We start from the raw sequence: 71,254 nt of genomic DNA, 5'->3' as shown, positions 1-71,254 counted from the left end.
AGGTACTCACACTACTAAACTAGGCTACAGGATTAATTAATCCGTTAATTTGCTCCTTCATTTATCCATTCAATACATATGTTCCAGTAATGTGGGCACGGGGTGTTTTCACATATTGTCCTCTTATAAAATATCTGATCTGTCTTCTTATTAAAGATCTGATCTGTCCTCTTATAAAAGATCCAATCTGTCCTCTTATAAAAGATCCGATCTGTCCTCTTATAAAAGATCCGATCTGTCCTCTTATAAAAGATTTGATCTGTCATCTTATAAAAGATCCGATCTGTCCTCTTATAAAAGATCTGATCTGTCCTCTTATAAAAGATCCGATCTGTCCTCTTATAAAAGATATGATCTGTCCTCTTATAAAAGATCCGATCTGTCCTCTTATAAAAGATCCGATCTGTCCTCTTATTAAAGATCTGATCTGTCCTCTTATTAAAGATCCGATCTGTCCTCTTATAAAAGATCCGATCTGTCCTCATATAAAAGACCACTTTGCAATAGTGCATCTAAATCTTTTAGGGGGGGGGGGTTAGAAGGATTACTTTATCCTATCCTAGGTATTCCTTAAAGAGGTGGGGTTTCAGGTGTCTCCGGAAGGTGGTGATTGACTCCGCTGTCCTGGCGTCGTGAGGGAGATTGTTCCACCATTGGGGTGCCAGAGCAGCGAACAGTTTTGACTGGGCTGAGCGGGAACTGTCCTTCCTCAGAGGTAGGGAGGCGAGCAGGCCAGAGGTGGATGAACGCAGTGCCCTAGTTTGGGTGTAGGGCCTGATCAGAGCCTGAAGGTACGGAGGTGCCGTTCCCCTCACAGCTCCGTAGGCAAGCACCATGGTCTTGTAGCGGATGCGAGCTTCAACTGGAAGCCAGTGGAGAGAGCGGAGGAGCGGGGTGACGTGAGAGAACTTGGGAAGGTTGAACACCAGACGGGCTGCGGCGTTCTGGATGAGTTGTAGGGGTTTAATGGCACAGGCAGGGAGCCCAGCCAACAGCGAGTTGCAGTAATCCAGACGGGAGATGACAAGTGCCTGGATTAGGACCTGCGCCGCTTCCTGTGTGAGGCAGGGTCGTACTCTACGAATGTTGTAGAGCATGAACCTACAGGATCGGGTCACCGCCTTGATGTTAGTAGAGAACGACAGGGTGTTGTCCAGGGTCACGCCAAGGTTCTTAGCACTCTGGGAGGAGGACACAATGGAGTTGTCAACCGTGATGGCGACATCATGGAACGGGCAGTCCTTCCCCGGGAGGAAGAGCAGCTCCGTCTTGCCGAGGTTCAGCTTGAGGTGGTGATCCGTCATCCACACTGATATGTCTGCCAGACATGCAGTGATGCGATTCGCCACCTGGTTATCAGAAGGGGGAAAGGAGAAGATTAATTGTGTGTCGTCTGCATAGCAATGATAGGAGAGACCATGTGAGGATATGACAGAGCCAAGTGACTTGGTGTATAGCGAGAATAGGAGAGTGCCTAGAACTGAGCCCTGGGGGACACTAGTGGTGAGAGCACGTGGTGCGGAGACAGATTCTCGCCACGCCACCTGGTAGGAGCGACCTGTCAGGTAGGACGCAATCCAAGCGTGGGCCGCGCCGGAGATGCCCAACTCGGAGAGGGTGGAGAGGAGGATCTGATGGTTCACCGTATCAAAGGCAGCAGATAGGTCTAGGAGGATGAGAGCAGAGGAGAGAGAGTTAGCTTTAGCAGTGCGGAGAGCCTCCGTGACACAGAGAAGAGCAGTCTCAGTTGAATGACCAGTCTTGAAACCTGACTGATTTGGATCAAGAAGGTCATTCTGAGAGAGATAGCAGGAGAGCTGGCCAAGGACGGCACGTTCAAGAGTTTTGGAGAGAAAAGAAAGAAGGGATACTGGTCTGTAGTTGTTGACTTCGGAGGGATCGAGTGTAGGTTTTTTCAGAAGGGGTGCAACTCTCGCTCTCTTGAAGACGGAAGGGACGTAGCCAGCGGTCAAGGATGAGTTGATGAGCGAGGTGAGGTAAGGGAGAAGGTCTCCGGAAATGGTCTGGAGAAGAGAGGAGGGGATAGGGTCAAGCGGGCAGGTTGTTGGGCGGCCGGCCGTCACAAGACGCGAGATTTCATCTGGAGAGAGAGGGGAGAAAGAGGTCAAAGCACAGGGTAGGGCGGTGTGAGCAGGACCAGCGGTGTCGTTTGACTTAGCAAACGAGGATCGGATGTCGTCGACCTTCTTTTCAAAATGGTTGACGAAGTCATCCGCAGAGAGGGAGGAGGATTCAGGAGGGAGGAGAAGGTGGCAAAGAGCTTCCTAGGGTTAGAGGCAGATGCTTGGAATTTAGAGTGGTAGACAGTGGCTTTAGCAGCAGAGACAGAAGAGGAAAATGTAGAGAGGAGGGAGTGAAAGGATGCCAGGTCCGCAGGGAGGCGAGTTTTCCTCCATTTCCGCTCGGCTGCCCGGAGCCCTGTTCTGTGAGCTCGCAATGAGTCGTCGAGCCACGGAGCAGGAGGGGAGGACCGAGCCGGCCTGGAGGATAGGGGACATAGAGAATCAAAGGATGCAGAAAGGGAGGAGAGGAGGGTTGAGGAGGCAGAATCAGGGGATAGGTTGGAGAAGGTTTGAGCAGAGGGAAGAGATGATAGGATGGAAGAGGAGAGAGTAGCGGGAGAGAGAGAGCGAAGGTTGGGACGGCGCAATACCATCTGAGTAGGGGCAGAGTGAGAAGTGTTGGATGAGAGCGAGAGGGAAAAGGATTCAAGGTAGTGGTCGGAGACTTGGAGGGGAGTTGCAATGAGATTAGTGGAAGAACAGCATCTAGTAAAGATGAGGTCAAGCGTATTGCCTGCCTTGTGAGTAGGGGGGGAAGGTGAGAGGGTGAGGTCAAAAGAGGAGAGGAGTGGAAAGAAGGAGGCAGAGAGGAATGAGTCAAAGGTAGACGTGGGGAGGTTAAAGTCACCCAGAACTGTGAGAGGTGAGCCATCCTCAGGAAAGGAACTTATCAAGATGAACTCTCCAAGGGAACCTGGAGGGCAATAAATGATAAGGATGTTAAGCTTGAAAGGGCTGGTAACTGTGACAGCATGGAATTCAAATGAGGAGATAGACAGATGGGTCAGGGGAGAAAGAGAGAATGTCCACTTGGGAGAGATGAGGATTCCAGTGCCACCACCCCGCTGGCCGGATGCTCTCGGGGTATGCGAGAACACGTGGGCAGACGAGGAGAGAGCAGTAGGAGTAGCAGTGTTATCTGTGGTAATCCATGTTTCCGTCAGTGCCAAGAAGTCGAGGTGCTGGAGGGTAGCATAGGCTGAGATGAACTCTGCCTTGTTGGCCGCAGACCGGCAGTTCCAGAGGATGCCGGAGACCTGGAACTCCAAGTGGGTCGTGCGCGCTGGGACCACTAGGTTAGAGTGGCAGCGGCCACGCGGTGTGAAGCGTTTGTGTGGTCTGTGCAGAGGGGAGAGAACAGGGATAGACAGACACATAGTTGACAGGCTACAGAAGAGGCTACGCTAATGCAAAGGAGATTGGAATGACAAGTGGACTACACTTCTCGAATGTTCAGAAAGTTAAGCTTACGTTGCAAAAATTGTATTGACTAAAATGACGAAGATGATACAGTACAGCTGGCTGGTGAAGTAGGCTAGCTAGCAGTGGCTGCGTTGTTGACTTTGTTTGAACGTGTAGCTGGCTAGGTAACCTCGATAGTTTCAGTACTACACCTTATCATGATACAAAAGCAACTATGTAGCTAGCTAACATAGCACTAATCAAGACGTTCCTTTGTAATGTATTTAGTTTCTACAATGCTGCTCGTCGGTAATAGTTGGCTAGGTTTGGAAAAATGGCGTCGCGGGGGAAGAAAATATCTGGCTAGCTAACCTTGATAATTACTCTAAACTACACAATTATCAAACTATGACAAAGACAACTAACACTGCACTAGTCAAATCGTTCAGTTGTAATGTAACACCCAAACACTTCCTGTTTCCGGTCACAACTTGCAGACTTGTTTACGCTGCTGTGCGTTTTTGTTGCCGATCTTACTTTGATACCTGACGGTTTTTTACTTTTTCATTACCGTATATTTTTACTTTTTCCCTCACTCAACTTTTTTCCTCACTCAACTTTTTTCATTCATCCCCGGAGGTTTTATCTGGACATGGTTCGTCAGGACTTCAAACAGCCGAAGCTAAGTAACATTAACATGATGCCTTCTAATTGCAGTCGTTGTATTTATAATATACAGGAGAACGATCGCCTTACGGCAAGGATAGCTGTGCTGCAAGCCCAGCTTCAGACGCGATCGTTAGGCAAGGGTAATTTCAGTGTAGGAAAGGATGAAACAGCGTCTGTGCCACCAGTAAGTACAGATAGTAACGTTAGTATAAACCCCCTCGCACGGTCCCCGCAGCCGGACATCTTTCTCATGGCTTCTGGAGGGAAACGCTGTAGGAATGCTCAACCGGTGTCGCTTATTCAGCCGACAGAAACTTTCAACCGGTTCTCCCCATTAAGCGAGTCGGAGTCGGAGGCCGAGACTTCTCTGGTCTCTACTCCTCCCGTTGTGGGGTCTGAGACGCCGACGGCTCCCACCATTAGCTCTGACAAATTGAAAACCCTAGTCATTGGCGACTCCATTACCCGCAGTATTAGACTTAAAACTAATCATCCAGCGATCATACACTGTTTACCAGGGGGCAGGGCTACCGACGTTAAGGCTAATCTAAAGACGGTGCTGGCTAAAGCTAAAACTGGCGAGTGTAGAGAGTATAGAGATATTGTTATCCACGTCGGCACCAACGATGTTAGGATGAAACAGTCAGAGGTCACCAAGCGCAACATAGCTTCAGCGTGTAAATCAGCTAGAAAGATGTGTCGGCATCGATTAATTGTCTCTGGCCCCCTCCCAGTTAGGGGGAGTGATGAGCTCTACAGCAGAGTCTCACAACTCAATCGCTGGTTGAAAACTGTTTTCTGCCCCTCCCAAAAGATAGAATTTGTAGATAATTGGCCCTCTTTCTGGGACTCACCCACAAACAGGACCAAGCCTGGCCTGTTGAGGAGTGACGGACTCCATCCTAGCTGGAGGGGTGCTCTCATCTTATCTACGAACATAGACAGGGCTCTAACTCCTCTAGCTCCACAATGAAATAGGGTGCAGGCCAGGCAGCAGGCTGTTAGCCAGCCTGCCAGCTTAGTGGAGTCTGCCACTAGCACAGTCAGTGTAGTCAGCTCAGCTTCCCCCATTGAGACCGTGTCTGTGCCTCGATCTAGGTTGGGCAAAATTAAAAATGGCGGTGTTCGCTTTAGCAATCTCACTAGTATAAAGACCTCCTCCATTCCTGCCATTATTGAAAGAGATTGTGATACCTCACATCTCAAAATTGGGTTACTTAATGTTAGATCCCTCACTTCCAAGGCAGTTATAGTCAATGAACTAATCACTGATAATAATCTTGATGTGATTGGCCTGACTGAAACATGGCTTAAGCCTGATGAATTTACTGTGTTAAATGAGGCCTCACCCCCAGGTTACATTAGTGACCATACCCCCCGTGCATCCGGCAAAGGCGGAGGTGTTGCTAACATTTACGATAGCAAATTTCAATTTACAAAAAAAAAAACAACAATGACGTTTTCGTCTTTTGAGCTTCTAGTCATGAAATCTATGCAGCCTACTCACTCACTTTTTATAGCTACTGTTTATAGGCCTCCTGGGCCATATGCAGTGTTCCTCACTGAGTTCCCTGAATTCCTATCGGATCTTGTAGTCATAGCAGATAATATTCTAATTTTTGGTGACTTTAACATTCACATGGAAAAGTCCACAGACCCACTCCAAAAGGCTTTCGGAGCCATCATCGACTCAGTGGGTTTTGTCCAACATGTCTCTGGACCTACTCACTGCCACAGTCATACTCTGGACCTAGTTTTGTCCCATGGAATAAATGTTGTGGATCTAAATGTTTTTCCTCATAATCCTGGACTATCGGACCACCATTTTATTACGTTTGCAATTGCAACAAATAATCTGCTCAGACCCCAACCAAGGAGCATTAAAAGTCGTGCTATAAATTCTCAGACAACCCAAAGATTCCTTGATGCCCTTCCAGACTGCCTCTGCCTACCCAAGGACGTCAGAGGACAAAAATCAGTTAACCACCTAACCGAGGAACTCAATTTAACCTTGCGCAATACCCTAGATGCAGTTGCACCCCTAAAAACTAAAAACATCTGTCATAAGAAACTAGCTCCCTGGTATACAGAAAATACACGAGCTCTGAAGCAAGCTTCCAGAAAATTGGAACGGAAATGGCGCCACACCAAACTGGAAGTCTTCCGACTAGCTTGGAAAGACAGTACCGTGCAGTATCGAAGAGCCCTTACTGCTGCTCGATCATCCTATTTTTCCAACTTAATTGAGGAAAATAAGAACAATCCGAAATTTCTTTTTGATACTGTCGCAAAGCTAACTAAAAAGCAGCCTTCGCAAATGGAGGATGGCTTTCACTTCAGCAGTAATAAATTTATGAACTTCTTTGAGGAAAAGATCATGATCATTAGAAAGCAAATTACAGACTCCTCTTTAAATCTGGGTATTCCTCCAAAGCTCCATTGTCCTGAGTCTGCACAACTCTGCCAGGACCTAGGATCAAGGGAGATACTAAAGTGTTTTAGTACTATATCTCTTGACGCAATGATGAAAATAATCATGGCCTCCAAACCCTCAAGCTGCATACTGGACCCTATTCCAACTAAACTACTGAAAGAGCTGCTTCCTGTGCTTGGCCCTCCTATGTTGAACATAATAAACGGCTCTCTATCCACCGGATGTGTACCAAGCTCACTAAAAGTGGCAGTAATAAAGCCTCTCTTGAAAAAGCCGAATCTTGATCCAGAAATTATAAAAAACTATCGGCCTATATCGAATCTTCCATTCCTCTCCAAAATTTTAGAAAAAGCTGTTGCACAGCAACTGACTGCCTTCCTGAAGACAAACAATGTATACGAAACGCTTCAGTCTGGTTTTAGACCCCATCATAGCACTGAGACTGCACTTGTGAAGGTGGTAAATGACCTTTTAATGACGTCAGACCGAGGCTCTGCATCTGTCCTCGTGCTCCTAGATCTTAGTGCCGCTTTTGATACCATCGATCACCACATTCTTTTGGAGAGATTGGAAACCCAAATTGGTCTACATGGACAAGTTCTGGCCTGGTTTAGATCTTATCTGTCGGAAAGATATCAGTTTGTCTCTGTGAATGGTTTGTCCTCTGACAAATCAATTGTAAATTTCGGTGTTCCTCAAGGTTCCGTTTTAGGACCACTATTGTTTTCACTATATATTTTACCTCTTGGGGATGTCATTCGAAAACATAATGTTAAATTTCACTGCTATGCAGACGACACACAGCTGTACATTTCAATGAAACATGGTGAAGCCCCAAAATTGCCCTCGCTAGAAGCCTGTGTTTCAGACATAAAGAAGTGGATGGCTGCAAACTTTCTACTTTTAAACTCGGACAAAACAGAGATGCTTGTTCTAGGTCCCAAGAAACAAAGAGATCTTCTGTTGAATCTGACAATTAATCTGGATGGTTGTACAGTCGTCTCAAATAAAACTGTGAAGGACCTCGGCGTTACTCTGGACCCTGATCTCTCTTTTGAAGAACATATCAAGACTGTTTCAAGGACAGCTTTTTTCCATCTACGTAACATTGCAAAAATCAGAAATTTTCTGTCCAAAAATGACGCAGAAAAATTAATCCATGCTTTTGTTACTTCTAGGCTGGACTACTGCAATGCTCTACTTTCCGGCTACCCGGATAAAGCACTAAATAAACTTCAGTTAGTGCTAAATACGGCTGCTAGAATCCTGACTAGAACCAAAAAATTTGATCATATTACTCCAGTGTTAGCCTCCCTACACTGGCTTCCTGTTAAGGCAAGGGCTGATTTCAAGGTTTTACTGCTAACCTACAAAGCATTACATGGGCTTGCTCCTACCTATCTTTCCGATTTGGTCCTGCCGTACATACCTACACGTACGCTACGGTCACAAGACGCAGGCCTCCTAATTGTCCCTAGAATTTCTAAGCAAACGGCTGGAGGTAGGGCTTTCTCCTATAGAGCTCCATTTTTATGGAATGGTCTGCCTACCAATGTGAGAGACGCAGACTCAGTCTCAACCTTTAAGTCTTTACTGAAGACTTATCTCTTCAGTAGGTCCTATGATTAAGTATAGTCTGGCCCAGGAGTGTGAAGGTGAACGGAAAGGCTGGAGCAACGAACCGCCCTTGCTGTCTCTGCCTTGCCGGTTCCCCTCTTTCCACTGGGATTCTCTGCCTCTAACCCTTTTACAGAGGCTGAGTCACTGGCCTACTGGTGTTCTTCCATGCCGTCCATGGGAGGGGTGCGTCACTTGAGTGGGTTGAGTCACTGACGTGGTCTTCCTGTCTGGGTTGGCGCCCCCCCCCCCCCCCCCCCCTTGGGTTGTGCCATGGCGGAGATCGTTGTGGGCTATACTCGGCCTTGTCTTAGGACGGTAAGTTGGTGGTTGGAGACATCCCTCTAGTGGTGTGGGGGCTGTGCTTTGGCAAAGTGGGTGGGGTTATATCCTGCCTGTTTGGCCCTGTCCGGGGGTATCATCGGATGGGGCCACAGTGTCTTCTGATCCCTCCTGTCTCAGCCTCCAGTATTTATGCTGCAGTAGTTTATGTGTCGGGGGGCTAGGGTCAGTCTGTTACATCTGGAGTATTTCTCTTGTCTTATCCGGTGTCCTGTGTGTATTTAAATATGCTCTCTCTAATTCTCTCTTTCTCTCTTTCTGTCTTTCTCTCGGAGGACCTGAGCCCTAGGACCATGCCTCAGGACTACCTGGTATGATGACTCCTTGCTGTCCCCAGTCCACCTGGCCGTGCTGCTGCTCCAGTTTCAACTGTTCTGCCTGCGGCTATGGAACCCTGACCTGTTCACCGGACGTGCTTGTTGCACCCTCGACAACTACTATGATTATTATTATTTGACCATGCTGGTCATTTATGAACATTTTAACATTTTAACATTTTGACCATGTTCTGTTTTAATATCCACCCTGCACAGCCAGAAGAGGACTGGCCACCCCTCATAGCCTGGTTCCTCTCTAGGTTTCTTCCTAGGTTTTTGGCCTTTCTAGGGAGTTTTTCCTAGGGAGTTTTTCCTAGCCACCGTGCTTCTTTCACATGCTTTGCTTGCTGTTTGGGGTTTTAGGCTGGGTTTCTGTACAGCACTTTGAGAATATCAGCTGATGTACGAAGGGCTATATAAAAATAAATTTGATTTGATTTGATTTAATGTATTAGTTTCTACAGTGCTGCTAGTCAGTAAAGGTTGGCTAGCTAGCAGTGGGTTTGATGATGACTAGGTGTGTTGACTAAGTCTGGAGTCTGGACAACGGCATCGCGTCGCGGCTGGCTAGCTAACCTCGATAATTACTCTAAACTACACAATTATCTTAGATACAAAGACAGCAAAGACAACAACTATGTAGCTAGCTAGCACTACACTAATCAAGTCGTTCCGTTGTAATGTAATAGTTTCTACAGTGCTGCCAGTCGGTAGAAGTTGGCTAGTTGCCTAGTTGGCTAGCTAGCAGTTGGCTAGCTAGCAGTGTTGGCTAGTTGGCTAGCTAGCAGTGTTGACTAAGTTAGGAGGTCGAAAACAGCTGACAGTCCACAGACCACTTCTCAGTTCCTATGCTTCCTGGCTGATGTTTTGGTCACTTTTGAATGCTGGCGGTGCTTTCACTCTAGTGGTAGCATGAGACGGAGTCTACAACCCACACAAGTGGCTCAGGTAGTGCAGCTCATCCAGGATGGCACATCAATGCGAGCTGTGGCAAGAAGGTTTGCTGTGTCTGTCAGCGTAGTGTCCAGAGCATGGAGGCGCTACCAGGAGACAGGCCAGTACATCAGGAGACGTGGAGGAGGCCGTAGGAGGGCAACAACCCAGCAGCAGGACCGCTACCTCCGCCTTTGTGCAAGGAGGAGCAGGAGAAGCACTGCCAGAGCCCTGCAAAATGACCTCCTGCAGGCCACAAATGTGCATGTGTCTGCTCAAACGGTCAGAAACAGACTCCATGAGGGTGGTATGAGGGCCCGACGTCCACAGGTGGGGGTTGTGCTTACAGCCCAACACCGTGCAGGACGTTTGGCATTTGCCAGAGAACACCAAGATTGGCAAATTCGCCACTGGCGCCCTGTGCTCTTCACAGATGAAAGCAGGTTCACACTGAGCACGTGACAGACGTGACAGAGTCTGGAGACGCCGTGGAGAACGTTCTGCTGCCTGCAACATCCTCCAGCATGACCAGTTTGGCGGTGGGTCAGTCATGGTGTGGGGTGGCATTTCTTTGGGGGGCCGCACAGCCCTCCATGTGCTCGCCAGAGGTAGCCTGACTGCCATTAGGTACCGAGATGAGATCCTCAGACCCGTTATGAGACCATATGCTGGTGCGGTTGGCCCTGGGTTCCTCCTAATGCATGACAATGCTAGACCTCATGTGGCTGGAGTGTGTCAGCAGTTCCTGCAAGAGGAAGGCATTGATGCTATGGACTGGCCCGCCCGTTCCCCAGACCTGAATCCAATTGAGCACATCTGGGACATCATCTCTCGCTCCATCCACCAACGCCACGTTGCACCACAGACTGTCCAGGAGTTGGCGGATGCTTTAGTCCAGGTCTGGGAGGAGATCCCTCAGGAGACCATCCGCCACCTCATCAGGAGCATGCCCAGGTGTTGTAGGGAGGTCATACAGGCACGTGGAGGCCACACACACTACTGAGCCTCATTTTGACTTGTTTTAAGGACATTACATCAAAGTTGGATCAGCCTTTAGTGTGGTTTTCCACTTTAATTTTGAGTGTGACTCCAAATCCAGACCTTCATGGGTTGATAAATTGGATTTCCATTGATTATTTTTGTGTGATTTTGTTGTCAGTACATTCAACTATGTAAAGAAGAAAGTATTTAGCCTCTCTAGGATCGGCGGGACGAAATCGTCCCACCTACGTAACAGCCAGTGTAATCCCGTGGCGCGTTATTCAAATACCTTAGAAATGCTATTACTTCAATTTCTCAAACATATGACTATTTTACACCATGTTAAAGACAAGACTCTCGTTAATCTAACCACACTGTCCAATTTCAAAAAGGCTTTACAACGAAAGCAAAACATTAGATTATGTCAGCAGAGTACCCAGCCAGAAATAATCAGACACCCATTTTTCAAGCTAGCATATAATGTCACAAAAACCCAGAAGACAGCTAAATGCAGCACTAACCTTTGATGATCTTCATCAGATGACACACCTAGGACATTATGTTATACAATACATGCATGTTTTGTTCAATCAAGTTCATATTTATATCAAAAAACAGCTTTTTACATTAGCATGTGACGTTCAGAACTAGCATACCCCCCGCAAACTTCCGGTGAATTTACTAAAAATGTACTAAATTACTCACGATAAACGTTCACAAAAAGCATAACAATTATTTTAAGAATTATAGATACAGAACTCCTCTATGCACTCGATATGTCTGATTTTAAAATAGCTTTTCGGTGAAAGCACATTTTGCAATATTCTCAGTAGATAGCCCGGCATCACAGGGCTAGCTATTTAGACACCCAGCAAGTTTAGCACTCACCAAAATCAGATTTACTATAAGAAAAATGTTATTACCTTTGGGGTTCTTCGTCAGAATGCACTCCCAGGACTTCTACTTCAATAACAAATGTTGGTTTGGTCCCAAGTAATCCATAGTTATATCCAAATAGCAGCGTTTTGTTCGTGCGTTCAAGACACTATCCGAATGGTAAAGAAGGGTGACGAGCACGGCGCATTTCTTGACAAAAAAATTCAAAATATTCCATTACCGTACTTCGAAGCATGTCAACCGCTGTTTAAAATCAATTTTTATGCAATTTTTCTCGTAAAAAAGCGATAATATTCCGACCGGGAATCTGCGTTTAGGTAAAAAGACGAAAGAAAATAAAGCATGGGGTCGACTGGGGCACGCGCCTAAGCCCATTGTCCTCTGATCGGCCACTTGCCAAACGCGCAAATGTGTTTCAGCCTGGGGCTGCCTCGATATCATTCAGCTTTTTCCCGGGCTCTGAGAGCCTATGGGAGCCGTAGGAAGTGTCACGTTACAGCAAAGATCCTCAGAGTTCAATAAACAGAGACAAGAAGAACAAGATCTTGTCAGACAGGGCGCTTCCTGTTTGGAATCTTCTCAGGTTTTTGCCTGCCATATGAGTTCTGTTATACTCACCATTTAAACAGTTTTAGAAACTTTAGGGTGTTTTCTATCCAAAGCCAATAATTATATGCATATTCTAGTTACTGGGCATGAGTAGTAACCAGATTAAATCGGGTACGTTTTTATCCGGCCGTGTCAATACTGCTCCCTATCCCCAACAGGTTAATAAGATTATTTCTTTCATTCAGATCTAGGATGTGTTGTTTAAGTGTTCCCTTTATTTTTTTGAGCAGTATATATATAAAAAAGGGAATAAAGGGAACACTTAAACAACACATCCTAGATCTGAATGAAAGAAATAATCTTATTAAATACTTTTTTCTTTACATAGTTGAATGTGCTGACAACAAAATCACACAAAAATAATCAATGGAAATCCAATTTATCAACCCATGGAGGTCTGGATTTGGAGTCACACTCAAAATTAAAGTGGAAAACAACACTACAGGCTGATCCAACATTGACGTAATGTCCTTAAAACAAGTCAAAATGAGGCTCAGTAGTGTGTGTGGCCTCCACGTGCCTGTATGACCTCCCTACAACGCCTGGGCATGCTCCTGATGAGGTGGCGGATGGTCTCCTGAGGGATCTCCTCCCAGACCTGGACTAAAGCATCCGCCAACTCCTGGACAGTCTGTGGTGCAACGTGGCGTTGGTGGATGGAGCGAGACATGATGTCCCAGATGTGCTCAATTGGATTCAGGTCTGGGGAACGGGCGGGCCAGTCCATAGCATCAATGCCTTCCTCTTGCAGGAACTGCTGACACACTCCAGCCACATGAGGTCTAGCATTGTCATGCATTAGGAGGAACCCAGGGCCAACCGCACCAGCATATGGTCTCATAACGGGTCTGAGGATCTCATCTCGGTACCTAATGGCAGTCAGGCTACCTCTGGCGAGCACATGGAGGGCTGTGCGGCCCCCCAAAGAAATGCCACCCCACACCATGACTGACCCACCGCCAAACTGGTCATGCTGGAGGATGTTGCAGGCAGCAGAACGTTCTCCACGGCGTCTCCAGACTCTGTCACGTCTGTCACGTGCTCAGTGTGAACCTGCTTTCATCTGTGAAGAGCACAGGGCGCCAGTGGCGAATTTGCCAATCTTGGTGTTCTCTGGCAAATGCCAAACGTCCTGCACGGTGTTGGGCTGTAAGCACAACCCCCACCTGTGGACGTCGGGCCCTCATACCACCCTCATGGAGTCTGTTTCTGACCGTTTGAGCAGACACATGCACATTTGTGGCCTGCAGGAGGTCATTTTGCAGGGCTCTGGCAGTGCTTCTCCTGCTCCTCCTTGCACAAAGGTGGAGGTAGCGGTCCTGCTGCTGGGTTGTTGCCCTCCTACGGCCTCCTCCACGTCTCCTGATGTACTGGCCTGTCTCCTGGTAGCGCCTCCATGCTCTGGACACTACGCTGACAGACACAGCAAACCTTCTTGCCACAGCTCGCATTGATGTGCCATCCTGGATGAGCTGCACTACCTGAGCCACTTGTGTGGGTTGTAGACTCCGTCTCATGCTACCACTAGAGTGAAAGCACCGCCAGCATTCAAAAGTGACCAAAACATCAGCCAGGAAGCATAGGAACTGAGAAGTGGTCTGTGGTCCCCACCTGCAGAACCACTCCTTTATTGGGGGTGTCTTGCTAACTGCCTATAATTTCCACCTGTTGTCTATTCCATTTGCACAACAGCATGTGACATTTATTGTCAATCAGTGTTGCTTCCTAAGTGCACAGTTTGAATTCATAGAAGTGTGATTGACTTGGAGTTACGTTGTGTTGTTTAAGTGTTCCCTTTATTTTTTTGAGCAGTGTATATATTTTTTAAAAGGAGTGAAATAACCGTGTTTTTTGTGTTCACACTGCTCTTCCCTTTGGATGAGGACTCAACTCTCTTTGCCAGTTCACTTCACCTACTTTGTGGGTTCGAGGCCTCTTTGCATTCACATTGGTGTGTTTAGAAAGGAACCAACATCTTTTTATAACATTCACTCAATGCACTCTCTGGGTTTTTACAAAGTGCAGGACAAGTCATTTCATCAGAACGTGTTATCGGACAGCTAGACATGCACTACATGACCAAAGGTATGTGGACACCTGCTCGTTGAACATCTCATTCCAAAATCATGGTCATTAATATAGAGTTGGTTCCCCCTTTGCTGCTATAACAGCCTCCACTCTTCTGGGAAGGCTTTCCACTAGATGTTGGAGCATTGCTGCGGGGGACTTGCTTCCATTCAGCCACGAGCATTAGTGAGGTCGGGGCACTGATGTTGGGTGATTCGGCCTGGCTCGCAGTCGGTGTTCCAATTCGATGGGGTTGAAGTCAGGGCTCTGCAGGCCAATCAAGTTCTTCCGCACCGATTTGGACAAACCATTTCTGTATTGGCCTCGCTATCTGCACAGGGGCCATTGTCATGCTGAAACAGGAAATGGCCTTTCCCAAACTGTTGCCACAAAGTTGGACAGAATAAATAGCAGAAGAATAACTGGAGATTAAATTATGCTTTAATTGAAAATTGTACACCCAATGTAGGCTACTGGCCCTTTAAGAGCTAGAATAGGCTACTGGCCCTTTAAGAGCTAGAATAGGCTATTGGCCCTTTAAGAGCTAGAATAGGCTACTGGCCCTTTAAGAGCTAGAATAGACTATTGGCCCTTTAAGAGCTAGAATAGGCTATTGGCCCTTTAGAGCTAGAATAGGCTACTGGCCGTTTAAGAGCTAGAATAGGCTACTGGCCCTTTAAGAGCTAGAATAGGCTACTGGCCCTTTAAGAGCTAGAATAGGCTATTGGCCCTTTAAGAGCTAGAATAGGCTACTGGCCCTTTAAGAGCTAGAATAGGCTACTGGCCGTTTAAGAGCTAGAATAGGCTACTGGCCCTTTAAGAGCTAGAATAGGCTACTGGCCGTTTAAGAGCTAGAATAGGCTACTGGCCCTTTAAGAGTTAGAAATGATTTTGTACCCTATGTTGTGGTTCTCATCAAATATGCTGTTGCCTTCTCATACTGTTTAAACCCCACAATTTGAAGTTCTCTTATTGCAAACAAATAGACTCAACTAAAAATTCTGGTATTTATTTCGGTATTTCTGTGCATTCTTGATCATCGCTAATCAATATCCCCAAAAAACGACACGCGTTTATTTTCGGCCAACCTGCATATCATCTCTTTTGTGTGGCACCAATGTGAGGAGATATGACAGGGGAAATGGTGTTGCAGTAGTCTAGTGTTTGGTGCGTGAATAACGACAAGCGAACATTTTTTTTTGGGGGGGGGGGGGGGGGGGGGGGGGGGGTGTTGTGTTCACAGGGAATCAGACCCCTGGAATTCAAGCAAACCGAACTCAGATCACCTCTCAAGATGGTTTCAGTTTGCTTTGCTTCGGTGGCCTCTTTTGAGGGATCTCAGATCCTTTTGGAGTGTTCATACTGCACACACAAAAAAAATGAAGCGAACCGCACTGAGTTCACAAAAATCGTCTGAAAGGGACCAAGTGTGAAAACACCGTTAGTCTAGGACATCACGAAGCATCACCAGTATGATGAGTACAAAAAAAAAAAAGAAAATGCATGAAATGAAATGTATGTATGTATGTATGCATTCGCTATGGATTCGTAAGTCGCTCTGGATAAGAGCGTCTGCTAAATGACTAAAATGTAAATGTAATTCAGGCTCTGATCAGGCCCTACACCCAAACAAGGGCACTGCGTTCATCCACCTCTGGCCTGCTGGCCCCCCTACCTCTGCGGAAGCACAGTTCCTGCTCAGCCCAGTCAAAACTGTTTGCTGCTCTGGCACCCCAATGGTTGAACAAGCTCCCTCACGACGCCAGGACAGCGGAGTCAATCACCACCTTCCGGAGACACCTGAAACCCCACCTCTTTAAGGAATACCTGGGATAGGATTAAGTAATCCTTCTAACCCCCCCCCCCAAAAAAAGATATAGATGTACTATTGTAAAGTGGTTGTTCCACTGGATATCATAAGGTGAATGCACCAATTTGTAAGTCGCTCTGGATAAGAGCGTCTGCTAAATGACGTAAATGTAAATGTATGTAGTCATTCAAACTAAGCCACAGCCCATATGTTTATCTATGGTCCAAAGCACTGTAGACTGGTGATGAGTGAAACAAACTTTTTATTTCAGGTTTCATGTTGATTTTATAAAAGAGGAGGACGAGGAGGACGATGAAGAGGTTGTGTTCCACCTCAGCCCTCGTTTCTATGAGCAGCAGGTTGTCCGTAACTCCAACATAGATGGGGGTTGGGGTCCAGAGGAGAGAGATGGAGGCTTCCCCTTCATTCAAGGACAATGTTTTGAGGTACAGGTGTGATTGGGGTTAGGGGTCAATTCCATTTCAATTCTAGTCAATTCAGAAAATAAACCCAATTCCGCATGTAACTTATTGAAAAGCATTGAAGATAATTGGGTTGTGTAAAGAGAAGGTGATGCCATCTCCCTGAAGGACGGCACCATGGGAGATGGCATCTCCCTCTAGGATTGAAGACAAAGGTATTGTTTTAATAATAAGGGTTGTCTAAGACAAAGGTATTGTTTTAATAATAAGGGTTGTCTAAGACAAAGGTATTGTTTTAATAATAAGGGTTGTCTAAGAATAAAGAGAGCTGATATATTATGACTGGTTATCAATAGGGTTTCTACAGCTACAACAGCCAGGCACCCCTAGGGGTACTACTACCCAGCTAGTACCCCCACATTGAGGAACCATCTGTTTCTCTTGAACGATAATAACAGTTACAGGTGGTTCAATCAAAGGTCACGAGTAGAGCGGTAGATTGAAGAGCATTCTGGGAAGTGGAGTTCTAGTCCATCGGATAGCAGGAAACTGCAGGCAATAGAGACGGTACTCCTGCATGAGTTCACCTTCACATTTATAACTACCCTCAAAAACAGCTATTTAGCTTGTCCTCCGGATTCCTTACATCATGAACGGGTCAGCAATGTATACTGGGCCTATCGTGCTGGATATAAAGTTGAAAAGAGGACCACAAGGTAAGAAAATAGCTTTCAGTCGCAACTCCGACAAATCTACTGTTAGTTGGCAAGCTTGCAAACGGATGGCCTGGATAGCTAACTAACTAGTTAACTGTTGTTAGCGAGCTGGCTGTCTATTTCATTTATGCCAATTTGGTAGCTCATCTGGATATTGGAAATAGGCTTCAATTTGAACGCCACGAGATCGGGTTTTCCACCTTTTGTTACTGAGCCAAATGAGGATCTAGCTAGCAATGCTAACTACACTGAACTAAAATATAAACGCAACATGAAACAATTTCGAAGATTTTACTGAGTTACAGTTCATATAAGGAAACCAGTCAATTGAAATAAATTCATTAGACCCAAATCTATGGATTTCACGACTGGGAACACAGTACCCGTCAAAAGTTTGGACACCTCATTCCAGGGTTTTTCTTTTCTTTTTGGTATTTTCTACATTGTAGACTAATAATGAAGACATCAAAACTATGAAATAAGACATGAAATCATGTAGTAACCCAAAAAAGTGTTAAACAAATCAAAATATATTTTATATTAGAAACTTTTCAAAGTAGCCACCCTTTGCCTTGATGATAGCTTTGCACATGCTTGGCATTCTCTCAACCAGCTTCATGAGGGAGTCACCTGGAATGTATTTCAATTAACAGGTGTGCCTTGTTAATTTGTGGAATTTCTTCCCTTCTTAATGCGTTTCAGCCAATCAGTTGTGTTGTGACATGGTAGGGGTAGTATACAGAAGATAGATAGCCCTATTTGGTAAAAGACCAAGTCCATATTATGGCAAGAACAGCTCAAATAAGCAAAGAGAAACGACAGTCCATCTTTACTTTAAGACATGGTCAGTCAGTCTGGAACATTTCAAGAACTTTGAAAGTTTCTTCAAGTGCAGTCACCAAAACCATTAAGCCCTATGATGAAACTGGCTCACATGAGGACCGCCACAGGAAAGGAAAACCCAGGGTTACCATTGCTGCAAAGGATAAGATCGTTAGTTTCCAGCCTCAGAAATTGCATCCCAAATAAATGCTTCAGAGTTCAAGTAACAGACACATCTCAACATCAACTGTTCAGAGGAGACTACGTGAATCAGGCCTTCATGGTCAAATTGCTGCAAAGAAACCACTACTAAAGGACTCCAATAAGAAGAAGAGACTTGCTTGGGCCAAGAAACATGAGCAATGGACATTAGACCGGTGGAAATCTGTCTGATGAGTACAAATTTTTGATTTTTGGTTCCAACTGCCATGTCTTTACGAGATGCAGAGGTGGTGAACGGATGATCTCTGCATGTGTGGTTCCCACCGTAAAGCGTAGAGGTGTGATGGCGTTGGGGTGCTTTGCTGGTGACACTGTCAGTGATTTATTTAGAATTCAAGGCACACTTAACCAGCATGGCTACCACAGCATTCTGCAGCGATATCCTGTCCCACTATCATTTGTTTTTCAACTGGACAATGACCCAACACACCTCCAGGCTGTGTAAGGGCTATTTGACCAAGAAGGAGAGTGATTGAGTGCTGCATCAGATGACCTGGCCTCCACAATCACCTGACCTCAACCCAATTGAGATGGTTTAGGATGAGTTGGACCGCAGAGTGGAGGAAAAGCAGCCAACAAGTGCTCAGCATATGTGGGCATTCCTTCAAGACTGTTGGAAAAGCATTCCAGGTGAAGCTGGTTGAGAGAGTGTGTAAAGCTGTCAAGGCAAAAGGTGGCTACTTTAAAGAATCTAAAATATATTTTGATTTACCTTTTTGTTGTTGTTGGTTACTACATGATTCCATATGTGTTATTTAATAGTTTTAATGTCTTCACTATTATTCTACAATGTAGAAAATTGCAGAAATAAAGAAAAACCCTTGAATGAGTAGGTGTATCCAAACTTTTGACTGGTACTGTACATATCTACCTCAATTAAATCGTACCCCTACACATCGGCTCGGTACCCCATGCATATAGCCAAGTTATCGTTTCTCATTGTGTATTTGTTACGTGTTTTACTTTGCTATTATTTGTGTATTTTCTTTCTCTCTGCGTTGTTGGGAAGGGCCGGTTAGTATACACTTGTTGTTTACAAAGCATGGGATGAATACAAATTAGGTTTTTCGAGCCAGTCACCTCCAGTGAGAATACCTTTTATGTAGCTAGCTAGCTAGCTCGCCTCAATCAAATCAAATGTTATTTGTCACATGCAGATGTTAATGCGAGTGTAGCGAAAAGCTTGTGCTTCTAGTTCCGACCATGCAGTAATATCTAACAAGTAAACTAACAATTTCACAACATCTACCTTATACACACAAGTGTAAAGGAATGAATAATATGTACATATAAATATATGGATGAGCGATGGCTGAACGGCATAGGCAGGATGCAGTAGATGGTATAGAGTACAGTATATACAGTGCCTTGCGAAAGTATTCGGCCCCCTTGAACTTTGACCTTTTGCCACATTTCAGGCTTCAAAAACATAAAGATATAAAACTGTATTTTTTTGTGAAGAATCAACAACAAGTGGGACACAATCATGAAGTGGAACGAAATTTATTGGATATTTCAAACTTTTTTAACAAATAAAAAACTGAAATTGGCCGTGCAAAATTATTCAGCCCCCTTAAGTTAATACTTTGTAGTGCCACCTTTTGCTGCGATTACAGCTGTAAGTCGCTTGGGGTATGTCTCTATCAGTTTTGCACATCGAGAGACTGAAATTTTTGCCCATTCCTCCTTGCAAAACAGCTCGAGCTCAGTGAGGTTGGATGGAGAGCGTTTGTGAACAGCAGTTTTCAGTTCTTTCCACAGATTCTCGATTGGATTTAGGTCTGGACTTTGACTTGGCCATTCTAACACCTGGATATGTTTATTTGTGAACCATTCCATTGTAGATTTTGCTTTATGTTTTGGATCATTGTCTTGTTGGAAGACAGATCTCCATCCCAGTCTCAGGTCTTTTGCAGACTCCATCAGGTTTTCTTCCAGAATGGTCCTGTATTTGGCTCCATCCATCTTCCCATCAATTTTAACCATCTTCCCTGCCCCTGCTGAAGAAAAGCAGGCCCAAACCATGATGCTGCCACCACCATGTTTGACAGTGGGGATGGTGTGTTCAGGGTGATGATCTGTGTTGCTTTTACGCCAAACATAACGTTTTGCATTGTTGCCAAAAAGTTTGATTTTGGTTTCATCTGACCAGAGCACCTTCTTCCACATGTTTGGTGTGTCTCCCAGGTTGCTAGTGGCAAACTTTAAACGACACTTTTTGTGGATATCTTTAAGAAATGGCTTTCTTCTTGCCACTCTTCCATAAAGGCCAGATTTGTGCAGTATACGACTGATTGTTGTCCTATGGACAGAGTCTCCCACCTCAGCTGTAGATCTCTGCAGTTCATCCAGAGTGATCATGGGCCTCTTGGCTGCATCTCTGATCAGTCTTCTCCTTGTATGAGCTGAAAGTTTAGAGGGACGGCCGGGTCTTCGTAGATTTGCAGTGGTCTGATACTCCTTCCATTTCAATATTATCGCTTGCACAGTGCTCCTTGGGATGTTTAAACTTGGGAAATCTTTTTGTATCCAAATCCGGCTTTAAACTTCTCCACAACAGTATCTCGGACCTGCCTGGTGCGTTTCTTGTTCTTCATGATGCTCTCTGCGCTTTAAACGGACCTCTGAGACTATCACAGAGCAGGTGCATTTATACGGAGACTTGATTACACACAGGTGGATTCTATTTATCATCATTAGTCATTTAGGTCAACATTGGATCATTCAGAGATCCTCACTGAACTTCTGGAGAGAGTTTGCTGCACTGAAAGTAAAGGGGCTGAATAATTTTGCACGGCCAATTTTTCTGTTTTTTATTTGTTAAAAAAGTTTGAAATATCCAATAAATTTCGTTCCACTTCATGATTGTGTCCCACTTGTTGTTGATTCTTCACAAAAAATTACAGTTTTATATCTTTATGTTTGAAGCCTGAAATGTGGCAAAAGGTCAAAGTTCAAGGGGGCCGAATACTTTCGCAAGGCACTGTACATATGAGATGAGTAGTGTAGGGTATGTGAATATTATATAAAGTGGCATTGTTTAATGTGACTGATACATTTATTACATCCAATTTTTTATTATTAAAGTGGCTAGAGATTTGAGTCTGTATGTTGGCAGCAGCCACTCAATGTTAGTGATGGCTGTTTAACAGTCTGATGGCCTTGAGATAGAAGCTGTTTTTCAGTCTCTCGGTCCCAGCTTTGATTCACCTGTACTGACCTCGCCTTCTGGATGATAGCGGGGTGAACAGGCAGTGGCTCGGGTGGTTGTTGTCCTTCATCTTTTTGGCCTTCCTGTGACATCGGGTGGTGTAGGTGTTCTGGAGGGCAGGTAGTTTTCCCCTGGTGATGTGTTGTGCAGACCGCACTACCCTCTGGAGAGCCCTGCGGTTGTGGGCGGAGCAGTTGCCGTACCAGGCGGTGATACAGCCTGACAGGATGCTCTCGATTGTGCATCTGTAAAAGGTTTGAGTGTTTTTGGTGACAAGCCAAATTTCTTCAGCCTCCTGAGGTTGAAGAGGCGCTGCTGCGCCTTCACCACGCTGTCTGTGTGGGTGGACTATTTCAGTTTGTCTGTGATGTGTACCCCGAGGAACTTAAAACTTTCCACCTTCTCCACTACTGTCGCGTCTGTGTATAGGGGGGTGTTCCCTCTGCTTTCCTGAAGTCCACGATCAGCTCCTTTGTTTTGTTGACATTGCGTGAGAGGTTATTTTCCTGACACCACACTCCGAGGGCCCTCACCTCCTCCCTGTAGGCCGTCTCGTCGTTGCTGGTAATCAAGCCTACCACTGTAGTGTCGTCTGCAAACTTGATGATTTGAGTTGGAAGCGTGCATGGCCACGCAGTCATGGGTGAACAGGGAGTACAGGAGAGGGCTGAGAACGCACCCTTGTGGGGCCCCAGTGTTGAGGATCAGCGGGGTAGAGATGTTACCTACCCTCACCACCTGGGGGTGTCCCGTCAAAGTCCAGTACCCAGTTTCACAGGGCGGGGTCGAGACCCAGGGTCTCGCTTAATGACGGTTTTGGAGGGTACTATGGTGTTAAATGCGGAGCTGTAGTCGATGAACAGCATTCTTACATAGGTATTCTCCTTGTCCAGATGGGTTAGGGCAGTGTGCAGTGTGATTGCGTTGTCTGTGGACCTATTGGGGTGGTAAGCAAATTGGAGTGGGTATAGGGTGTCAGGTAGGGTGGAGGTGATATGATCCTTGACTAGTCTCTCAAAGCACTTCATGATGACAGAAGTGAGTGCTACGGGGCGATAGTCATCTAGTTCAGTTACCTTTAGCTTTCTTGGGAACACGAACAATGGTGGCCCTCTTGAAGCATGTGGGAACAGCAGACTTGGATAGGGATTGATTGAATATGTCCGTAAACACACCAGCCAGCTGGTCTGCGCATGCTCTGAGGATGCGGACTGGACCGGCAGCCTTGCGAGGGTTAACACGTTTAAATGTTTTACTCACGTTGGCCATGGTGAAGGAGAGCCCGCAGGCTTTGGTAGTGGGCCGTGTCAGTGGCACTGTATTGTCCTCAGAGCGAGCGAAGAAGTCGTTTAGTTTGTCTGGGAGCAAGACATCTGGGGCTGGACGAGTTGAGTTGAACTAGTATTTCCATTTTTATAATTTTTTTATTTTTGGAGTTCCGTTAACCGCTCTACCGCATGTGCAATATTATGTTATGACAAGACTGACCACATAGAAGGGAATTTATAGGCAACTTCTGGAATGGTTCTGCTTGTACTTTGTCCCACATGGATAACATTCTAATCAGCAGACTTCTCCTTCAGTCCACACCTCTCCTGACCTTTCTCCAACTAATACTTTCTGCACTACCATAGTTACATAGCCTTCCCCATAGAGATAGAACACTTTCTTATTTACAACAACACCTAGGTGTATTTGTAGTTGTCCGCATACTTTAAGTCAGAACTGTCCAGAGTAGTGATGCTAGGCTATCAGTCAGCAAATGTCCATGTAATGAGAACTCAATACTAAGTATCTCACCTTTCACTTTCATTTCCTGTTCTCTTTCTCCCTCCCTCCAGGTCTGGGGTTTAACATCGTGGGGGGTCTGGACCAGCAGTATGTCCTGAATGACAGTGGGATCTATGTGGCCAAAATCAAAGAGAATGGCGCTGCAGCGCTGGATGGAAGATTACAAGAGGGAGACAAGATATTGGTGGTAAACATTGACTTTCACTTTTTTTTTAGGTTTGGAGAAGATAACCTAGTCCCCACTGGCTCAATTACTAGAGAGCCGACTGGTGGACTAGATTAGGGAGTAGAGGATAAGAAGGGGGAATGTAATGGGATGTTTCAATCAATCGTCTATCTGGGAAATGTTGTATTAGGCTTGAGACTCCAGCTTATCTACTGTAGATTTGTGGCTTTAATTACATGAGCCTTTTCACTGCAAGGGATATCCTAAATGATCATGGTACTGTCAATTATAGTCCTCCATAATGTATCAAGCTCCATGATCCTGTGTGGCTTAGTTAGTAGAGCACGGTGTTTGCAACGCCAGGGTTGTGGGTTCAATTCCCACGGGGGACCAGTACGGAGAAATAAATAAAAATGTATGAAATGTATGCATTCACTACTGTAAGTCGCTCTGGATAAGAGCATCTGCTAAATGACTAAAATGTAAATGATGTTAATTTCCTCTGTGTTATGTAGATTAATGGCCACAAGCTGGAGGACCTGTCACACAGTGCAGCGGTGGAGCTGTTCACGTCAGCAGGAGAGGACGTGCAGCTACGCGTGCAGCAGAGGGTGTGTGGGACAACCGTAGGCTCTTTTCACTCATCTGGGACTTCTCAATCAACTGTCTTGGGCAGGGCTGGTCATGTTCATTAGGGCACATTGTAGCAAAGTGTTTTGCAACTGATAACAAAAATAATTTCTTATTGGACACATTCAGATATATACTGAGGGATATAGCCTAGTAGTGTTCGGGGCCCACTGAACACAACTCAGATATGGTGTATAAGATGTGTTATTTTGTTACCCCTGAAGATCTCTCTCTGTTCCCCACAGCCCACCATGGCCATGAATGTTCCTACCAGTTCCAGACCTGACGGTGACTCTTCTGTTTCCTCCTTGGGAATACTGGTGGCTGTCCTGGGAGCTGCTGCAGCCATTACTTTCCTCTACATGCGCTTCCAGCCACAACTGAGGAGGCACTTTTAACACACTTTCTCCTCAATGCATTTTTAAGAGCAAAAGCTGGGACTGGACTTTGCTGAAGGCCAAAAAAAAAAAACCGAGGAAGAAACGAACTAGTAAAAAAAGTAAGCCACGTTTATAGTTGTTTATATGGTTAGAATTATAATTATGCATTTTGTTTAATTTTTTTCTCCTGTGTATTTTGTGAATTTTTTTTATAATTTTTTTTTTTTTTCCATAGTTGCTTAACCCAAATGCTAAAAGTACTTTGTTCTCTTGCCACAGGGATAACACCCATGACATGACGGGCTAACTTTGTCGATGTATAACAAAGAGAGATGTAGGCTTCATAATAAACATGGCATTCCTACTGCTGCTGAGCGGAGCTGTGCTCCTCAGACAGAAGGACTTGGTGGTTAAAAAGCGTTGTTTATTCCAAATATATAGTTTTATATCCGTCAGGAAGGGGAGAGATTTATTTGTGGAGTTTCAAGGCAGAGGTTGAGCCCTAACTCACGCTGCTGGCTCATTAGTTTTGTGTTCTCACAGGGAGGTTTTTGGAAAGGCCATGTTGTGTTCAGTCACTCAGAGGACCTTTGTAACTGAATGGCTGATCTGTTTTGGGGGAGCCTGGCTATGAGAACTCACTCACTGTATTTTGATTTAGCTAGTCTGTTTATACAGATGCATATTAGCTATGTGTTTTTGTTTTCAATCTTTCTTTTGTTAATGTTTTGTCCCCCCCCCCCCCCCCCCGTCTTAAAACCGTCTTTATAATGTGTCTCCTCCTGTAGCCTGGTCCCAGATCTGGTGTCTCCTCTTGTAGCCTGGTCCCAGATCTGGTGTCTCCTCTTGTAGCCTGGTCCCAGATCTGGTGTCTCCTCTTGTAGCCTGGTCCCAGACCTGGTGTCTCCTCTTGTAGCCTGGTCCCAGACCTGGTGTCTCCTCTTGTAGCCTGGTCCCAGACCTGGTGTCTCCTCTTGTAGCCTGGTCCCAGATCTGGTGTCTCCTCTTGTAGCCTGGTCCCAGACCTGGTGTCTCCTCTTGTAGCCTGGTCCCAGACCTGGTGTCTCCTCTTGTAGCCTGGTCCCAGATCTGGTGTCTCCTCTTGTAGCCTGGTCCCAGACCTGGTGTCTCCTCTTGTAGCCTGGTCCCAGACCTGTCGTCTCCTCTTGTAGCCTGGTCCCAGATCTGTCGTCTCCTCTTGTAGCCTGGTCCCAGATCTGTCGTCGTCTCTTGTAGCCAAACAGTTTGGCGTGACAAGGAGTTAGCATGATGGCACAAATCGACTGGGGTTGATGGAAACCAGGCATCTCTTTAGTGTATGCCACGTTGTAGAGTATGTCACCTCCCACGTGTTATGTCTCTGAAAGAGAGATGGTATTTTAAATGCTTCCAGGTTCACATTGAGGCTTGGGTTATTGTTAAAGTATTTTCTATTAATCTAATCCAGATGTGTGCATCACGTAAACAGTAACGGCCGTAGACTACATGTTTTATGGAAAGGGGAAATATATGTCGCTTAATCTATTGCTTTCGTTTGTTTGCAAAGGAAAACTAAATATTGTGACTTTCAAAGGAATGACGAAAGGTCAAAGAACTCCATGGGGAGTCATTCTGTTGATCCAGTTCTCTGATAAAGGCCCGATGCTGCCACCTAGTGAACGTTCAGCATTCCTGCAGCTCATCCAATCACTGTAATAGACGGTGGACTAACTAGGTGTCGTAAGGGGTGTAATGTCCTAAATGGCGCCATATTCCCTATCTAGTGCATTACTTTTGACCAGGACCCAATAGGTAGTGCTCTTTTCAATTTGAGAATACACGTAGCTGGTAAAAAAATTAATATTTCTGTTAAATTACATCTGATACATACTAAATATTTCATATTTATTTACCACTGAAATTTCATGAAAAACCAAATAAATATGTATACCAGCCTAAAGGTAAACAACTCGCTTAGTGTGCTGCCGAACTGCGGCAACAAGTGGCAAAAATAGGACGTGTATTGAGAACGGGTTAGGTGGCGTGTTCATTCCTGGTCCAACGCTGAGCGGGCCAGATCCAACAAAAACAGATAGAAAACTAGTGGGTTATTAAAACATCTGTCCTTAAAAACCCTTGTAATGGACTCACCTTGTTTGAGTGTAGCCTATGTCTTGAAATATCACATAGGCCTAATGATTTAACGTAAAAGAAGCGAATATAATAGCTTTGGCTATAGCATAGAAGTAGGCCTAAATTACTGTAACACTAGAAGGGGAAAAAAAACACTTCTTTAAGCTTTTTAGGATCCACATTGAAGCTGAGCAGTCACATTTCTTTCCCTCGTGCGGTCAAAACTCAACAGCGTGTTGCACTAGGCAGGATATAGCCTAAGCTTTCTATGATCGAAAACAAAACACACGAAAGACGATTACTTTGAAACCGTCTGTTGTAATTCGCTCACGAAAACAGTAATTCCTGAAGCTCTAAATGCCTGTGGTATTGGGTTTTACCTGTATGTAGGTGTGTGACCCTGCTGACTTATAGGAAGTTAATGAGTTCAATAAGTACATGCCACGGAAGAACCAGATCAGGACAGTAGTCTGGTAGGCCTGCGTCACTTGGACAGCGATGATAATAACTGCAATGCCAATGCTGTGTGTGTGTGTTTTTTTTTTTTTTTTTTGATGATGTTAGGGCACCTATTAAATTCATGTTGAATTTGCGTGCACCAGCATGAGTCATTAATGTAAATTTAGACTGTTCATGTAGCACCTTGGACTGGAGTCCGGACACCCAACTGAACCTCAGCCAGACACTGACTGTCCCATCACTTGAGTACAGAATATCACCTCTTCAAACTGTTTGTTTCAGATGGCATTAATGATTATTGGTATAAAAAATGAATTGCTGTGGCGTTTTGACCTAGTTGAGGTTGGCCAGATGTCTACACTTTGTCCATGAAACAAAAATCAAGCTAGTATGAAAATAGACGACATGTAAAATAAAAAAATTAAAAGCTGACCTCTCTATGTTTATTCTGCTTCTATGTGTCCACCAGTTTGGTGTAGTATAGTTCCCCTTTTCATCGAATTAAACCTTGCCATGAATTGAATTGGGTCAGTGAACTTTGTGGAGCAGAAGAAATTGTGTTGCCCTATTCTCACTTGACTTGACACTGAAACGTTAGGGAACTAGAATGAACATTGGACTTGTGATGTGGTGTAACGATTTTTATGGGAATATATAGACCAACTTTTTAAGATGAAAGATCAAATAAAAGTGTAACAAGTTATGTTTGTACTAGATATTTTCTAGACAAGGAGGCTGAATTGGCAGCTTTTAGGCTAGCTAAGTTGAATTAACCTGAGTGACAGTGGCTGTTTTGTGCCATCTTGTCGTTCCATTGGCTTGACAACGAGCAATGGGATGCCATCAAGTAGAAGTATTGTGTTTTTACTGTGGGCAGTGACACAAAACACTTGTAGAGCCCGTGATGGGCAAGAATCTAAAGGAAATGAATGGTATTATATGGAGTCACTAACAATGACTAATCTAGTCTGTTTGTATCCCAAATGGAACCCTAGTCCCTATGTAGTGCCTACATAAGCCTCTGATCAAAAGTAGTGCACTATATAGGGAATAGGGTGCCATTTGGGACTAAGTAGTGCACCATATAGGGTGCCATTTGGGACAATACTATGTATTTGTTTTAATTTAAAGCACATTAGGTGTCTGAAATAATGCGGCTTGAATTAACTTCCATTATCTTCCCTAATTTTATTATGAATTTTCCGTAAGAGACATACTGAGTGCAGCACATTCAAGTTCACAATTCAAGTATGTTTGCCCTGTATCGTTGTTAGCCAGTACTATGTTTTGGGATTATCAATGTTATGCATTGTATAATTTTTGCCTTAAAATAAAGCAGTATTTTTGTTTTCAAATTGAATAAAACAATCAAATAAATAAACCTTTATGGTCAGCATAATGTTTCCCTTTTTCTTCTTGTAAGTATTTGTATATCCTTGTCTCCTACTGTATATATCCTTAAAGCAAGTATTAATTTGTGTTGTAATGCACCTGGGGCGGCAGGTAGCCTAGTGGTTAGAGCTGACAAAGTAAAAATCTGTCTTTCTGCCCCTGAACAAGGCAGTTTAACCCACTGTTCCCAGGCTGTCATTGTAAATAAGAATTTGTTCTTAACTGACTTGCCTAGTTAAATTACCCTAACGCATGGGTCTCCCCAATGCTCATGTTCTGCACAGTCTAACATTGCTACTGATTCTCTTGGTAAAAGCTTTGTTGACTTCTGCAACACCCCACTCTCTCCCCATTTATGCAGCCCTTTATCAACTTGTGGAGGGGAGGATGTTTAGAGGCAGCATGATGATGTAATCAAACATTTATGCTTGATCCCGAAAATGTGGTCGGAGGCACCGTATGTATGATGTGACTCAATGGCGGAGCCTCGGGTGGCATGCAGAGGCCAGGTTGAGATAATTTTGTAACAACGCTGAGGGGCTTCATATAGCTCAGCATTGACATAATTAGTGGCGGAAGATCCTCTATAAACACAAACTCACTTCCTTGACAACAGCTCTGCCCTGCACCCCGACGAGCAAAACGTATTAATATGCCCTGTCTTCTGCAGAGGCCGTATCACCGTAAATGCTGCATGGACAATGCAGCGCCTTTACTCGTTCCCATTCCCCCCCCGGGCCGTACACAGGACCAGCAGCGACGCGCAACACAGGTCATGGCTAGAAGGGATACAGCGTTTGTTACATTAACATAAAAGTTTGAGATTTTTCCCCCATAATCCTTTTCCTAATTCTCTGAACCTGCTACGTAAATTCTAACCTGCTACGAAAGGCCAAATCTGACAAATACTGTATCAAATCGAGTCATAACCCGGTTCGGATGATTTCATTTCCCTTTCTTTTGAGCAGTTTCTCGAGGCCCGAGGACACCTTTTTGTTGTTGTTGGTGCGGCGAGAGATAATGTTGGGATGGGGAGGATATCATCAGACAGACAGGAGGAGGACAGTAGTTAGCTACAGCAACACGACTCGAAATGTCTGTGTGATGAAAGGGCCACATCATCCCCGACTGTTGTTTACGAACTCAGCTGCTTCACCGGCTACACTTATCATGGCTTTGATACGTCCTATACCTGCGCTATTGTTACCTTTTACCAGCACAGCTGACAAGACAAACATCAACCTTAAAACAATACCGAAATATATTGCCAGCTATCTGTTATATGGTATCTATTTTTATTCTTGCCTTATCGCCGCCTTTGAGAGAAGTGATATTCTGCGGTTGATATCCCGGATTCGTATAAAAAACATCACACAGATTAACCAGATACTAGTGTGATTAACCAGATAGATACTCGAGTGATTAACCAGATACTGGAGTGATTTAACCAGATACTCGAGTGATCGCTCTGTTAAAATGGAAAGCAGTCCGTAGGAGGTAAGATCAGGTGGGACCATTCTAGCCAATGAGAGGACAGATCTCCGATATAAAGTAATTTTTTTTCTCTCAAACATTTCCGCGATATCACGTGTCCTACTTATACCGGTCCAGTCATAACAACTTCAGCAATACGAAACTTCTATTCGATCAAATAAACCACACGTAGCAAATAAACCATTACTGTTTAAAAAAAAAAAAAATTCAACACTCATTGTGGGCTGTGATTGTAAAATAATTATTTGTTCTTAATAACTGACTTGCCTAGTTAAATAAAGGTTAAATAAAAAACTTTCAAAAACGCCACCTGCTGGATAAGACAGATTTTGGGCCCATTTATCCGTCTCGTTTCGTCTCAACCTCTGATTATCATCCTCCTCCTCCCAGGGCAGCTGTGCTCTTTTTGCCAAATGCTGTTTTAGCTTCTCACAGTTTATGCGACAAAAACAGAGGCAACCGAAGTTTTGGTTTCCAGAGCCCTTATTTTTCTGGCTTGGTAATGGAAATGGACCGTGTTAAACAGTTCTACCATTGGCTAGTTGGAGCTAGCTAGTGAGCTAACTGGACGGATTTTATTACTGCCAGAAAGCGAAATATGACGTTTCCCCCACCTTGATATTTGATACTTTTTTTTCGACCAGTAAAGTCTAGATAATCGTGGCTTTGGAACGGACAGAATGTATTATTATGGCTGAGACCAGAGCATGACAGACATTATATCCATCATTCATCTACCCTGGTGCTCCTTCCTGTCCAGTACGCCGCGGGGTGAGTAGTCCGTCCGGGGGAAGCGCAGAATACCATCATCTTATGCGCCTCTTGGGTGTCGGGGCGAGAGGTGCTCAGTATTCCCAGAGCAATTACGTCGAAGGGAGAGGACGACGTTGCCTTGCCATCTCAGGATTAAACCATGGCTAATGAACCTGTCATCCTTAATGTGTATGATATGGTAAGATTGTGTGTTTTCACTCAGTGCCGTTATTTTGCATGGGAATCAATGTAACATATTTAACCTACTATTGTCACACACGTATACACACACACACACACACACACACATACACACACACACACAAGATACAATATTTAGTCTCTTTGCAAACACACACACACGATTTGTTCTATCCTCGTGGGAACCTAAAATTAATTTCTGTTCAAAATCCTATTTTCCATAACCCAAACCCTAAACCTAACCCCTAAGCCTAATTCTAACCCCTTTGTCCTCAAGGGGATGTGGGAAATGTCACCACGAGGGATTCTTTTTCTTGTTTTACTATCCTTGTGGAGACTTTTGGGGGATTTTAGGGCCCCACAAGGATAGAAGAACCAACACACACACACACACACACACACACACACACACACACACACACACACACACACACACACACACAGACACAGGGATGGATTTGACAACCAGGAAGGTGCATAGTTGGCTCCTCACCTCTCCTCTGATGTCTCCAGGCCAGCAGTCATAGATGAGGACCCCGGTGGAGCTGAAAGTCACAGCTGCTCAAAACACCTGATTAAATCCCAGTGTTGCTCTGCTTTGCTGGGAGTAGGGACAGACTGGGACCATAAATCAGCCCGGGCATTTCTACCACACCGGCCTATTGTGATAACAGTATTTTGCTTGAAACCCCACAATTTAGGCCCACTGGGCTAAAGATGTACCGGCCCATCTGGCATTTGCCCGGACTGCTCTATGTCTGGGACCCTCTGGTTGGCACACTACAGGTCATGCAGGGGCTGCTGGAGAAGGGCGCGACCCCAGAGAGAGAGAGAGAGAGAGAGAGAGAGAGAGAGGGAGAGAGAGAGAGAGAGAGAGTTGCAACCTCAGAGAGAGAGAGAGAGAAGGGGTCGACCCCAGAGAGAGAGAGAGAGAGAGAGAGAGAGAGAGAGGGGTGCGACCCCAGAGAGAGAAGGGTGCGACCCCAGAGAGAGAAGGGTGCGACCCCAGAGAGAGAGAGAAAGGTGCGACCCCAGAGAGAGAAGGGTGCGACCCCAGAGAGAGAGAGAGAGAGAGAGAGAGAGAGAGAGAGAGAGAGAGAGAGAGAGAGAGAGAGAGAGAGAGAGAGAGAGAGAGAGAGAAGGGGTCGACCCCAGAGAGGGAGAGAAGGGTGCGACCCCAGAGAGGGAGAGAAGGGTGCGACCCCAGAGAGAGAAGGGTGCGACCCCAGAGAGAGAAGGGTGCGACCCCAGAGAGAGAAGGGTGCGACCCCAGAGAGAGAAGGGTGCGACCCCAGAGAGAGAGAGAAAGGTGCGACCCCAGAGAGAGAAGGGTGCGACCCCAGAGAGAGAGAGAGAGAGAGAGAGAGAGAGAGAAGGGGTCGACCCCAGAGAGGGAGAGAGAGAGAGAGAGAGAGAGAGAGAGAAAGGTGCGACCCCAGAGAGAGAAGGGTGCGACCCCAGAGAGAGAAGGGTGCGACCCCAGAGAGAGAGAGAGAGAGAGAGAGAGAGAGAGAAAGGTGCGACCCCAGAGAGAGAAGGGTGCGACCCCAGAGAGAGAGAGAGAGAGAGAGAGAGAGAGAGAGAAGGGGTCGACCCCAGAGAGGGAGAGAAGGGTGCGACCCCAGAGAGGGAGAGAAGGGTGCGACCCCAGAGAGAGAAGGGTGCGACCCCAGAGAGAGAAGGGTGCGACCCCAGAGAGAGAGAGAAGGGTGCGACCCCAGAGAGAGAAGGGTGCGACCCCAGAGAGAGAGAGAAGGGTGCGACCCCAGAGAGAGAGAGAGAGAGAGAGAGAGAGAGAGAGAGGGGGGTGCGACCCCAGAGAGAGAGAGAAGGGGTCGACCCCAGAGAGGGAGAGAAGGGTGCGACCCCAGAGAGGGAGAACGAGAGAAGTGATCATGGGTTGGGACTCGGGAGCACCTCATTGAAAAGCAATGAATTGAAATGGAATTCACCCCAACCCTGGTTCGTAGAGCCTTAGTCCTAAACACTTTTTGAATAACATCAATAAGGTTCAGACAACTGAAGACAGGAATACATGTGAATTACTGTACTCTGTGCCTGTGCATTGAGAGAACGGAAGGAGTGATGGGTAGATTTCTAAAAGACAGTGACGAGAGAGAGAGAGAGAGAGAGAGAAAGAGACAGAGAGACATTGGAGGATGGGTGTGAAATGAGGCATGATATTTCTGCATGGAAAGACAGACAATTGAATGTAATGTGGGAGAGTTCCTCAGAGACTGCGAGCATCATTCTAGCTTTAGACTGCGTAGATGCAAGACATGGTTTTAGTTGGCTGGATACTGTATGTGAGAGCCTGCAACAGTAAGCTTATAGATAGTGTTTCACTAGCACTGTGTCAGTCAGGAAAGTCTCTATTATTAATGGAGGGTCCAGCTGGTGGGCTGTGAATGTCTTTTACCCCACCCCCTTCCCACCCCACGCACAAGGGTACAAGAGGAGGTCTGATTGCTAGCACAGACTGGAATATGTTCCGGGATTCATCCGATGGCATTGAGAAGTTTACCACATCAGTCACAGGCTTCATTAATAAGTGCATCGACGACGTCGTCCCCACGGTGACCGTACGTACATATCCCAACCAGAAGCCATCGATTACAGGCAACATCCGCACCGAGCTAAAGGCTAGAGCTGCCATTTTCAAGGAGCGGGACGCTAATCAAGACGTTTATAAGTAATCTCGCTACGCCCTTCGATGAACCATCAAACAGGCAAAGCGTCAATACAGGACCAAGATCGAGTCTTACTACACCGGCTCTGACACTTCGTCGGATGTGGTAGGGCTCGCAAACTATCACGGATTACAAAGGGAAACCCAGCCGTGAGCTGTCCAGTGACGCAAGCCTACCAGACGAGATACGTACATTCTATGCTCGCTTCAAGGTGAACCATGCATAAGACCACCAGCTGTTCTGGACGACTGTGTGATCATGCTCTCTGTAGCTGATGTGTGTAAGACCTTTAAACAGGTTCACATTCACAAAGCCGCAGGGCCAGACGGAGCGTGCGTTGACCACCTGCCAAGCGTCTTTATAACATTTTGAACCTCTCCCTGACCCAGTCTGTAATACCTACATGTTTCAAATAGACCACCGTAGTCCCTTTGCCCAAGAACGCCAAGGTAACCTGTCTAAATGGCTATCGGCCCGAAGCACATCTGTAGCCATGAAATGCTTTGAGAGGCTGGTCATGGCTCACATCAACACCATTATCCCAGACATCTTCGACCCACTCCAATTTGCATATCGCCCCAACAGATCCACAGATGATGTAATCTCTATTGCACTCCACACTGTCCTTTCACACCTGGACAAAGGGAATACCTACGTGAGAATGCTGTTCATTGACTACAGCTCAGCGTTCAACATCATTGTGCCCTCAAAGCTCATCACTAAGCTAAGGACCCTGGGCTTAAACACCTCCCTCTGCAACTGTATCCTGGACTTCCTGCTGGGCCGCCCCCAGGTGGTTAGAGTAGGCAACAACACATCCTCCACGCTGACCCTCGTAAGGGGTGCGTGCTTAGTACTTCCTGTTAACCCACGACTGCATGGCCACACACGACTCGGTGGTAGGCCTGATCACCGACGGTGATGAGTTAGCCTACAGAAAGGAGGTCCAAGACCTGGCAGTGTGGCGCTAGGACAACAAAATCTCCCTCAAAGTCAGCAAGACAAAGGAGCTGATCGTGGACTACAGGAAATGGAGTGTCGAGCACGTTCACATCGACTGGGCTTTTTCGTGGAGCAGAGCTTCAAGTTCATCGGTGTGTCCACATCACTAAGGAATTATCATGGTTCTACCACACCAACACAGTCGTGAAGAGGGCACGACAACACCTCTTCCCCCTCGGGAGGCTGAAAAGATTCAGCATGGGCCCTCAGATCCTCAAAAAGTTATACAGCTGCAACAATGAGAGCATCTTGACTTGCCTGCATCACCGCTTGGTATGACAACAGCTTGGCGTCCTTATCACTAGGCGCTACAGAGGACATTGCATACCGCCCAGTCACTGGGGCCGATCTCCCTGTCATCCAGGACCTCTATACTAGGCAGTGTCAGAGGAAGGCCCTAACAGTTGTAAAAGACTCCAGCCACCTAAGACTGTTCCCTCTGCTTCCGCACGGCAAGCGGTAACAATGCACCAGGTCTGGAACCAACAGGATCCTGAACAGCTTATACTCCCATGCGAAATACAGTGCATTCAGAAAGTATTCAGACCCATTGACTTTTTCCATCATTTGTTACGTTACAATCTTATTCTAAAATGTATTCAATTATATTTTCCACTCAACAATCTACACACAATACCCCATAATGACAAAGCAAAAACAGATTTAAAAAAAAAAATGTATGCACATTTATTAAGCATAAGAAACTGAACTATCACATTTACATAAGTATTCAGACCTTTTACTCAGTACTTTGTTGAAGCACCTTTGGCAGTGATTACAGGTGAAGGTCGAGAGCCGTGTGTCCTCCGAAAAACAACCCAGCCAAGCCGCACTGCTTCTTGACACAACGCCGACTTAACCCGGAAGCCAGCCGCACCAATGTGTCGGAGTAAACACAGTGCATTGCGCCCGGCCCGCAACAGGAGTCGCTAGTGCGCGATGGGACAAGGACATCCCTGTCAGCCAAGCCCTCCCCTAACCCGGACGATGCTGGGCCAATTGTGGGCCGCCCCATGGGTCTCCCGGTCACAGCCGAATGCGACAGAGCCTGGACTCGAATCAGGATCTTTAGTGGCACAGCTAGCACTGCTATGCAGTGCCTTAGACCACAGCGCCACTCGGGAGGCCGGCCTGGATTTATTTACTTGTAATAAATTAGCACACATTTCTAAAAACCAGTTTTTTTGCTTTGTCATTATGGGGACCCTGGGTACCATGTTATTACCTGGTACCCAGGGTATATAGCCATGTTATTACCTGGTACCCTGGGTATACAGCCATGTTATTACCTGGTACCCTGGTATACAGCCATGTTATTACCTGGTACCCAGGGTATATAGCCATGTTATTACCTGGTACCCTGGTATATAGCCATGTTAATATCTGGTACCCAGGGTATACTGCCATGTTATTACCTGGTACCCTGGTATACAGCCATGTTATTACCTGGTACCCAGGGTATATAGCCATGTTATTACCTGGTACCCAGGGTATATAGCCATGTTATTACCTGGTACCCCGGGTATACAGCCATGTTATTACCTGGTACCCCTGGTATATAGCCATGTTATTACCTGGTACCCTGGTATATAGCCATGTTATTACCTGGTACCCTGGTATATAGCCATGTTATTACCTGGTACCCTGGTATATAGCCATGTTATTACCTGGTACCCTGGTATATAGCCATGTTATTACCTGGTACCCCGGGTATATAGCCATGTTATTACCTGGTACCCAGGGTATATAGCCATGTTATTACCTGGTACCCCGGGTATATAGCCATGTTATTACCTGGTACCCCGGGTATACAGCCATGTTATTACCTGGTACCCCGTGTATATAGTCATGTTATTACCTGGTACCCAGTGTATATAGCCATGTTATTACCTGGTACCCTGGTATATAGCCATGTTATTACCTGGTACCCTGGGTATACAGCCATGTTATTACCTGGTACCCTGGTATATAGCCATGTTATTACCTGGTACCCTGGTATATAGCCATGTTATTACCTGGTACCCCGGGTATATAGTCATGTTATTACCTGGTACCCAGTGTATATAGCCATGTTATTACCTGGTACCCAGGGTATATAGCCATGTTATTACCTGGTACCCCGGGTATATAGCCATGTTATTACCTGGTACCCTGTGTATATAGTCATGTTATTACCTGGTTCCCAGGGTATATAGCCATGTTATTACCTGGTACCCTGGTATATAGCCATGTTATTACCTGGTACCCTGTCTATATAGTCATGTTATTACCTGGTTCCCAGGGTATATAGCCATGTTATTACCTGGTACCCTGTGTATATAGTCATGTTATTACCTGGTTCCCAGGGTATATAGCCATGTTATTACCTGGTTCCCAGGGTATATAGCCATGTTATTACCTGGTACCCTGTGTATATAGTCATGTTATTACCTGGTTCCCAGGGTATATAGCCATGTTATTACCTGGTTCCCAGGGTATATAGCCATGTTATTACCTGGTACCCTGTCTATATAGTCATGTTATTACCTGGTTCCCAGGGTATATAGCCATGTTATTACCTGGTACCCTGGTATATAGCCATGTTATTACCTGGTTCCCAGGGTATATAGCCATGTTATTACCTGGTACCCTGGTATATAGCCATGTTATTACCTGGTACCCTGTCTATATAGTCATGTTATTACCTGGTTCCCAGGGTATATAGCCATGTTATTACCTGGTACCCTGTGTATATAGTCATGTTATTACCTGGTTCCCAGGGTATATAGCCATGTTATTACCTGGTTCCCAGGGTATATAGCCATGTTATTACCTGGTACCCTGTGTATATAGTCATGTTATTACCTGGTTCCCAGGGTATATAGCCATGTTATTACCTGGTTCCCAGGGTATATAGCCATGTTATTACCTGGTACCCTGTGTATATAGTCATGTTATTACCTGGTTCCCAGGGTATATAGCCATGTTATTACCTGGTACCCAGGGTATATAGCCATGTTATTACCTGGTTCCCAGGGTATATAGCCATGTTATTACCTGGTACCCAGGGTATATAGCCATGTTATTACCTGGTTCCCAGGGTATATAGCCATGTTATTACCTGGTACCCAGGGTATATAGCCATGTTATTACCTGGTACTCATTATGTATTTATTCCTTGTGTTATTATTTTTCTGTAATTTTGTATTTTTCTCTCTGCATTGTTGTAAAAGGACCCGTGAGTAAGCATGTCACTGTTAGTCTACACCTGTTTTGTTTACGAATCGTGACAAATAAAAATTGATTTGATTTTCGGGGGTTAGAGATAGGATCTGTGGTGATGGGATGTTACCAAAGGTTTGGGTCCATATGTATAAAGTTGATCTCAGATCAGGTCTTCCCTGTCCCATGTAACCTTATTAACTCTGCTCTAAAAGGCTAAACTGAAATCAGCACTTCTAATCTGAGACACTTGATTAGCTTTATTACAGGCCCCTGATTGGGAAGAGAGGGTTTCTGTGTGTGTGGGGGGGGGGGGGGGAATAGGTGTGTTACCACCATGTGTAGAGGAAATTATGAGTAGCATCCCTTAACTTTCCCGGTGTTTCTGTGAACATGTACTTGGTGGTTAGACATGCTTCTTTTAACACTTTGATTACAATTTTACTGTGCATTTTTAATTTCAGGATTTGAAATTCAAAATACAAACGTGCAATATTTTTTTTTTTTAAACACACAAACTCACTCTCGTATTTCAGTTTAGGAGGAAGATTTGAAGGGGTGGGGGGGGGATGTCAATCCAACCGTTTCCAGGACATCTAACTGTTGAATCTCTCTCTCTTTCTCTATTCAGTACTGGATCAACGAGTACACTTCCACTCTGGGTGTTGGAGTCTACCACTCAGGCATTGAGATCTATGGCCGAGGTACAGAGGAAGACCTTCACTACTTTTTCATTCATCCAGCCATTCACTCACTCACTCACCCATTCATTCATTCAGTCAGTCAGTGAGCTGTTGGCTAAATGGAATGTTAGATGTGGAATGTTAGATGTGGAACGTTAGATGTGGAATGTTAGATGTGGAATGTTAGATGTGGAATGTTAGATGTGGAATGTTAGATGTGGAATGTTAGATGTGGAACGTTAGATGTGGAATGTTAGATGTGGAATGTTAGATGTGGAATGTTAGATGTGGAACGTTCGATGTGGAATGTTAGATGTGGAACGTTAGATGTGGAATGTTAGATGTGGAATGTTAGATGTGGAACGTTAGATGTGGAATGTTAGATGTGGAATGTTAGATGTGGAACGTTAGATGTGGAACGTTAGATGTGGAACGTTAGATGTGGAACGTTCGATGTGGAACGTTAGATGTGGAACGTTCAATGTGGAATGTCTCTCCACAGCTTCTATCCCATTGAGATTCTGTCATTTTGTTGTTCTTTCCTCCTTAGTTACTCACCATTGAATCATAATGTGTGGAGAGCGAGAGAGAGAGTTTTAGCATCAACCCACAGACAGACAGACAGACTGGTCTTATTCATAATGCCCTCAGTCACAGGCTGTACCTAGAAGATAATGTGGCTGCTACATCATACAGTTTTTTTAATACCCTATAAAAGTGACATGTAATTTTCCAGGAAGTAGCCTTGTAGTTTAAAATAACAACGTTTGTAGGCTTTTTGAATAGTCTTCAATGGGCAAAAACGTAGAGCAATGTTCTTCAGGGCAAACACTTCATGAAAGGCATCTGGCAGAAGTAAATACATCCATAAACACAAATATAATTTTTATGTATCTCTTACGTGTCTGCATTTTCTCGAATTTGATGATATAATCGTCAAGCCCGTTCAAAAGATTAGGGGACATGAACCAGAAGATCACAGAACTTTCACAGGGTAATTCATATGAGGATGTTTTTCTGTGTTATCTGAGTTATAATAGATTGTTAAGTAGACATGAGGAGCCTATCAGCCAGGATGACGATCGAACACCGCACGATATCTTCTCACACCGCACGATATCTTCTCAGACCACACAATATCTTCTCAGACCACACAATATCTTTTCAGACCACACAATATCTTCACACACCGCACGATATCTTCTCACACCACACGATATTTTCTCACACCACACGATATCTTCTCACTTTCAGCTTGCTACACAGTTCCTTTGTTGGAAGGTGAGGTGGTGACAGCATTTATTTTTCTCTTTTCATTCCTCACAGCTGTAATGTGAGCGACGATACATCACTGATGTTCAATGTGTTCCTTTTCTTCTCGTCTTTATTACAGAGTTTGCGTATGGAGGTCATCCGTACCCATTTAGTGGTATATTTGAAATAAACCCTGGAAACACCACTGAATTAGGAGAGACCTTCAAATTCAAGTGAGTTTACATTATCACAGACACACACACCCACACACACACAGGATTCTACAGAGTGCCTAGTCACATAAAGAAGTGGTCAGTGGCCGCTGTTTCACAACAGAAGATCAGAATGCAGTTTAAAAGCCAAGTCCGGTGAGCTGAAGCCCGAGCCTAGGCCTGGTCCGACATCACAGAAATTAAATGAGCTCAAACCCGAAAAAAAGCCAGATTTCTATTTTTTTTTAAAATTGTAAGTGTCACGTTTGCTGTCCTCAAACTCCCTGTCGTAAATCAACCAAGGCGCAGCGTGCCGGTAACTCCACATCCTTTATTGAGGTGAGACTGAACAAAACAATAAACGGGTAAAACAGAAAAGAACGTGACGCAACTGAGGCGCTCACACAAAACTCACATACAGAAAATAATAATTACCCACAAACACAGGTGGGAAAAAGGGCTGCCTAAGTATGGTTCCCAATCAGAGACAATGATAGACAGCTGCCTCTGGTTAGGAACCATACTCGGCCCAAAACAAAGAAATACAAAACATAGAATGCCCACCCCACACCCTGACCTAACCACATAGAGAAATAGAAAGGCTCTCTATGGTCAGGGCTTGACAGTAGGCTTTATTTACTTAACTAGTGTTGGGAAGAACGTGGCGGAGGCAGGCGGCAGCGGGAATGAGAAGAAGAGAATGAGAAGCCTACAAAAAGCGCAGAGAGAGAAAAACGATATATATTGTAATAAATTAGGCTAATGCAATTAATTGAAGGCATGTATCCAATTTTTGCTTATGCTGAAACTCCCAAAGTCATATCCAACCGTTATACTAATTTAAAGCAATAATAATGTGTGGTCACCTTCAGTAGATTATCGTTTCAGCGCCATTTTGATTGGGACAGCCCAATCGCCCTGCTTTGATACAAGTTTGAGGGACTCGTCTATAAATCAATCAATTTAGTTTTTCACTGAATCTCCGTTTGGATATTTGGTAACAATTAGACTGTGCGCTAAATTGAGGTGAGTGCTAATGATCATTATTATTCTAGTTTGCTTATATATTAGCCAATCAGAACATTTTGCTAATCATGTTATACAAGTGTATATTTGGTTAATTGATCTCTGGCTGGACAAGTGGAAGTGGTAGCTAATATATTTGTTTGCTCATCGATCACTGATCAGAAACATTTAGCTTGCAACAATGTAACCTAAATCAAGAGTATTGTGTATCTATTGACTCATTTAGTAGCATTATATAGAGTCTAGGCTGTTTGTCTATCGTCCCAATCGCAAAATCCTGACTAGATATGGATATTTTATTTAAACAGAGTTGGTGCCAGTTACGATACCTTGATATTTAAACTATTTCCACTCCCCATCTGCCCTTTATTGATGAGCTGATCTGCTATCTGTATAATCATCAACTTGATTTTGACAAATAGGAGATATTCTGTCATTCGTTGGAGGTTATTCGCATTTAGTTTAATTGCGGTTACAAGTTTGTATGACTGGACAACGCTGTGTTCTGTGTTGAGATAGACTAGGCCTACAGCTGAAATGCACTGAATGAACTGAGGAACATAATAACGCTCTGGATGGATGACTGGCTTGTTGCGCAGTTCACAACAATGTCATTGGCGATCGAAGTTACTGTTTCACTTGAAATCTTTACATAGTGGCGCAGAGACAATCTTATTTTGGGAGAACCCTGGCATAGTGACCATATCTTGGTTTTAAACGCTTTAAATTTGCGTTTTTGCGGTATTTTGAATGTTAATTTCTCTACATCGTTTAAGAGAATTTGGTAGTACGTCAAACCGGCTTTACAACAGCAGACAGCATGTATGGAATCGTGTCGGCGAGCGGTTTCCTGATGTCAACGTTGTGAACAGAGAGCCCCATGGTGGAGGTGAGATTATGGTATGGGCAGGCATAAAGCTACGGACAACGAACACAATTGCGTTTTATCAATGGCAATTTCAATGCACAGAAATACCATGAAGAGATCCTGAGGCCAATTGTGAGGACCATTTTATTTATTTATTTATTTTTGTAACCCCTTTTTTCTCCCCGATTATGAACTTGTCTCATCGCTGCAACTCCCCAACGGGCTCGGGAGGCGAAGGTCGAGTCATGCGTCCTCAAAAACATGACCCGTCAAACCGCGCTTCTGAACAGCTTAACCCGGAAGCACCTTTCACCTGACAAACCCGAGGTCAGCCCGCAGGCGCACCGCCCGCCTCGCCAGAACGCGATGAGCCAATCCATAGATTAGTGCCTAATGAAGTTATTTAAATTGACTGATTTCCTCATATCAACTGTAACTCAGTAAAAATGTTGGAAATGTTGCATGTTGTGTTTTTATATTTTTGTTCAGTATAGTTTAGGCTTACATTAGACCTATACAGAGGTGGGGAAATTACCCAGTAGTCATACTTGAGTAAAAGTATTGATACCTTAATAGAAAATGACTCAAGTAAAAGTGAAAGTCACCCAGTAAAATTCTACTTGAGTAAAAGTCTAAAAGTAGTTGGTTTTATATATATATATATATATATATATATGTGTGTGTGTGTGTGTGTGTGTGTGTGTGTGTGTGTGTGTGTGTGTGTGTGTGTGTGTACTTAAGTATCAAAAGTACAAGTATAAATAATTTCAAATTCCTTATTTTAAGCAAAGCAGACGGACACATTTTCATATTTACAGATCGGGGCTCAATCCAACACTCAGACATCCTTTACGAACGAAGCATGTGTTTAGTCAGTCTGCAAGATCAGAGGCAGTAGGGATGACCAGGATGTTCTCTTGATAAGTGTGTAAATTAGACCATTTTCCTGTCCTGCTAAGCATTCAAAATGTTACGAGTACTTTTGGGTGTCAGGGAAAATGTATGGAGTAAAAAGTACATAATTTTCTTTAGGAATGTAGTGAAGTAAAAGTTATCAAAAATATGTAAAGTAAAGTACAGATACCACAAAAAACTACTTAAGTAGTACTTGAAAGTATTTTTACTGAAGTACTTTACACCACTGGGCCTATATAAATCCAACCTTTTGAAGCACATCTCACGAGAAGCAAATCCTTTTCCGTACCTCCTGGGCCAATCAAATGTGCCTAAACCTACTGTCAAGTTACCATGTTGCTAGGTAACATGACATAACAACGCTGTTACCATGTTGTTAGCTAGCTAGGTAACATGACTGAACAACGCTGTTTGTTACCATGTTGTTAGCTAGCTAGGTAACATGACCGAACAACGCTGTTTGTTACCATGTTGTTAGCTAGCTAGGTAACATGACTGAACAACGCTGTTACCATGTTGTTAGCTAGCTAGGTAACATGACTGAACAACGCTGTTTGTTACCATGTTGTTAGCTAGCTAGGTAACATGACTGAACAACGCTGTTTGTTACCATGTTGTTAGCTAGCTAGGTAACATGACCGAACAACGCTGTTTGTTACCATGTTGTTAGCTAGCTAGGTAACATGACTGAACAACGCTGTTACCATGTTGTTAGCTAGCTAGGTAACATGACTGAACAACGCTGTTACCATGTTGTTAGCTAGCTAGGTGACATGACTGAACAACGCTGTTACCATGTTGTTAGCTAGCTAGGTAACATGACTGAACAACGCTGTTTGTTACCATGTTGTTAGCTAGCTAGGTAACATGACTGAACAACGCTGTTACCATGTTGTTAGCTAGCTAGGTAACATGACCGAACAACGCTGTTACCATGTTGTTAGCTAGCTAGGTAACATGACTGAACAACGCTGTTACCATGTTGTTAGCTAGCTAGGTAACATGACTGAACAACGCTGTTACCATGTTGTTAGCTAGCTAGGTAACATGACCGAACAACGCTGTTGCCATGTTGTTAGCTAGCTAGGTAACATGACTGAACAACGCTGTTACCATGTTGTTAGCTAGCTAGGTAACATGACTGAACAACGCTGTTTGTTACTATTGTAATGAAACGGCAGGGAGCATCCCACTTCTGACACCAATGTAAAGAAACAGGCAGGGAGCAGGCCTCGAACCCTCGACCTTCTAGCCCGAAGTCCAGCACGCTATCGACTGTGCCGCAAAAGCATGCTCGTGTGGCAGAGTCGATATCCGCGCTTATAAACCCAGGGTCGTTACAGTATGTTTGTTACCATGTTGTTAGCTAGCTAGGTAACATGACTGAACAACGTTGTTTGTTACCATGTTGCTAGGTAACATGACTGAACAACGTTGTTTGTTACCATGTTGCTAGGTAACATGACTGAACAACGTTGTTTGTTACCATGTTGCTAGGTAACATGACTGAACAACGTTGTTTGTTACCATGTTGCTAGGTAACATGACTGAACAACGTTGTTTGTTACCATGTTGCTAGGTAACATGACTGAACAACGTTGTTTGTTACCATGTTGCTAGGTAACATGACTGAACAACGTTGTTTGTTACCATGTTGCTAGGTAACATGACTGAACAACGTTGTTTGTTACCATGTTGCTAGGTAACATGACTGAACAACGTTGTTTGATACCATGTTGCTCGGTAACATGACTGAACAACGTTGTTTGATACCATGTTGCTAGGTAACATGACTGAACAATGTTGTTTGTTATCAAACCAATAACTATATAATATGCACTCGAATCCCAACATCATCTTTGTTTAAAGCCGCCTTCGGTAATATGGGTCATATTTTTAACCGTTTAGGCTAGAGACAAGTAGTTTTCTTTGCTGTAAAGCTACAAACATGCAGGCCGATAAGCTGTATTCCTCATCCCCCCCCCCCCCCCCCGACACTCAGAGGCTACATGACGGTGAACTTTCAGACTGGTCTTTGTTCTTGGTTATAACAGGCGATTAAATTATACAAATGTATCAACGTTGCTCGCTTTACGCGCTGCTCCAATGTAACGTCGTCTAACAACAGACAACTCACCAGGGTCTTGGTCTGCATCCCAGCTCACCATTACCGCTAAATTATATATATTTTTTAAACTGACGGAAGAAGAGCAGACTCAGAGAGAAGCAGGTGAGTGAGGGCTGGTAGGGGATGTGAGGAGGGGACAGCAGGTGAGTGAGAGCTGCTAGGGGATGTGAAGAGGGGACAGCAGGTGAGTGAGAGCTGGTAGGGGATGTGAGGAGGGGACAGCAGGTGAGTGAGAGCTGGTAGGGGATGTGAAGAGGGGACAGCAGGTGAGTGAGGGCTGGTAGGGGATGTGAAGAGGGGACAGCAGGTGAGTGAGGGCTGGTAGGGGATGTGAGGAGGGGACAGCAGGTGAGTGAGAGCTGGTAGGGGATGTGAAGAGGGGACAGCAGGTGAGTGAGAGCTGGTAGGGGATGTGAGGAGGGGACAGCAGGTGAGTGAGAGCTGGTAGGGGATGTGAAGAGGGGACAGCAGGTGAGTGAGAGCTGGTAGGGGATGTGAAGAGGGGACAGCAGGTGAGTGAGAGCTGGTAGGGGATGTGAAGAGGGGACAGCAGGTGAGTGAGAGCTGGTAGGGGATGTGAAGAGGGGACAGCAGGTGAGTGAGAGCTGGTAGGGGATGTGAAGAGGGGACAGCAGGTGAGTGAGAGCTGGTAGGGGATGTGAAGAGGGGACAGCAGGTGAGTGAGGGCTGGTAGGGGATGTGAAGAGGGGACAGAGAGCAGGTGAGGGAGGGCTTGTAGGGGATGTGAAGAAGGGACAGAGAGCAGGTGAGTGAGGGCTGGTAGGGGATGTGAAGAGGGGACAGCAGGTGAGTGAGAGCTGGTAGGGGATGTGAAGAGGGGACAGCAGGTGAGTGAGAGCTGGTAGGGGATGTGAAGAGGGGACAGCAGGTGAGTGAGAGCTGGTAGGGGATGTGAAAAGGGGACAGAGAGCAGGTGAGTGAGGGCTGGTAGGGGATGTGAAAAGGGGACAGCGAGCAGGTGAGTGAGGGCTGGTAGGGGATGTGAAAAGGGGACAGAGAGCAGGTGAGTGAGGGCTGGTAGGGGATGTGAAAAGGGGACAGCGAGCAGGTGAGTGAGGGCTGGTAGGGGATGTGAAAAGGGGACAGAGAGCAGGTGAGTGAGGTCTGGTAGGGGATGTGAAAAGGGGACAGCGAGCAGGTGAGTGAGGGCTGGTAGGGGATGTGAAAAGGGGACAGAGAGCAGGTGAGTGAGGGCTGGTAGGGGATGTGAAGAAGGGACAGAGAGCAGGTGAGTGAGGGCTTGTAGGGGATGTGAAGAGGGGACAGAGAGCAGGTGAGTGAGGGCTGGTAGGGGATGTGAAAAGGGGACAGAGAGCAGGTGAGTGAGGGCTGGTAGGGGATGTGAAGAGGGGACAGCAGGTGAGTGAGGGCTGGTAGGGGATGTGAAAAGGGGACAGAGAGCAGGTGAGTGAGGGCTGGTAGGGGATGTGAAGAGGGGACAGAGAGCAGGTGAGTGAGGGCTGGTAGGGGATGTGAAGAGGGGACAGAGAGCAGGTGAGTGAGGGCTGGTAGGGGATGTGAAAAGGGGACAGAGAGCAGGTGAGTGAGGGCTTGTAGGGGATGTCGCTGGATGAGTACAGCTGCCACGTGATATGAGCATGAAAGTTAAGTGGATATTTTTGCACCTGCTCATACAAGAGACTAGTGGCTGTTCGCTTAAATTCAACTGAATCTATAAACACAACTGACTTTATAAACACTTTATAACAGGTCCCAGCAGGTTATTTAGATGGACAGGGCTGGAGTAACATATGAAACGGTACTAGGGTATTCTAAAATGTCGTTATCATTTTTGGTACTGTGATATTACCGTGGCAACGCTACACTGTACAGCATGATTGTAGCGGGTTTACTAACACGTTAGTTCTTGTAGCTATGTTGACCGTGACATTAGTATGGTGACAATGATGTAGGCTGTATGTAGCGGTTAGTGGTTATGATATGAAGGTTTGGCATAGGAAGGTAATTGCGCCTGGTCACAGAAAGCTGATGTGTTGTGCACTGAAGTCCACAATCGATGGGAAAAGGTGAGAGGAGGAGAGTGTGTAGATGCTAGAAGGAATACAACGATCAACATGGATCATGCTGTTTGTATGTGGCTGCTATAAAAGTGAACTGTGTTTGCGTGTGATCAGGGGTGTATTCATTCTGCCGATTCTGTTGAAAAACACCTGAATTTGTCCAATAGAAACTCTCGTTTGCAACAGTTTGGAGTAATGATTACACCCTAGATGAGCTAGATGCAGGTAAGATTGTGCAAGGAATTATTGAATATGTCAATGTCTGTCACCTTGATTACTCAAATTTCTCTCGATCTGTGCACCTACGTTGTAAACTTTCATTCACAGGCTAGTTTGTGCAACCTCATGATGGATATAAGGAAAAGTTGAGTATCATGTATCCCACACATACAATTATCTGTAAGGTCCCTCAGTCGAGCAGTGAATTTCAAACACAGATTCAACCACAAAGACCAGGGAGGCTTTTCCAATGCCTCCCAAAGAAGGTCACCTATTGGTAGATGGGTCAATGTAAAAAAAAAAAAGCAGACATTGAATATCCCTTTGAACATGGTGAAGTTATTAATTACACTTTGGATGGTGTATCAATACACCCAGTAACTACAAAGACACAGGCGTCCTTCCGAACTCAGTTGCCGGAGAGGAAGGAAACTGCTCAGGGATTTCACCATGAGGCCAATGGTGACTTAAAACAGTTACAGAGTTTAATGGCTGTGATAGGAGAAAATTGACAATGGATCAACAACATTGTAGTTACTCCACAATACTAACCTAATGACAGAGTGAAAAGAAGGAAGTCTGTACAGAGTACAACTATTCCAAAACATGCATCCTGTTTCCAACAAGGCACTAAAGTAATACTGCAAATAATGTGGCAAAGCAATTCACTTTTTGTCCTGAATACAAAGTGTGATGTTTGGGGCAAATCCAATACAACACATTACTGAGTACCACTCTCCATATGTTCAAGCATAGTGGTGGCTGCATCATGTTATGGGTATGCTTGTAATCGTTAAGGACTGGGGAGTGTTTCAGGATAAAAAATAAAAGGAATAGAGCTAAGCACAGGCAAAATCCTCGAGGAAAACCTGGTTCAGTCTGCTTTCCACCAGTCACTGGGAGATGAATTCACCTTTCAGCAGGATAATAACCTAAAACACAAGGCCAAATATACACTGGAGTTGTTTACCAAGAAGACAGTGAATGTTCCTGAGTGGCCAAGTTACAGCTTTGACTTAAATCTGCTTGAAAATCTATGGCAAGACTTGAAAATGGTTGTCTAGCGATGATTTTGAAAAGAATAATGGGCAAATATTGTAGAATCAATGTGTGCAAAGTTCTTAGAGACTTACCCAGAAAGCCTCACAGCTCTTAGAGACTTACCCAGAAAGCCTCACAGCGCTTAGAGACTTACCCAGAAGCCTCACAGCTCTTAGAGACTTACCCAGAAAGCCTCACAGCGCTTAGAGACTTACCCAGAAAGCCTCACAGCTGTAATCACTGTCAAAGGTGATATTTATGTAAATTAGATATTTGTGCATTTCATTTTAAGTAAATTTGCAAAAATGTTTAAAAAAATAATAAAAAAACATGTTTTCACTTTGCCATTATGGAGTATTGTGCGTAGAGGGGTGAGAACATTTTAGAATAAGACTGTAACACAATATGGAATAAGTCAAGGGGTATGAATACTTTCTGAAGGCTCTGTATATATTAATCAGATGGCACTAAATGTTCTCTAAACACCAGACTGAGCCGCTGCTACAGAATCACACAGTGTGACAGATACATTATCAGTGTGTCCCAGACCCAGAATGGAGCTATACTTTAACCATAACATTCAACACTGGTAGATTTTTTATATGTGGGAACCTCAGTACTTAGTCACAGTAAATAATATACAGGAGAGGAATTAATCAAATAATTATCCTGTTACACCCAGCACTGGTTTTTCCCAAGTTTGGTATGTCCATATCAGCTTTGTTTTCTTCATTCTACACAGGGAGGCTATTGCTTTGGGCACAACAGACTTTGCAGAGGAAGATATGGATAAAATAATGGAGGACCTGGGGACAGATTTTAAGGGCAACTCCTACCATCTAATGCACAAGAACTGCAACCACTTCTCATCCTCGCTGTCTGAGGTCAGTAGAAGAAACATTCATGCAATTATTCAACATTTGTTTGTTTGATCACACGTACAGTGTCTGAAATATATTTACGTTATTGTGAATAACTTGATAACTGGATGATTTTATAAGAGCTATACAACAATTATTTTTTTAAAGTAGTAATGCTTTTTGAATATAAAATACATTTTGTGGAGTATTTATTTTTTGTTGTACTCGTTCTATTCCAGCTGTTGTGTGGGCGTGAGATCCCGCGCTGGGTGAACCGTCTGGCCTACTTCAGCTCCTGCGTGCCCTTTCTCCAGACCTGCCTCCCTAAGGAGTGGTTGACCCCAGCAGCCCTCCAGAGCCACATCAGTATGGGCCTCCACAAGGAGGAGCGGGAGGCCGGGGAGTCCAGCGACGAGGACCCCAACTCAGCCTCCGGGACCGCCGGGGCGGCCACTGGATCCTCACACAGCTGTCGCCATACACGAGTCTGAACCAATAACTGTAGGTCTGAAGAGAACAGCCAATAAGGACTCTCTTTCAATGACCTTTGACCTCTGAACTCTGGACCAGAAAGTCACCAGCTCACCCCTGCAGGGGATGTAGTGATGTAATATCTGTGGGCCTGACGGAATAACCACCTGACCTCGTAGTACCACCCCTGAGAACAGAGACGGGAGGGACGGATGATTAGTTAGCCTGCTAGTACTAACTCATGAAGTCGCCGGGGCCAGGGGACCTGCAAAATCCACTTGGATCCTTTCCCTGGTTTTCTCCTTTTTTTTTTTTAAACCTACGGTAGATATATTCTGAAGGATTTGTTATAGGTGTTGACAAACTAACTCGGAGCATGGCATGGTTCTCTCAGATTGACCACAGCTACATTATGTACTGTAGGGCAAGGGGTACTTTCTTAGTATTTGTCTTTTTCCAAGGAATTTTTAAAACCTTTGTCAGCCTTCATCCCTGATGCCCTCTTTCCAGAGCAGCTTCTTCTTTAGACTAGATGTATATCTGACACCACAGAGATGCTAATCTATGCCAATTTGGGATGCAGTCTTAAGTATCTCTCAGTCTGAGACTACTGGTATTGTGGCATTAGCAGGATGCTAGTTTCCAGAGGTTCAATAACTCCCTTACTTGGCCTTCAGTTGTAATCACCAGTGATGTTTGTTTTGTTGATGTGTTGGGGGTAAGTTAATATGCTGGCCATTTTAGAAGTTGAAGGAGCAGAACCATATATAGTGATATATTCTCTGTTTAGGAGTAACTACCCGTGGGTTGTTTTGAACTAGCACGTTTCTGTTAAACGTCGTTCTTAACTGAAAACAATGTGTCAAGAACAAAGGATTCGACAAGAAGTGAAGACATCTAAAAAATAATCTCTGATCATATTCATTTTATCATATGAATATTTATATTAGGGTTTTATTTGTCCATAGCATGGTCTCGTGCATTGTTTAATAAGATGGTGTCTGCACCCCATGTAATTTGCCAATTTACCACTATCATGAATAACACTGTCAGATGACTCTGAAAGTTGCATTTACACTCTTCTTCCATTGAAATCTTTCATGATGAAACTCATAGTAACTGTTGAATCACAGGCCTTGGTTGAAACTCCCAGCTGCCTCCCCTACTGCCTTCCCAGCTGATTCCACAGAGTGATTGAGTTGGTGTGTAGGGGCTGGGTTACAGTGGGAGCATTGTGTGAAGGATAAGGTTTTTTGTTTTCTTAATGTCTTTTGAATTGATGTGGAAATGTCTCTGAATGAGTCGGATTTACACACGTGCTCCCTGAAACAAGGGGGAAGTGGTCCTACCAGTCAAGTCCTGGACTAGTGTACTACACTGACTACTATTCCATTAAAGAAAACATAAATAATGCTGTTTCCAGACGAGACAGACATGTGGATACATGTTATTCGCCCTTTTCTGTTCATGCGTTTTATAATGCTGCTCTTGTAGATTCAATAGTATGCCTTGTGAAGCCCACTCCATTGTATTCCATACATATTTCTGGAGAATAATATCGTCCTTTCTTTCTCTTCTCCTTGGTTTACTGTCTGTCTGTCTGTCTGTCTGCCTCCACCCCTCTGTATCCCATCCCCCTCTCAGGAAGGAAATCACATGACCTGTGGTTGTTACACAGGTGTCTCATTACCACACACCATCTCCATGACAACTGGGTGGGGGGAAAACTATTTATTTGTTTATATACTTTATATACTATATACTTTTTAAATAATCTATATTTGTATTTATTTTTTAATGCGTAACTCCTTTTTTTTCATTTTTTTTTGCATTATCAGGAAGATTTTTTTTCTTGTTGTTGAAATGGGTTCTATAGAGGTCAGTGAATTGAACCCATGGATTTGAAAATGTGTTCTGTAAAGGTCAGTATTCCATGCTTTACCATTGAAATAATTTTTTTGACACTTTCTACAGAGAAGAAGAGTCGGATAACTTTTTCTATTGTATTGTGTCCATTTTAACCTCAATTGGTAATGTGCTTTTCCCTGAATTGAAAGACGATGCCACAATTTTAAGAATGGTAAAAGAATAAAGATACAAGAATAACACCAATATATTTTGTCCTGTCGTGTTGCATTGCATACAATAAGGCCATACACACAGTCTGACGTAAACAACATTGAATGGGAGGAAAATCAAACTATTAATTTATTTTATTGAACCTTTTATTAAACTAGGCAAGTGGGAGTGGAGTTGCTGGGCTAGGGATAGAATGATGGTCATAGATAAAAGTGTAGAAAAACAAAAAGTACGTTTTGAATGACACTGAGGGGCAGTGTTGTACATGTGCATATACCCACTCATTCAGTGTGGGAATGAGAGTGTGTGAGTGTGTATATATATGGGGGGTTTTGGGGTGGAATGGAATAATTCGGGGGGGGGGGCGACTGTGGGGGTCTCGGTTGGTTGAGGGGCAGCTCTTAGGGAATTGTGGGTGGATCATGGAAGGCAGGTGGCCTGGCGGTTGGTAGCTTAGGCCGGTGGCTGATGGAGTCTGATAGATGACTAATGTGATGTAGTTGTTGAGCGGCTTCACTGCAAATATATTGTATGTTTTAAATATTCGAATAAAAAATAAAGTCAGTTAAGAACAAATTCCTATTTACAATGCCAGCCTACCAGAAGACAAAAGGCCTCCTCCGGGGACGGGGATAAAAAATAAAATAAAATATATATAGGACGAGGGGGTATGAGATGAGTCCATTGAGATGAGATGGACAGCGGGAAATGTGTCGTAAAGATTGACTATTTTATGTGCATTTTTGCTACATTTTTGTTAATGTTGAGGTTGTTCATTTAGAGATCAGGGGTTTTGTGGAACTTTTTTGATAGGTCTAGAACACACCCATTCACCTTGGTGAACACTTATTATGTAATTGTTTATATAGTGAAGTGTTCTGGACTGATGTAAAACTATATCTTGGCCTCAAATTGCATACAACCATTGAAATTTCTAAGTTTGACATATTATTTTACTACACTGATTCCACAATTGAACGTGAGTATGTCATACATCTCTTTATTTTATTAGGAAAATGTTTCATACACAAATCAAAATTTATCAAGAAAAAGCCCCTTTTCTTAATTTTTTTAATCTGATTAGGAAAACTATTTAGAGTCTTTAAAACGTATACAAAACAAAATGTAAAAAAAATAAAAATGTATTCGCTATATGTCTGTATTTGATTTGATATAATGTGGAATAGTTTTATTTAATTTTTTCCTCATTTCTTTGGAATCCCTCTGGCTGTTATGTTTATGTTTTGCGTGTTACTGTTTTTAAAAACTAAATTAAAACAAACCTTGGCGCTGAAGTACATCCGGTTACCTCTCGCTGTCGCCATTTTGATACACACAAGCGAGCAAGAAGTAACGAAGAGACGACAGAAAGGTGAGCTCCGCGTTTATATCATTTTAGCACACAAATTTGGCAAATACATAATGTAATGATTAACAGTTCATCCGAATGCCAAGCTAGTATTTTGCAGCTAAGCTAGCGGAAAGCTAACTGCACGACATACAGTAACTAACGACTTTTCAGCTAGCTAGCTGGCTAGTAACGTTAGCTAGCTAACGTGTACATACCCACGCCTTTATCGGTTGGGATTTATTTCATACATTTATTTCATATAGAACATATAACTGGTATTGTTTATGTATATCTAGTTAAATATACTGTTAACGTTGCCGAATCTAGACTAGCTTGCTGACTATCTGGCTAATGTTAACTAACGACTAACGGCTGCTTAACTTTGCAACGTATTGTTAGCGCTTGGCTAGTTAGCTACCACACTGGTCTGGGCCTTCTCAGTTAATGTTAGGGGGTAACGTGACTGTTTATAGCTGAATAACTTTTCATTTTTTTTAAATGCAGAGTATCATCATGAGTGGATGTCGTGTGTTTATCGGTCGTTTGAGCCCCCACGCCCGTGAGAGGGACGTGGAGAAATTCTTCAAGGGATATGGACGGATCCGAGAAGTGAATTTGAAGAACGGATTCGGCTTTGTGGTAAGTCGGCCTTGCCGGTTAGCATTGTTAGGGACAGGGATGAACATTTAGATAACCTAGAGCTATTACTTTTCAGACCGGGTTAGTAGAAAATGTTCCTAACTTAACCCGCTTATTAGTGAAATGTATTTTCCCAAATATTACATGGCACAAATTTCAGACCCTGGTTAGTAAAAAATGGAAGACTACAAACTCGGCTGACGAGTCCCCCAAAGCCCTGTCTAGGGGTGGTCAGTGAACGCCTTGTTCAAAACAACTGGGAACTCGGAAAAATACCAGGTCAAATCTTCAGGTGGAGCTCTAGAAGAGGCCCGAGTTGGATGACCTTTCAAATCGTTTTTCAGTTCAAAGCACGTTTTTTTTCTTCTTCAGAGAAAACAGTTTTGAATGAATCCTTAATTACACAACCCCCCCCCCCCCCCTTGTCTTTCATCAGGAGTTTGACGACCACAGAGATGCGGATGATGCCGTATACGAGCTGAATGGCAAGGAACTCTGTAGTGAAAGGTAAAGATTTGGATGCATTATTCAAAGTATTAAGAAAGCTCAATGGTGAAATGTGTTTTGGGCGGTTACTCCATATAGTAGTGGTATTTACACAGAACTGCTACTCTCTTTCTCTGACTTGGGCCTAGCTGCATTGTGTGTGAATTCAATTGACTTTATCAGTAATTTCTGTAGGCTCGGTATTAACTGTCTTGTACTTTATCAGTCATTTCTGTAACCTCAGTATGAACTATTTTGTCTCTATAGGGTGACGATAGAGCATGCCCGCTCCAGAAGAGGGAGGGGTGGTGGACCAGGGATGGGGGGTGGTGGTGGTGGTGGTGGAGGAGGACGCTTCTCACCTCGTTTCAGCAGCTACCGCCAGGGCTCTGGTGGTCATGGTGGTGGTGGTGGTGGTTCCAGGTATAGACTCCTCAGACCTCCTTTCACAACCTCTTCGCCTGCAGTTTGGCCTTCCAACATTATGTAAACTTCCTTTAAAAACTCCTAGTTGGAAACCTCCTGAATTTCCTGCTAATTTCCCTTATAATTCCATCAATCTTGCATATATGAATTCTGGAAAACGGGGTGATTTTAGGAGCTTGGAAGTTTTATTTGCAGTGAGTGGAGTTTAGTCAATGTGATTAGAGTTTAGTGTTCAACATGTGAAAGTAAATGTGTTTGTGTAATTTTCTGAGTGTGATTTAAAGTTCCTATGGTAACTATAAAACAATATCTCTCCCACCCATGCAGTAGGTATGGTCCGCCGGTGCGAACGGAGCACAGAATCATTGTGGAGAACCTGTCATCACGGATCAGTTGGCAGGTGAGCAGTTGCACCCACTTGGTTGAATGTGATACAAAACAATTATCTTTTTACTTGATCTGGTACTGCCTTTTTGTAGTCTGTGTGAAGCAGCATTTTTTTTTATTGAAACATGCACATTATATGCATATATATATATATATATATATATATATATATATATATATATATATAAAACCGTGGCAATATGCTTAATAGCCCATTAGGTGAATAGAACGGCAAGGCCCCGTTTCGATATTATGAATTCAGAATTGTTTATTTCTTGCCTTCGTTTTACTGTATCTTTTTAAGAATAAGCACCTCTTAGACTTAAAGGTAAATGTAACCGAACACATCTTTAACCCCTTTATTTATTTATTTTGTTGTTGTTGAGCTTATTATTATCTGGTTATTAGTTTATGAAGGAGTTGCATGCACCGCCTCTCCTGGAGGTGTCTTATATGCATAGCGCCCTCTGCTGGTTGTGTTTTCAATAGTGTCCATTTGGTGCCTCTCCTTACACGCAGTTGCCGATGGTCTAAATCTTGGCTGGGCCCCGTAGCGGGTGAAAGGGCTCTAGCGCAGGATAGCCTTAGGATGGTCCCTCGTAGCCCCAGTCTGGAGGTTCTGTGGTCTGGTCTGGTGGAAACCCCACCCCCCCCCTTCCCCCGACTGCAGCCAGCCTGTAACCCCCTCAATCCACTCCACGTTCCCTACACTCTCCCGTTTGGTTCTTTATCTGTTGCTGATGGAGCTGGGGGGTGTTGACAGTTGGGCATACTGCACACCCTCTTCCTTCGTTCCTTCCCCTACTTGCTCTCTGGTGGTCCTTTGTGGAGGCTGGCCGGATTCCGGGTCTGACAAGGCTGAGGGAGGTCGTTTCTCAAGGGCTTAACACTGTGACTGCATTGGTTCCCATTGGTCCGCTATTTGGACAAGTGGCTCTTTGCTAATGTCTTCCTGGGTATGGAACGGTAAGTAACATATAACTCATGTGATTGGGTTTAAGGGTTGGGAGGAACAGGGAGTAGAATCATATACCCTAGTCTTACTGGAGAACGCTTTCTGTAAGTTTATAAGCCCTTATGGAATTATACTAGGCTACTTAATAGGTTAATGAAAGAACCCCTTGATTTAAAGTAGGAGCTTAAGATAAAAACATTTAAAAAAATACATTGCATAGAATTATTTTTAAACGATGCCCCCTAAAACCACGATAGTTGACAAACCTCAAACATTTCCAAGCCACCTCACCCGGAAGGGATTTGTCATGTCTCACTGCCTTAATATCTTCTGTGAAAAAAGAAAATTTGTGTAGTCTCCGTCCGCCCTAGTTGTCAACAAACACGAAACAAATACAATACCAAGGAACCAAATAGTGTTAACATGTTTCTCCTTTGGGTAAGATAGTTAACCAAGTTGGTCTACCTGTGAAGCTATTTCAGTGGCTCATCACTTAAACGCCCTCGTCTGCAAATGCCAAAATATCACATGATTAGCGTGTTTTGTTGGAAGTCAGTATTACGGGGTGGGTGGATATTGCTGTCGTGGTTTACTGATTTAGTCTTTCTCAGGTTCACAGAAAACCCTCTCAGCCACATTATACAGTCTGTTTGCTCGTCACTGACTCGTATGCTTCATCGTAGGACCTGAAAGACCTGATGAGGAAAGCCGGAGAAGTCACCTTTGTGGATGCACACAGAACCAACAAGAACGAAGGGTGAGTTGTCTGTCCAGTTGGCCCAGGATCTGGGCTTTATTCATTAGTTATATTCCGTTCCAAAACTTTTGGTCTCGTTGCACGATGACCCATGTTCCTTATGGACTGAGAAAGGGAGAGATTACCTCGGGCTTGTCCAATAATAAACCCACATTTTCTGTTTACAATAAATAAAAAAAAGTGCTCTACTTGAAAACAAACCAAATATACCTTAGGTTGAATGGTTGCTATTATGAAATGAGCCTGTTGACTGAATGTGGTTTGATTCTACAGGGTGGTGGAGTTCGCATCACACAGTGATATGAAGAATGCCATTGATAAGCTGGACGGAACAGACTTGAATGGACGCAAGTTGAAACTGTCTGAGGATCGCAAGAGCCGGTTGGTATCTCTCTTCCAACTTCTAGTTTCACTGAGACTAGACAAACACAGGAACTTCACTGTCATTTTCCAGCTAGTTGTAAACCAATGCTCTCATTATATATTTATTTATTTTTAGGTGTTTTGACACAGTTCTGACAAGGAAATGAGACTGAGACAGGCATGTAGGTGAAAGTGGGGACTGATAAGTGTCCAGGGGGAGTGTTAGTAATATATTATGGCTCTGCACTAACTAATGCTCTTGATGGTGGGGGGAAACAAAACTTTTCATTCTTCTGTTCCAACAGCCACAGTAGGAGTCGTTCCCGTGGCTCTCGTAGCTACTCCCGGTCCCGTAGCCGTTCCCCCCGCTCCAAGTCCCGTAGCAGGAGTCGTAACCGCTCCAGGAGCCCCCGATCTCGCTCGGCCAGCCGTACCCCGGAGAAGAAGCCTTCATCTGGAGGAGGGGGCAGGGCTGTACATCGTTCCACCTCACGGTCCCCGTCCCGGTCCAGATCCCCTGCCCCTCGCTCCCGTACCCCTCCCCCACGCTCCCGTTCTCGCACGCCTCCTCCCAGTTCCCCTGCCCCGGCCCGGAAGCAGTCTCCGTCCCGGTCTCGCTCCCCCTCGGCTGAGAGCCAGCACTGAGCCCCACTGGGGGGGGATGTGTGTAGTTCAGTGTTGTAGTGAAGTGGTGGCTGGAGGGAGGACCGTCTCATTGGAATGGCTGGAATGGAATGCGTGGAAGAGAATCCTTCATAGCGTTCCGTTTATTCCATTCCGTCTATTCCGATAAGCCTGTCCTGATTTTTAAAGTAAACACCAGCCTCAAGTGGTTTCGTGGTATGGGCTGAAGAGTTGTCATGCTGAGACCATGGCGCCTGGCTTTGTGGCGGCCTGCTTGCTTGCTAGTGTGGAATGAATGGAGAGGCTTGCCTTTGGTGACACACTCCCACAATCTCTCATTTTTTTTTAAGTCAGAGATTTGGTCGTTGTGCCAGTATCTTGGATACCATGTAATGTTTTTCTCTATTTTGGGAGTCTTTTGTGTTTATAGGTTGGATCGTGCTTCCCCAATTCAACTTCTAATTGGTTTTTTCCTTTGCCATATGAATAATTATACATTTTCCTTGGGGGGGGGGGGGAAACTGAACCGTTTAAGGAAATGTACAGTGTGATTGAGATCTTTTGATTGGGTCGCATTCCTGTTGAGTATCTATCGTTCTCACTGCAGATTGGAAGTCTCGTTGTGATTTAATGACATCTGTACCATTTGAAGTGAAACTTTCTGTTATGAGTCTAATCAATACAATGTTATATTTCCATCACCACTTTGGCCCTGTCATTGATTCCAATCTACACCTCAGACAGACCTCATGTAAATTTAAACCCAACATTGTAATTTACGGATCGGTATCGCAAAGACATTTCCCACAAGGTTTAGTTAACATTTGCTGAAAAATTCTGTATATGCACTTCACAAATTCTTATTAAATGGATACTTCTACTTTAAATTTGACTCAACAATTAATATTTATTTTCTACCAAGAGAACAATACTTGCAAATGTATATTTTTATTAAGAAAGCCATTGTACAGAAAATGTTAGATTTGAAATGTCACGTGCTTCTAGTCTGGGTACCAGTCTGTTTGTCATGCCATTTATATTTGGCAAGGAGTTGAATGAAATTACAAAGATCTGGAACCAGGCTTGGTTCCTCTCTAGGTTTCTTCCTAGGTTTTGGCCTTTCTGGGGAGTTTTTCCTAGCCACTGTGCTTCTTTCACATGCATTGCTTGCTGTTTGGGGTTTTAGGCTGGGTTTCTGTACAGCACTTTGAGATATCAGCTGATGTACGAAGGGCTTTATAAATACATTTGATTTAATGTTCTATAGACGATTAACGAAACATGCACTCAACAGAAATCATAGCTTGGTTTGTGGTGAATGTGGAAAAAGTTTGGATAATGTTTTCATATACAACTTGTCCATATTGAGGAGGATGGTAAATGTGATCTCCATAACATACCGATTGACATACCTTTTGTATGCCTCATCTGTATACCTACAGACACACAAGTGAGCAGTTCAGTCATCTGCACCCAATACAGCTAGCCTTCAACATATTCTTATAGCCTATGGTGGCAGGTAGCCTAGTGGTTAGAGCATTGGGCCAGTAACTGAAAGGTTGCTGGATCAGATCCCCGAGCTGACAAGGTAAAAATCTGTCGTTCTTCCCCTGAGCAAGGCAGTTAACCCACTGTTCCCCGAAGACGTGACTGTCGATTATGGCAGCCCCCCACACCTCTGATTCAGAGGGATTGGGTTAAATGCGGAAGAGGCATTCAGTAGTACAACTGGCCCCTTTATTTGTACATATCCTTAGCTCTATTGATTGATTTCCATTGAATTGTGTATATTTTCTGTTTTGGAAAGATTTGCACTAATATGAAAATATGGTATTACCATAAAACGATATCAATTTAGATTATACAAGGGACAAACCTTGCCTTAACTGAAAAATGTAAAGATCTCAATTTAAGTGCCTGTCCTTTCAAATCCAAATGTTTCAGTTGGGCAGTTAGGTTCCCACAAGAACCCCCACCAACTAAGGTGGTTCCTCGATGAACCCCAGGTCCTATTGGGTTGGGGTTCTAAGAACCTTAGAACACTAAGGTTCTTCAAAGAAGTTTGAGGATCTTAGAAGAACCATTGTTGAAATACACATTTTTAGAGTGTAGTTATATTTAAACTGTCTAAAATGACTTGTCCTGCACTTTGTAAAAACCCAGAGAGCGCATTGAGTGAATATTATAAAAATGTTGGTTCTTTCTAAACATGTGAATGTGAAGAGGACTCGGACCACAAAATAGGTGAAGTGAACTACGTTCTTTAGCTTTTTTTCTTCCCAGAGTTCACTTTAAAGAGGACTGAGATCGGATCTTTTAAAGAGGACTGAGATCGGATCTTTTAAAGAGGACTGAGATCGGATCTTTTAAAGAGGACTGAGATCGGATCTTTTATATGTGAAAACACCCGTAGTTACACATTTCAAATATGGACAGTCCAGGGATATTTTATCCCCCCCCCCCCCCCATGTTGATAAAATGTCTGGTATTGTAATTTATTTTAAAGATGCTTGTCTTACTGGACATAAATAGGAAATAAATACAGTAGGTTACACCAACACTATTTTCCATTCATACAAAGGGTTGGGTAAATTGCTACCGAAGATTTGCCTTGGCAAAGAAAGGAAATCCTTTATTTGTTCCAAGGTTTGCTGATGTCAATGTTGTGAACAGAGTGCCCCAGAGCGATTTGAATGCTCAGAGATACCGTGATGAGATTGAGGCTTTTTTTTTTTTTAAAGGTATCTGTGACACCCCCCCCCCCCCCCAAAAAAAAAATGCATATCTATAGTCCCAGTCATGTGAAATCCATAGATTAGGGCCTAATGAATATTTCAATTGACTGATTTCCTCATATGACTTGTAACTCAGTGAAATTCTTGCATGTTGCGTTTTATATTTTTGTTCAGTGTATCTTGGAAGACTTTGTGATTGCAAGCAGAACGAAGAGAGGTAATGAAGGTGACCAATAATGGTTGCAAATCATTCTATAGGCTACCATTTAGCCTATCCACTATCACATAATGAAAGGTGTGAAAACGGATAATAGGCTACTGTTTGAGTTTCCCCCCCCTGGCTGATTTGATGGGCTGATTTGAGCCATCAGTTGATTGACAGATCTAGGCCTACTATAGAACGATCAACTTTACTCCAGTGCGGATGCTCGTCTACGTTTTACACTGTAGTTGACGCTGTTAGTTCGTAGTCTCGTAAGTAAATTCCACGTTACTAGAGGACTGGAAAATAAAGCATTAACATATATACTTGATTTGAATTGTCTATTTTGTATTTAACTGGGTAAGTTACAGAGGTCACAGGTCAATACAGAACATGAGGTAAGACAGATATGAGGCAGCATCTAGAAGACCAGCGACATCTTTGAGCTTTTACCTGGATCAGACAAACAAAATCAGAAATGTGCTGACAAAAAAAGGAGTCGCTGGCATCTTAAAAACACTCTGTAGTGAAGTTCCTTTTGGACTGGGCTGAAGGAAGAGAAAATTACATGAAATTGGTATTCTCTTTTTGGGATTTTTTTATTTTTTTAATCACTTCTCTATGGAAACCAACTTTGACAAGTATAACTTTCTGTTTGTCTTTGATGGTCTGGATGAGTGCCGACTTCCTCAAGACTTCCAGAGCAACAAGAGCTGTTGTGACGTCACAGATTCAAACTCATCTGACAAACCTCATCAAGGGGATTCTGCCTACCTCTGCTCTCTTGTGGATAATCTACCATTCTGCAGCAGCCAATCAATCCCCCCCCCCCCCCCCCCCCCCCCACCCTGAGTGTTCATCGACCCACAGAAGGGGAAGTACTTTAGGAAGAGAATCAGTGATGAGAACCTGGCCCCAGCAGAATCATCACACACATAAAGGCATCAAGGAGCCCCTACGTCATGTGCAATCTTTAGTTGGATCTCTACCACTGTTGTAGAGATACTTTTGGGAGAAGCAGAGAGAGATGCACAACACTCTGACTGAGATGTACTCACACTTGTTGAACTACAACGTATTACACAAAACCCAGAAATATTCATGGGGGACAAGAGAAAGCCGAGACAGATTCACACATGAAACTGGATGAAGAGATTCTGAAGCTGGCCTTCCATCAGCTGGAGAAAAGCAATCCGATCTTCTATGAGGAAGACCTAAGAGAGTGTGGCATTGATGTGAGAGAAGTGTCAGTGTTCAGCTTTGTTCATCTGAGCATCCAGGAGTTTCTTGCTGCTGTGTTTGTCACATTCACCAAAGACAATGTAAATATATTAACCAAGCAAGAAAACCCACCCCCCCCAACCAGAAAACTTCAGATGTCTGAAGACACACCGCTATAAGACATGGCCTTACAGAGTAAGAATGGACAGCTGGACCTTATCTTCTGCTTCCTTCTGGGCCTCTCACTGGAGTCCAATCATACTCTCTTACAAGGCCTATTGACACAGACAGGAAGCAGCTCACAGACCAATGAGGAAACGGTGAACTACATCAAGGAGAAGATCAGGGAGAATCCCTGCTCCAGAGAGGTGCATCAATCTGTTCCGCTGTCTGAACAAACTGAATGACCATATTCTCTAGTGGAGGAGATCCAAAGCTAACTGAGCTTCTCTCAGAAGCCAAAGTGTCACTTGCACATTGGTCAGCGCTGGGCTTTTTTTTTGTGTTGCTGACTTCAGAAGGGGAAGCTGTACATGTTTGACCTGAAGACATACCACCAGATCAGAGGAAGTGTTTTCTGAGTCTCCAGCCTTGTCAGTAACACATAACAAACCAAGCTGTTGCAGATTTCAAATTGTCAGATGCTCATTGGTATCGATGTCCATGTGTTTGTACTCCAATAATTGACCATCATCAAGGTAAAGATAATTGATCTCAGAATTCTGCAAGTTACGACAATTTCTAAACAGCATCATTTTATTTGTAGGCCAATAGTTTGTCAGATTCTGATCTCAGTTTAAACATTCTCCATTAAGGCCATTCTGTAGCACGCTTGACATTTCAAGGTCATTTCCAAGTGAGTCGACATCTCTTGCGTTTAACGTTAAGTCAATCACGCAGGAGCAGCGCTCAATGGATTGTATCCTGATACAAATACACTATGAACTATTGTTTTATAACCCCACATTGTCTGGATGGAGGGAACCGTACATAGATAGAGATGCTGTAAAGCGTTTACCTCCGCTCTGGGTTCAAACACCTGTCGTGGAAAATTGCAAGATTATGTTATAGTGCTTGTATTGTATTATAATGGTTGTTTTATTCGACAGAATAGAGTATTCTGTTAACTATTGTGTGTGTGTGTGTTCTACTGAGGATGGGACTCTATGAGATAACACTGACAGAGGAGATTTACGATGTCTTTGGGTGATAAAACCTAAAGAGCATTCCAGAATAACATGAGGTAATGTTTTTGTGCTATGAAGTTCCAGGAACGAGATTAGAACCTCGTCTTAGGGACCAAACTGAATGATAATTTATAGCGAATGCTATCTGGCTAAGGGATACTCTTTTCTCATTATAAAGTCTTCCTTTGTGGACTGTTCCTAAGATCTGTGGTTCGTCATGTAGGTTGAGAGGGATGTATCTTGGCTATAAAAGATCTTTGTACTTTTGTGTTGTCACTTTCAATGGTTCATTAGAAATGGCGCATCATTGAAAGTCATTGCACATATGCAAAACAAATGCACATTTTCTCTAACACTTAACATACAAATATGTATTTTATAGTTTTACAGAAAGTGACATCTTGGAGTTAGTAGTTTTATAATGTGATTATACTAAATTTAGAAAGCATATAAGTCAATGCAAGCCTTTTACATACAGTTTTGTTGAAAAGGAAATGGATCCTATGAAATATTTCATATTTTTATCATATTTGTACTGTATACTTGAGCTTGTGTGACCTTCTGGGATAATGACCTTCTGGGATGATGTAATAATGACCTTCTGGGATGATGTAATAATGACCTTCTGGGATGATGTAATAATGACCTTCTGGGATGATGTAATAATGACCTTCTGGGATGATGTAATAATGACTTTCTGGGATGATGTAATAATGACCTTCTGGGATTATGTAATAATGACCTTCTGGGATGATGTAATAATGACCTTCTGGGATGATGTAATAATGACTTTCTGGGATGATGTAATAATGACCTTCTGGGATGGTGCTCGGGAGATGAATGACCTTCTGGGATGATGTAATAATGACCTTCTGGGATGATGTAATAATGACCTTCTGGATGATGTAATAATGACTTTCTGGATGATGTAATAATGACCTTCTGGATGGTGTAATAATGACCTTCTGGGATGATGTAATAATGACTTTCTGGGATGATGTAATAATGACCTTCTGGGATGATGTAATAATGACTTTCTGGGATGATGTAATAATGACCTTCTGGGATTATGTAGATAAGCCTGGTATCATGGTCTGTTACTACAAGTCAGAGTAACATCCACATATTCAGGGACATTAAAAGTTCTTCATGCATGATATCAGATCTATCTATTAGTCTTGGTGAACATGGTGGTTAGTCACCTACAACATGCAAAATCATATGCACACATTGATTTATTGATTTTAGTTCTGCTTTCAATACAATGCAAAAAAATAAAAAATATCTCCCCAATTTGGTGATATCCAATTGGTAGTTATAGTCTTGTCCCATCACTGCAACTACTTCCCTACGTACGGACTCGGGAGAGGCGAAGGTCGAGAGCCATGCGTCCTCTGAAACACGACCTCTCTCTGAGGACACGCCCCTGTGGCAACCCTGTGTTCAGGTCAGTTAATCAGAGAGACCTGAACACAGGGGCACCCGAGGGGTGTGTCCTCTCTCTGAACACAGGGGCACCCGAGGGGTGTGTCCTCTCTCTGAACACAGGGGCACCCGAGGGGTGTGTCCTCTCTCTGAACACAGGGGCACCCGAGGGGTGTGTCCTCTCTCTGAACACAGGGGGCACCCGAGGGGTGTGTCCTCTCTCTGAACACAGGGGCGCCCCAGGGACGTGTCCTCTCTCTGAACACAGGGGCACCCCAGGGACGTGTCCTCTCTCTGAACACAGGGGCGCCCCAGGGGCGTGTCCTCTCTCTGAACACAGGGGCACCCCAGGGACGTGTCCTCTCTCTGAACACAGGGGGTGCCCCAGGGGCGTGTCCTCTCTCTGAACACAGGGGCGCCCCAGGGACGTGTCCTCTCTCTGAACACAGGGGCGCCCCAGGGACGTGTCCTCTCTCTGAACACAGGGGCGCCCCAGGGACGTGTCCTCTCTCTGAACACAGGGGCGCCCCAGGGACGTGTCCTCTCTCTGAACACAGGGGCGCCCCAGGGACGTGTCCTCTCTCTGAACACAGGGGCGCCCCAGGGACGTGTCCTCTCTCTGAACACAGGGGCGCCCCAGGGGCGTGTCCTCTCTCTGAACACAGGGGCGCCCCAGGGGCGTGTCCTCTCTCTGAACACAGGGGCGCCCCAGGGACGTGTCCTCTCTCTGAACACAGGGGCGCCCCAGGGATGTGTCCTCTCTCTGAACACAGGGGCGCCCCAGAGGCGTGTCCTCTCTCTGAACACAGGGGCGCCCCAGGGACGTGTCCTCTCTCTGAACACAGGGGCGCCCCAGAGGCGTGTCCTCTCTCTGAACACAGGGGCGCCCCAGGGATGTGTCCTCTCTCTGAACACAGGGGCGCCCCAGAGGCGTGTCCTCTCTCTGAACACAGGGGCGCCCCAGGGACGTGTCCTCTCTCTGAACACAGGGGCACCCCAGGGACGTGTCCTCTCTCTGAACACAGGGGCGCCCCAGGGACGTGTCCTCTCTCTGAACACAGGGGCGCCCCAGGGACGTGTCCTCTCTCTGAACACAGGGGTGCCCCAGGGGCGTGTCCTCTCTCTGAACACAGGGGCGCCCCAGGGACATGTCCTCTCTCTGAACACAGGGGCGCCCCAGGGACGTGTCCTCTCTCTGAACACAGGGGCGCCCCAGGGACGTGTCCTCTCTCTGAACACAGGGGCGCCCCAGGGGCGTGTCCTCTCTCTGAACACAGGGGCGCCCCAGGGGCGTGTCCTCTCTCTGAACACAGGGGCGCCCCAGGGGCGTGTCCTCTCTCTGAACACAGGGGCGCCCCAGGGACGTGTCCTCTCTCTGAACACAGGGGCGCCCCAGGGATGTGTCCTCTCTCTGAACACAGGGGCGCCCCAGAGGCGTGTCCTCTCTCTGAACACAGGGGCGCCCCAGGGACGTGTCCTCTCTCTGAACACAGGGGCGCCCCAGAGGCGTGTCCTCTCTCTGAACACAGGGGCGCCCCAGAGGCGTGTCCTCTCTCTGAACACAGGGGCGCCCCAGGGACGTGTCCTCTCTCTGAACACAGGGGCACCCCAGGGACGTGTCCTCTCTCTGAACACAGGGGCGCCCCAGGGACGTGTCCTCTCTCTGAACACAGGGGCACCCCAGGGACGTGTCCTCTCTCTGAACACAGGGGTGCCCCAGGGGCGTGTCCTCTCTCTGAACACAGGGGCGCCCCAGGGACATGTCCTCTCTCTGAACACAGGGGCACCCCAGGGACGTGTCCTCTCTCTGAACACAGGGGCGCCCCAGGGACGTGTCCTCTCTCTGAACACAGGGGCGCCCCAGGGGCGTGTCCTCTCTCTGAACACAGGGGCGCCCCAGGGGCGTGTCCTCTCTCTGAACACAGGGGCGCCCCAGGGGCGTGTCCTCTCTCTGAACACAGGGGCGCCCCAGGGACGTGTCCTCTCTCTGAACACAGGGGCGCCCCAGGGATGTGTCCTCTCTCTGAACACAGGGGCGCCCCAGAGGCGTGTCCTCTCTCTGAACACAGGGGCGCCCCAGGGACGTGTCCTCTCTCTGAACACAGGGGCGCCCCAGAGGCGTGTCCTCTCTCTGAACACAGGGGCGCCCCAGAGGCGTGTCCTCTCTCTGAACACAGGGGCGCCCCAGAGGCGTGTCCTCTCTCTGAACACAGGGGCGCCCCTGGGACGTGTCCTCTCTCTGAACACAGGGGCACCCCTGGGACGTGTCCTCTCTCTGAACACAGGGGCGCCCCAGAGGCGTGTCCTCTCTCTGAACACAGGGGCGCCCCAGGGACGTGTCCTCTCTCTGAACACAGGGGCGCCCCAGGGACGTGTCCTCTCTCTGAACACAGGGGCGCCCCAGGGACGTGTCCTCTCTCTGAACACAGGGGCGCCCCAGGGACATGTCCTCTCTCTGAACACAGGGGCGCCCAGGGACGTGTCCTCTCTCTGAACACAGGGGCGCCCCAGGGACGTGTCCTCTCTCTGAACACAGGGGCGCCCCTGGGACGTGTCCTCTCTCTGAACACAGGGGCGCCCCAGGGACGTGTCCTCTCTCTGAACACAGGGGCGCCCTTGGGACATGTCTTTGCACCACTGTTGTTTCTTTATCTATGCTGACCAGATGAAGATCCAAGGAAACAACGTGAGGCTTTTCAAGTACGCGGATGACCTGGCTCTGGTGGGACTCTTTATTAAAGATGCTACGTCAGATGGGGACAGCTGTTTTAAAAACAGACCAACAACCTTCAAGAATGGTGTCGGCCAAGTGTCCTCCACATCCATGTGGACAAGACAAATGAGCTGATCAACAATGGCAACAACCTGCCAATGTCCCAACCACTCTCACTGAACGACCAATCAGTGGAGGAGGTAGAGTGTTTTAAATACCTAGGGACACAAATGGATGACAGAGAACAAAGACTGTTTTTCGCTCTTTTTTGAAATTTTTATAAAGCAAGCCAGCGCCTGCTTTTAGTTAGGAAATTGAAGGGGTTAGGGGTCAACCAGGATGTTCTGGAGAGGCTATAAAGAAGTCTGGTGGAGAGCATCCTCACGTTCAATATGACAGTCTGGTATGGTAATCTGAGCGTGAAGAGCAAAAGAAAACTGACCAGAATAGTAAACACAGTCAGCAAAGTAATTGATTGACCACAGGCACAGTTGAGAATTCTGTTCCACAAAGGCAACCATAAAGAATGCTCTGGCTGGTGTTGTCGTTGGCGACCCCTCCAACCCTCAGTTCCAGAGACTTTCCTCTGGCCGGCGCTTCAGAATGCCCCATGGTCAAGATGAACGTGTTCAAACATTGGTTCGTTCCTTGTGCTGTTGTTGGGACTACTAAATGCAACGTAAATTGTATCGGTATATTTACTTATCTATCTAGTGCAGTTGGGGCAGCGGACAATTGTGAGGGAATGTATTAATGTCCTCCTATATGTTGTTAGGTTATGCAGTATGGTGGAATGTTTGTGATGTGAGAATGCATGTGTATGTAATCTTTTTAATGTAAGGTGATGCCAAAGAAATAATGGACAATAAAGTTCTATTCTATATGACATCCTGTCAAAATAAAGCTTAAAAAAAAAAAAAAAGATCTGTGCAAAGTAATATGAAGTATTTTGGGAATACAATCTGCAATTTCAAAAATAAATGCTGTATTTTACAACTGCATACTGTATCACGATTTATAAACTGGGTGGTTCGAGCCCTGAATGCTGATTGGCTGACAGCCGTGGTATATCAGACCTTATACCACGGGTATGACAAAACATTTTTACTGCTCTAATTACATTGGTAACCAGTTTATAATAGCAATAAGGCACCTCAGGGTGTTTGTGGTATATGGACAATATACCACGGCTAAAGGGCTGTATCCAGGCACTCCGCAATGCATCATGCAGTATATTGGCCATATACCACACCCACCCCCGTGCCTTATTGCTTAAATATACCACTAGGTGGCATAATTGAGCTGTAAGTGTAGACTGAACGTTCAATGAAAAAAATCAATTTGATTTGTTTTCAAAAAACACATTGATCTCTCTGAAGTGGTAATGATGGCATGAAGCTGTCTCAAATCAATGCATTTACTGGAGTTGTGTCACTGTTACACACAATGTAAATGAAGCATTGGTGAAATGATTTAGATTGTTTGGTTTTTTGTTGCCTCATTTGAATTGGCCTGCATAAATATGAATCAGGTAACCCATTATTGCCTCTATGGGGGGAAAAAAGCCCTCTTTCTGTTTCTCTTGTTAGTAACTATCTTGTCAATGGCAAATATGCTCCCACAAAATTAGTGTCGATTCCTCAAGGTCATACAAAGAAAACTTGTAAATGATGTATGGGGGGGGGGGAAATAACTGTATGGCAGTCCCAATCAATGGTGTATATACAGTACAAATGTCCAAAGTCAGACAGTCCAACCTGCTCTTTTCTGTTTGTCTTGTAAACTTTACATTTCTGCAACAAAGCACCCAGTAAATTAGAACGCAGAATCGTCAAGGGTTAACCCCTAGTCCTTCATCATGACCCATTACACATAAATCATTGGACGAAGATGTCTTCTGTAGGGCGGCCATATCTCCGTGTTACAGCGCTTGTTTACAGACAACAGACAGAAGACAGAGTGGACAACCTGTGCTGTATTAATTAGCTATCTGAGTCTACAAACAGCTGTGTTTAAAAGGAAGACAGACGACACAAACATGTTGTCACTGAAAAATACTGTCTGCTGCAACTGTGTTAAAACCAGTTAAAACAGTGTACAGCATTGGTGGCTGGTGGGAGGAGATATAGGAGGACGGGCTCATTGTAATGGCTGGAATAGAATAAATGGAACGGTATTAAAAACACATCAAACATATGGAAACCACATATTATGACTCTGTTTCATTGATTCCATTCCAGCCATTACAATGAGCCCGTACTCCTATAACTCCCCCCCACCAGCCTCCACTGGTGTATATATATTATTTATTTTATTATTTTTTTGACATTTCTGAAATTATTTGGATGTGATATGAAAGTAGAGGGTAACGTGACTTAGAAAAGATTCACATTTAAATGGAGTATTTCGTTGATTTGGCTTCCTGAGCCAGTTCGCCCTTTAAACAGAAGATGGACGGAAGGTCCTTCGACAGAAGATGTAACGTTAGACTCCTTCGGTCCGATGTTAGTCGATGTTACCCGAATCAAACTTGTATTCAACATTCGACAGTCACAATGATGTTTATATATGTATAGACAATCTTCAATGATACAATTTTTTTTTTTTACACATTTCATGGGCTGACGTTAATGCAGAAAAATATTGTGCACTAATCTTGGGAGCAGCAAAAAACCAAAAAGGCCATTTTTGAGAAGGTTTACCTGCAGACCGCACCTAGTCGGTTGCTCGGAGACGAGTGAAGATGCAGCATGTTTGTGTGCTTGTATTAACTCCGCTTGTTTCAGAGCCTTCAAGCTAGATAACAATACATCTATTCATATACATTGTAAATGATACATAATTTTTGTTGTTGTTGGGGGAAACATATTTTTGCATGTAGGTTGAAGGACATTGCTTTGCATACCACCTCGCCAGCCTTGTGTCCTGTCTGAACGAATGGCTGCGTCCATAGCCAGCCATGACGTGATTTCCTGGGGGTGGCAGTGGGAGCAAAGTACCGCAGTTCTCTGCGACTCTGACATGGGAGCATTTGGTCCGGAACAACCTGCTGCACTAACTCCACATTGTACGAATTTCATCGCATGAAGAACTGTTTTAATAAAAAAAAAAAAACATTTTATATTTAGTAATTTTTTTTGACCAACGCACTGAAAGACAAATTCATTTTTTAAATTTTTATTCAGATAGGTATATATTTTGTACCGCTTCGGTTCGTGTGGACGTTTTAGGCAGACTCATAACGAACCATGGCGGAGAGAAGTGGCCGGTTGAGCTTCGGTGGCGGGGCGCTCAACAGACCCGTACCGATGAACCTGTTCGCCACATGGGAAATAGATGGATCGTCCCCGAGTTGCATCCCGAGGTAAGTCGTGTTCCTTGTCTTGTTCCCACAGCCATCTATACTTTGACATACTTGATAGTGCTTAGATTAGACAAGCAGGCAGTTTGCTCTGATGGATAATACAGCAGCAGTGATGGTTTTTAATATTGTCGCATCACAAGAACAACCAGCCCCATTGCATTGACTGTGTGACTAAATGTTAGACAATTACTATCCTATTCAATTGGACGTTTCTTCCTAAGTTAAATGGCTAGCTAGCTTACCACTGCTGTAGGCCTACACACTCTGCCAAAGTTTAGGCATAGCTAAACTAGCCAGTAGCCTTGTCCCAGGACCAATGAGTTTGAAACAGAGATGGATGCCACCCACCTAGTTGAGTTTGAAGGTTTGGACCATATGGCTGGCATTTCCGGGACCATGAGAGTTGGCTATTCTTCACCACTTATGGTTGTTGTCATGCCAAACATGAAAGCATCTTCTGAAGAGGAAATCAGATGTTATTTAGGGTAGAGGGAAACCTGGTGGTGAAACCAGCCTGACTGATGGCTGCCTGCTTCCTTCAGGCTAGGGGTGGTAGCTCACTGGAGGGCCAAGACAACACAGACCACCAGGCTAGGGGTGGTAGCTCACTGGAGGGCCAAGACAACACAGACCACCAGCCAGGCTAGGGGTGGTAGCTCACTGGAGGGCCAAGACAACACAGACCACCAGGCTAGGGGTGGTAGCTCACTGGAGGGCCAAGACAACACAGACCACCAGCCAGGCTAGGGGTGGTAGCTCACTGGAGGGCCAAGACAACACAGACCACCAGGCTAGG

General features: G+C 44.7%; 4 protein-coding genes across 7 annotated transcripts in view; all 4 read left to right on the top strand.

The window, feature by feature from the left end:
* The first annotated feature begins 17,118 nt into the window (after nucleotides 1-17,118).
* synj2bp (synaptojanin 2 binding protein) lies at nucleotides 17,119-28,488 on the top strand. 2 transcript variants are annotated; one of them, XM_014195782.3, is made up of 4 exons: nucleotides 17,119-17,299; nucleotides 23,396-23,532; nucleotides 24,027-24,122; nucleotides 24,387-28,488. In XM_014195782.3, the coding sequence occupies exons 1-4, from the start codon at nucleotides 17,233-17,235 to the stop codon at nucleotides 24,537-24,539; spliced, it is 453 nt and encodes a 150-aa protein (XP_014051257.1). In that variant the 5' UTR covers nucleotides 17,119-17,232; the 3' UTR covers nucleotides 24,540-28,488. The 2 variants fall into 2 exon arrangements, with proteins under 2 accessions (XP_014051257.1, XP_014051175.1); XM_014195700.3 differs by having other exon boundaries at nucleotides 24,027-24,137.
* Nucleotides 28,489-30,422: 1,934 nt separating this feature from the next.
* Nucleotides 30,423-49,760, top strand: LOC106602928 (deubiquitinase DESI2). The gene is made up of 5 exons (XM_014195986.3): nucleotides 30,423-30,930; nucleotides 38,457-38,529; nucleotides 39,902-39,995; nucleotides 48,956-49,097; nucleotides 49,313-49,760. The coding sequence occupies exons 1-5, from the start codon at nucleotides 30,892-30,894 to the stop codon at nucleotides 49,562-49,564; spliced, it is 600 nt and encodes a 199-aa protein (XP_014051461.1). The 5' UTR covers nucleotides 30,423-30,891; the 3' UTR covers nucleotides 49,565-49,760.
* Nucleotides 49,761-52,911: 3,151 nt separating this feature from the next.
* srsf5a (serine and arginine rich splicing factor 5a) lies at nucleotides 52,912-58,498 on the top strand. The gene is made up of 8 exons (XM_014196106.3): nucleotides 52,912-52,995; nucleotides 53,479-53,613; nucleotides 54,050-54,120; nucleotides 54,367-54,522; nucleotides 54,853-54,925; nucleotides 56,551-56,624; nucleotides 56,898-57,005; nucleotides 57,293-58,498. Exons 2-8 carry the CDS (start codon nucleotides 53,488-53,490, stop codon nucleotides 57,630-57,632), a joined length of 948 nt encoding a protein of 315 aa, XP_014051581.3. The 5' UTR covers nucleotides 52,912-52,995; nucleotides 53,479-53,487; the 3' UTR covers nucleotides 57,633-58,498.
* Nucleotides 58,499-69,777: 11,279 nt separating this feature from the next.
* The window catches only part of pacs2 (phosphofurin acidic cluster sorting protein 2), a 176,485-nt gene continuing 175,008 nt past the window's right edge, over nucleotides 69,778-71,254 (top strand). The window contains exon 1 of one of the 3 annotated variants that reach the window (XM_082960063.1): nucleotides 69,778-70,458. In XM_082960063.1, coding sequence (XP_082816189.1) covers nucleotides 70,343-70,458 — 116 coding nt within the window. In that variant the 5' untranslated portion in view covers nucleotides 69,778-70,342. The remainder of the gene's footprint in view (nucleotides 70,459-71,254) is intronic. The other 2 variants (XM_082960051.1, XM_082960094.1) reach the window with 2 other exon arrangements.

This window comes from Salmo salar, chromosome 01, assembly GCF_965601325.2.
Source record: "Salmo salar chromosome 01, fSalSal1, whole genome shotgun sequence".
Classification (NCBI taxonomy): domain Eukaryota; kingdom Metazoa; phylum Chordata; class Actinopteri; order Salmoniformes; family Salmonidae; genus Salmo; species Salmo salar.
The sequence above is the reverse complement of the archived record's forward strand: the minus strand, read 5'-3'. Positions and strand labels throughout refer to the sequence as shown.

Bases quoted from the DNA above. Each gene is read 5' to 3' on its own strand.
- synj2bp (XM_014195700.3), top strand. From the start codon at position 17,233: ATGAACGGGTCAGCAATGTATACTGGGCCTATCGTGCTGGATATAAAG. The intron at 17,300-23,395 runs GTAAGAAAATAG...CCCTCCCTCCAG, and splicing joins GTTGAAAAGAGGACCACAAG to GTCTGGGGTTTAACATCGTG. The intron at 23,533-24,026 runs GTAAACATTGAC...TGTGTTATGTAG, and splicing joins AGGGAGACAAGATATTGGTG to ATTAATGGCCACAAGCTGGA.
- LOC106602928 (XM_014195986.3), top strand. From the start codon at position 30,892: ATGGCTAATGAACCTGTCATCCTTAATGTGTATGATATG. The intron at 30,931-38,456 runs GTAAGATTGTGT...TTCTCTATTCAG, and splicing joins TCCTTAATGTGTATGATATG to TACTGGATCAACGAGTACAC. The intron at 49,098-49,312 runs GTCAGTAGAAGA...GTTCTATTCCAG, and splicing joins TCTCATCCTCGCTGTCTGAG to CTGTTGTGTGGGCGTGAGAT.
- srsf5a (XM_014196106.3), top strand. From the start codon at position 53,488: ATGAGTGGATGTCGTGTGTTTATCGGTCGTTTGAGCCCCCACGCCCGT. The intron at 54,523-54,852 runs GTATAGACTCCT...CCACCCATGCAG, and splicing joins GGTGGTGGTGGTGGTTCCAG to TAGGTATGGTCCGCCGGTGC. The intron at 57,006-57,292 runs GTTGGTATCTCT...CTGTTCCAACAG, and splicing joins TCTGAGGATCGCAAGAGCCG to CCACAGTAGGAGTCGTTCCC.